Consider the following 72,089-nt stretch of genomic DNA (forward strand, 5'->3'; position numbering starts at 1 on the left):
GTATGCTCTTCCTGTAAAATAATCTACCACCTGTAATATGTGTCTTTTGTGCAACTCTTCATCATTACTATATCTCTGTCAGCTCTTGCTAGAGCTTATGTTTCTTACCCTCAGGCTATTTTTCCTTCATCTTTTCTCAAAGAGAATATGAAATTCCTGTGGCATAAGTAATTAACAGGGCACTGGATCAAATGAATCCTTAACAAAATGTGCTGTCAAAATGAAATCGTTTGTCAACTGCTTTGCCGCCACCTTCCCAGTCTTTAGCAGCTCTCCTTCCTTCTTACCCTCCAAGTGCAGAATTTTCATGTAGTTCTTGCATCACTTTGTAGGCCAGTTCTGCCACTGGTAATACTGAATACAGTGTTTGCTCATTATAGACACAACTCTGTATGCATTATGAATGCTTTATGTACCCTGGCTGTTTGGATGGTTTAAAGCAATGGCAAGGGCATGAATATACAACTATATAATATTTAGCACTTTTTATTTATATAAATTAATCTTGAACACTATACAACTATTTCTTCCCAATCCAATTACATTTCAATTCAGGTTTATTTGTATAATGCATTGACAGCTGTGATGATAATGATGTGTGTGTGTGTGTGTGTGTGTGTGTGTGTGTGTGTGTGTGTGTGTGTGTAAGTGATGAATATGTGGACACCAACATCAGAGTTTATTTTATATTAAAAATAATGTTAATGTTGACCTACTTCCCCACTTTCCTAATTTGAACACTGGGTGTCGCTATCATGTAAAACAAATGGCAAACGGTAGCCACCTTTTCATTTAACCTCCTCTTTAGAATCCCAATGACCAAAAAAAAGAGCAAAAAAAAAGTATATTAAGATTTTTTGACAAAAATTATTTTTGTGTTTACCTGACAGGTGATATTTGTTGAAATAAAAAACAAAAATAAACAAAAAACACTCTTCATGAGCCACAAGAGGGCGTGGTTAAGAGTGATATTTTTATGGGTAAACGACGGCGACACAAAGTAGTGATGTGAAGATCTTTTTAGTGACTTGGTTCTTTAAATTTCGTTCATCAAAATAAACGACAATTTTTTTGTCATTTAGTTCCTTTCGTTACTGTAATCATAAATTAGTAAATTGAAATGTTACATTTTTAATAAGCAGATCCCCTATCCCCTGTCTATACGAACTGCATAGCGTATATGGGAGTCACGTGATAAAAGAACGACCGACTAGGACCAGAAGAGTCAATAGTTAAACTACTAATTTCTGTTTCCTGTAGGAGATTTTGCGATACTTTGCTCATGTGCGTCCAGTAGAATATAAACATATCACTCTTTTAGACTACTCGTTCTTCTGAGACACATTAAAGACTCGTTCAAAATAAACGAATGGTTCATAATCGATCCATCACTAATACAAAGCTGCTAATTCCTGTGTTCAATAACTGATAAACATTTATGTATTATTATTGTTGTTGTGGCTAAACATTTGTTGTAGTCTGTTACCATTTATTCTGTAGTCTGTTACCATTTATTACATTAAATCATGGTGCATTATTGCACAGTATTTACTGTGATGTGGTCACAGGTGAGTATAGTGTATAGAATATAGACGATCTTGTACAATGGCTTTGATAACTGCTCAGATTTTAGAACTAAAACTACAGTATAATTCCCCGCTTTACCGCATTTCGGATCACATGCCCTCGGTTTATCTCAGAATCGTATTTGCCACATAACTAATTTGTTTGGCTGATTTTCCTGGTCTCTCGCGGATAGCATGATAGACCAGAAAACTTATAGGGAATTGTTTTTATGGAGTTTTATGTTGAAATAATAAAATGTATTAATAGACATATCATTATTAATTATAAAATAAAATAAAATGTTAATACAGTACAGTACTGTATACATAAAATATCATTTTTGGTGTGGTGTCCGTTTATCGCAGGCGGTTTTGGAATGTAACCACCGAGATAAACGGGGGACTACTGTATTCTGTTTATTAGATATTATTTGAGGAAACTTTACCCCTTCAAAAGTACTAGTGCTACACAATAACCAAAGGAGAAACAAGTGTCAAGCTCTTAAATCAACAATATATTGTGTTAACCATAAAAGTGCTACAAAGGATTATTTCTCATTGTGAAAAACCCTTGGTAATGAGTGATTATAATGAAGCCAACAAACCTAAAGCAGCAAGTAACAAGCAAAGCATGTGCATTTTACTTTTATTCAGTACAGTGTGATATGATCACTGCCCCAGACTACTAGATGCGGGAAATCTGCCAATATTTATTTACACAGTGCTGTCAAACATTCAGTAGAAAATGCTCATCCACCCATTGAATAAGTTTCTTGAATAAATGAAAGGTGTTAGTTGTGATCAAGTGGGACTGTTGTTTATTTATTTATATTTGTACAGAAAGATTGTGGCCTGTGACTGCATTGTTTTCTTTGTCTGACCTCCAACAGGAAAAAGTTTGGAAATCCATGCCCAGTAATGTAATAATAACAATAATAATAAAAAAATCTGTGCTTTAATGCACATAACATACAGTCATTATAAAAAAAAAGGAAAACAAAAAAAAAAAAAAAAAAAGAAATGAAGCACAAATATCTAAGATTGTAACTAAGTACAAGATTACATACAATTGGACAGCACTAATACTTTTTGCATGTGTCATTTTATTTTTGTAAAGGCACTTATTGACCCCTACTAGGTATACTGTAGAGGAAGGAACATTTTAATTTATCCTAAGCATGCCTGAGACCTTCCCCCTGGACGGCTATTAAGTGGTTCACTAAAAGTGAAACATATGGCTTTCTAACTTGGATATATGTCATCTTGACTGCATCCTTGTCCATTCCAATCTAAATGCAGGCATTTGGTAATGCTAACCTAAACTTTTGTAAAGTTTACTATAATATATCAGTGCTTTTATTTCATTAAAATATATGTACATATTTAGATTCTCAATGGACATAAGTGTCTGTTGTCACATATATCTATAGTGTTATTCATACAATGAAAAAGGTTAGAAATATCACCAAACACAGCCTGCTGAATGTCTTTCTCTTTGTTAAATGCATAAATCCTCAAGCCATCAGGTTTAAAAATTTACTTTCTTCTGCAAGGGCAGTTAACATAGAGCTCATATCACCAATAGCCATATTGCTGATCCCTGCAGGCACTGAAGGCAGTGTCACAGAGTTGCGTGGAGTAGTAAGTCGTGAGGAATTCTGTGAAAGACTCTGTAAGAGTCCAGGGCTCAGAGTGCCAGACATCAGGCTGGAATGATCTCCGTCGTCCAACATGGTATCAAAGTCTATTTGAGTATGACCAGCAGTTTGAGAAGAGTCCACTGTGCTAGTAACCTGGTTAATTCCAGGGGATGCCATTGTAGCCACTGTAGTATAATCAGCTTGACTGGCAGAAGGAGACATTGAGGTGTTATAGTCTATGTTGCTGTCTAACATTTTGATCTCACCCGAATAGCATACAGCGTTATCTCCACCGCAGGGATGAGTAGTTGCAGCAGGCCTCTTTGGACTGGCCTCAGAGGTGTTGAAATCAGAGCTTGTACTGGACAGAGAATAACCAGCTTGATGGGGCAAACTTGTACTTGACTGATGCCTGTTTGAAGGTTTTGGTTCAGGCGGAGGCCTAGGCTGAAAACCTCTGCTTCCATTTTGAAGGGTTGTTTGGGGCAGTGGCATATTATTCTGCTGGTTTTCCAGACGTAAGTAGCCTGACTTGTAATTCTGCGCTTCTTGATTTTGCAATGCCATGTTATTGCGTACTGGACCATGGTAGGTGTTTCCTGATGAGAGATTATTGTTGATTTCCTGTTTATAACCTTGGCGTGCCTTTGTTTGCTCATTGAGGTTCTGACAGGGGTTAAAATATAGCTGTCTATAGTGCTGAATTGGGTTTGTCCTCTGAGTGTTCCTCTGGGAGTAACCCTGCTGTGTAACAGCTAAATTCTGGTTGATTGGTGCTGACTGCTGACTTGACCCAAAGCTTTGATAAGAGCCAGTGTTCTGCTTTTGCTGGACCAATGCCAAGTTGCCTCTAAGAAGCTGCTGCTTTGTAAATCTTGTTGAGTTGTCCACTGTACCTGAGCTGACTTCATTCCATTGCACAGGCATGTGATTTTTATTCCCGCTATCAGAGTCTGTAAAAGGCTGCTGGGAACCTGGGCTAATTTGGCAGGGGGGCATTATTTGCTCTATGTCATTTATATTAGCATCAACCAAAGCCATGCGTCGTTGCCCATAAAACTGCTGGTGTTGCTGGGAGGTCTGGTTGCTTTTGAAAACTTGTGGCTGACCACTGATGTAGGCCATACCAGTATCCTGAGTTGAGCCAGCATGCTGGGACCTGAGGTATTGCACTACATCATCTGGAAGCACCATGTCCTCTTCTGTTTGGTCAGCTGCATCCATGGCCATGTTTTCCATGACAACATTTTCTGAGATGCTTGGGGGCCTCTGGCTGAAGGCATGACAATGCAAACTGCCATCAGAAAAGGTGTTATTTTGCAAGTTGACACCATGATGGTCATGTGGAGGGACACGAGAAGGGTTCATGCTGCTCATACTATTGTATCGCTGAACACGAGGCAGGGAGAGAGGATCCATAGTTGTCCGACGAACAGGGTCACTAGCTCTCCTTGGCATATTGCTTGGGATTTCATGAGGCATCATACCAGGGACTCCATAACTCATATCACTGCAGCGTCTCGAGGTGGATACATTTCGGGCTTGAAAAAAATGGGCAGAGTTCTCCTGAGAGTCATTGTACAAAGCCATCCTAGTCCTAAGACTCATACGATCCATATTGGGGAGGGGTGTTGGTGGAGCACCTCCAGTGGCTGCTGCATATTTTGCTTTCAACCGATAATGCTGGGCTGGGGTGAGGCTAAGCAAGCTTGGCAAAGCACCTCCGCCACACTGACTGGCTTCACTAGACCTGCGTGAAAGGTCGACAGAGATAGGATCGTAAGAGCCTGCAGAGCTTAAGTTGTTGTTTCGTCCTCCGAACTGTGAGGCCTCACTGGAGCGCCGGCTGGAGTAACAAGGTGAAATGCCTGAGGATCTGCGGCTGAGTGTGTAGGCTGAGCTTACAGTGCTCGTAGTACTATCTCTACGTTCCTTCAGCTGATTCAATACTGTAATTTCACAAAAGGGTAAGTCTCCAAAGCGTTGTCCTGGCATGCCAATACTTTGAGAGCCTGTACTTGAACTTTCCAGAAGAGAACCTGAAGGGGAGAAAGAGGCTTTAGCTTTTATTCAGTTACTGTCTTTACATGTTCACATTCTATGCAACTGATGCTAGTATACCTACCGACAGCTGGTATTGGAGGCAGCTTGGTGTTTCCGACGTGAGGAGTTGAAGTTGTCCAGGAGCAGGAGTCTCTCACTGTCTTCAGCTTTTCCTTCTTTATATGATCAAAATGTAAAACAACCCCCCTGTTTTTGCGCAGCTGGAGGCCTACTCCTGCTGAAGTCCCTGGAGAACCTGTGGAATCTACCACTGGGGGATCATCCAGATTACACAAGTCCCCCAAACTGCCTCCACTGTGTATGGCCATTTCTACTCCACTGTCATTGTTGGTGGTGCTACCAAGTGGTGACCGCTCACTGCTACATGATGACTGACCACCAGGGCTGGACTGATACATCTAAAATGGGTGGAAAACTCAGTTAAACATATAAATAATGACACCAATAAAGTTCATTTAAAAAAGGAGAAAGAAAGCAGTTTCTAATAGAATTGCAATATAGAATGTATTAATTACTTTATTGCACAGTCTGTTTGCTCAAAGCTTTAAGCTGCAGTGTTGTAAATGAGTTCTGACCAAGTCTAAACTAAAAAGTGCTTCTTGATCACAGTGTGATGGTTTTTGTTCAGTAAACACACACCCAGTCTGTGAATATTAATTAGATGACTTTTATCATTGCATTACAGAGGAAACTGGCAGCTCCCCAGGCAATGGTGGAACAGAACAGCACAGAGTATGGTGAGATGTGTGGAATAACTGCATAAACGCAGTGTGAATAGTATGGTTATCTACACATATGAATATATCTACAACATGTAAAAAATGTCAAAAGAAAGGTTACATGCATAAACATAAAATATTAATTGAGTGTTATGACCATACATTTGACATAATTAAACATAAAAAACACTGGAATCATGCTGTACATTTGTGGTGGATTGTGAAACTAATGCCTCACATTGCAGGAAAAGACAATATATAGATTGTGCTCACCTGAGTAATGTCTGTCCATAAGATTTAAAGCATGACAGATATTCAAGAGTCAACCCAATAAGTGTTAATAAAGCAAAATAGTATTAACGAGAACATTTGTACATGAATTCAGTAGTATGTACAATAACAGATTAATTAAATGTGGTACTAAATGTTCTACTGTGCTAGATTAGTACACTAATGTAAGAGAACAAATTATTATCTTACCACTGTATTTTCAGTCTTAATGGACTTGACTTGTAGGCTGTCCTCCACACCTTTGCTGGTGCTGCTGGCTTCAGTTGACCTCTCAGATTCCCTTCCTGCATTCTTAATATTGGTCTCATTTTCTCCACTTCCTTTAGGTGGATGGGGTTTTGTAGGAGCATCACCACGCTGCTTCTTTGTGACATGTGCTTCAGGACCATGAACTGTCTTCACATGTTTTCTGAGAGAGCTAGGGTCTGTGTAACGCTTTGTGCAGCCTGGGATCTTGCAAACATATGGTTTCTAGAGGTACATAGAAATGTAATATTGTACAATATATAAATATTATAAATATATATATATATATATATATATAATATGTCTGGTCCATGGCATTATCGCTTTTGTTTGTTTCTCTTGTCATAAATGAAAATGTGGAGTGCAAACAATACCTCATTTGAATGTGTGCGGTTCTGGTGCTTTGCTCGGTCTGAGGCGTTAGAGAAAGCCTTGTTGCAACCTTCATGTTCACATACATAGGGTTTCTCCCCGGTATGAGACCTCAGATGGGTTTTCAGGTTCTCTAGGCGAGAGTACGCTTTAGAGCAGCCTTCAAACTAGAAACAGGATAAAGAATAATTATCAGCATCATGGCCAATACAGATATCACAGGTTATCCACTATGTACACCGTCCATATCCTCATAGTTAATCTATGTTTCTCACTGACTGGCAAATCAGACAGGAAACATGTTAAGGATGTCAGGTTAGTCTGATAGGTCTTGGTATTATTCTTGTTTGAGTGATCTCAAACTTCAGATTTGAAGTTTTGAATCTGGTAGCTTGAAATGTATATGATGTTTGGAACTGAAGATTTCGATCAATTTGTTCTCCTCAATATGGTATTGCAACATATTCCTAAATTAATTTAAGGATGTATTGTAAGCTAAATTAGAATGAGCAAAAATAATAAGTGGCATATGCAAATAAGTTCTACTGAAAGTGTTATGGTGCTTGCCGGTTTGTTGCACTATACTGCAACACATTGTATTGCATTATTCTTTTTGTGAGACTAAGATTGTATGTGTTAATATGCTGGGAGAAATGAGCAGATATTAGAGTCCATTTTCAGTGGATAGAGAACCATTGAAGTGATTTCCCGTTACTTACAGTGCATTTATGAGGCTTTTCTCCTGTGTGTCGCCGCATGTGGACGACCAGCATGTACTGGGCTTTAAAAGGCTTCTGCTCTCGTGAACATTCCTCCCAACGACACACAAACTCCTTTTTCTCCCCATGGATATGATCATTATTGATGTGCTGTAAGGAGAGAAGCGTGTAAGAGATATCCTGCACTCGGACACACTTTGTTACACTGCAGTGACAATGGTGCTTTGAGTTGTAATTTATCTAATGGTATGGAAAAAATTCCTTCTCTCAAAGAGTCACAGAAATTCCAATTCATCACATTCAAACATAGTGTGATGGGGACTGCACTTATACATGCATGAGAAATGTGTAATCCCTTGGGTGGCAGACCTGGGATTGAATAGAATAGAATAGACACTGGGGGGAATAGAAATCCCCATTCTCACATTACCGACAAATACTTACACCTTTCAACTAGTTTTTTAAAAGCATGTTTTACTTAACTTAAATATACTACTATAAAGATAATTTATGTTGGATATTTTAGACTTAAAGACAATTTCTTTGCATTCTCACTCTCTTGCATTGTCTCAAGAGCTTCTGTACAATGCGTTTAATCTTTTTAAAACTGTGTAACATGCATGTGACTAGAAAGATACATCCAATTAAAGGCTTATGCTCTTTATTCTGAACTAAAGCTATAATTTAGAGCTATGGAGAATGATTACTTGCAACAAATAAAACCGAACAACACACCATATTTTTTTTCTTGAGGTGTGTAATTTAGTTTATATGGAAAGAGCCCAGATTAAAGCCTTAAGGACCAAAGGAGACTTGTAGGAAGGGAGGAGTAGACTTCTTTCTATGGTACCTAAATAATGACTCCTTCTTGCTCCTCTTCCTTTCTAATAATGTTATTCTAGGAATTAGAGTTTTCTTAATGCTAAAACTTTCTACTAAAATGCAATTATTGTCAGGCAAAACCCGGTTTACAACTGCTCACCTGTAACCACTTAAGACACAGTGTCTTTTCTTCTGTAGGAATTATTTGTTTTGAAGTTATTGATATATGCTGACATATAGACATGTAGACTATTTCAGACCTGCTCAGTTTAGGCAGCCAGAAATGGGAGGACCATCAGAGGGCCACCACCACTGACCCCTGAACCCCTGCTTAGCCAACGCTATTTGTGAGGAGCTGGCCAGGCTCCAAGTGTTTCGTCCTGCTGAAGAGTCTAACTGGCTGTAAGTGTTACTGTCATGGTGTAAAGCACAAGCTGTTAATCAGTGGGGGTTGTTGTCGGAGGTGCCACGGCTGGGGGAGCTGTGTCAGAGCTGCTGGCATGTCGACAGATTTACAATTGGGCCTCAGGCAAGGTCAAAGTCCAGGGGGATGGGGGAGAACAGAAACTGAGACCCTGAGTGTGATTGTATGTGTTTAATTTTAAGTGTCTTGGTGAGTGGAGATAGTTCCAGCCTAGTTGGGTGCACCACTGTGTGCATCTGTATGCTTTGTTAATTCCACATGTGACAGTGACAGGAAAAGAACAAGCCTGTCTGGCCTTTTTAAAGCTATTTTATCCTAAATTGTTAACTATTATTTCCTCTCATATTTTTTTCCACTTTTCTAATATGCACCCAGAGCCTGCACTGAGATGCTACCAAACCATCTGCTTATTAATTTATCACTTTGGGAAATTTTGACTTAGACTATTTTGACATATGGTTGAGCACAGCAGTGTCACTTACGTGCACCAACTGCTCCTGTGTGTCATATTCTTTAGCGCAACCCTCCCAGTGGCAGTTGGTCTCATACACTGCCTCAGGCTCCTGCTTGCACTCATCCTTATCCAGCTCCTCTCTCAGTTCCACGTGATCCTGTAAAAAGGGCCATATAATTAGTCTTTAGAACAACAAAGTGCTAATGTGTTAATTGTTTTATGTCATTAGTTGGTAGTTCGGAGCCCGTTGCACAGAGGATTCATAGTTGTGAAACTCTGGATGCAGAACTGTGCCACTGCAGGTGTTCACTAAGCACTTTTGTGAATCTCTTCCCTGTTTCTGGAGCCATTTTTACAGGCTACTTTTCTCTCAGAGTCTGGGAATGTTTAGAATGCTTTTGAGCTCTAATGATTCTGGCATTAAACTTAAATGGGCCAAACTTTCTCTAATGTGGTAAGCGAATGGAATGCTTTAAGGCCACATTTAATATTGCTGCCTGCTCACGTATTTTATCTGATAGCGAGTAAAAACTATCCTTTTTTTTTAGCAGCAAATGACAGAAGGTAAAGGATTGCCATTTGTGAGGATAACAAGCAGAAATGCAACCAAACAGCTTTCTTAATTGTGGATGTTGATATGATGACACCAAAATGTTTCCAACTGTGCTGCTATATTTCATGAATTTTCCCGGAGCTCTTAACTGTATACATCATACCACCACACTCACTACACAAGAAAGAGGGTAAATATATACTGAAGTAAAATGCAGAAAAAGGGGGAGAAAAATGCTTTGAGAAGAAGTAGATGTGCATGATCTCTTCTAAATCCTTTATGAGTTTCAGACAGGTTAAACATAAAAGACAAACCAATATGTGACCTTAATACCTGAGAACAAGGGGAAATGCGGCATGTCACCTCTGCCTTCACTTTTGACCTCTTGGTGATCATGGGATTGACCGTACTGCTGACTGCTGAGTCACCTCCTGCATTCTGGTTGCACAGAGTATAAAAATTAATAAAAAGTAAGGACCAAAAAGTCAAAAGGAGAGTGACTGTACTTATAAGTTTGGTAGTGCAGTTACTGCTAATAACATGGAAATTTTTGTTATGCATCCATATCCATTTTATCCATGTTAACATTCCATCTTTCAAAAAGCAAGTCATTTGGAGACTGAACAATTTAGAATGCCCTCATATGACTGAAATGCATTCATGAGATTATATATTCTCTCATAGCCCTAAGAGAGTGAGGCTGCAGACTTTTATCTTCAGATGAATTTCTTAACACGACACAGCGCACTTGGAGTAAAAAGTTCCTCCATAGAGAAAGAAGAAAAAGATTGGGGGCTGGGAGATATCTTCCAAATCCCACCCAACCACTAGAGTAAAGTGTAGGCCATGTTTTCCATAACTCTGCAACTGACAGGGTTTTGTTGAAAAGCAAGGGAAATGTGTTTCTCATCAATGCATGTGCGTGTGTGTGTGCTTTATAGTTCTGAAAATTAAATAGAATGAAAATGGATTTAGTGGGTGTCTGGATATGAGTGTGGGTCAGTGAGTTGGAGGAAGTTTACATTCTAGGCAGTCTTAATGTTTACATGGGCTTGATAGAGGAGGTGGAAGCAACACTTAGGATTATGGATGATGAACATCATAGCAAACGAAAGATGGCTTGGTCATTTGGACATGTTTATTGAAAAACAAGAACGTATATATAAGCAGGTTTTAAATTGCTTGAATCAAAGTTGCTGTTTTCTCATGAGATGACTCACCTGGTTGGCCTCTGTGGTAGGGTTGCTGCTGCTGCTGCTGCTGCTGCTGGTGGTGGTGCTGTGGGCTGTGACAGTTCCGCTGGGCTGCTGGCGGTTGATGAAGGAAGGAGATGGCTGGAGGAGGGGAGGTGTGTGGCCAAACGCACTTAGACCTCGGTGCTGGGACAGAAGCTGCTGGTATGCCGCATGAGTGATTGGGTGGGGGAATGTAAATGAGGGGCTGATCGGTGATGGTAAGGGAAGAGAGGAACTGTAATTAAAGCATTTTACGACATGTCGTACTCTGTATTAATTTGTGTATGCAAAACATTATACTTGAATTTGAATTAGTATTTGCTTATGATCATATTTTAACAACCAAACATAGTAGGCTTTCCTATACCTGATAGCTCCAACTGAGAGGTGGCCATAAGAGCTACTGGCAGTGGAGCTGGAGCGTGAGTTATTGATGTAGGCCACCAGAGAGTTGGGAGAGGTGCGTATCATGGTCTGCAGGTCGATGCTGGCATCTGACAAAGGCGAGATGGACAGTGCTCGCTTTCGGCTCAGCCTGGGTGTAAGTCTGGGGCTTGGAAATCGAGACACTGTGGAGGGGAAAAAAAGGGTACCCATAAACTCTCACAGATTGTTCTATATTCTTTACACCATCTTTCTCATCTCAGGGGCCATGTACAGGACAAGGGGAGGAGGTTTAATACCCATTATCATGTGCATCTCTCTCTCTCACTACTGCATTGAATAATTAATCAGCCGAGTCATTTACAGTAATTACACTGATACTAATCTTCCAGGGCCTGCATTACTGCAGCATGCTGAATAGAGGCAATTTAACAACTTTGATTTTAGAAAATAATTAAGGAGTAATGACATTGAGAAGGGGCACATAGTACCCCATTCTGGTGAACCAATGTTTGTTCTAGAACAGAAAACAAATTATTAAAGCTGATTCTCATTTGCCCAGTGGAATTATTGATAGCAGAGGGACTCTCCTTAGAAGTTTGTCCATAAAATCCCCACCATGTTTTATTCTAAAGATATAATGGCCTATTATCATTTGCATTCCCTAATGCAAATAATAATGTTCCCTAATATCTTTAGGTATTTTACAAAGCAAGTAAAAAAACTGTGTTCCTTAATTAAACCACATTATTATGCCCCTGTTAAATGCATAAAAGTGCATGTGTTTTTTGTTTCTCCAGTTGCTTGTTGATCAACAGGTGCTGTTTATAAGTAATGGATAAAGTAAATACAGAGCAGTAACAGAGCAACAAGCTATTAAATGCCTCAGGAGTCATCTCCAAATCTATATATATATATATATATATATTTTCCTCCACACAGAACTCCGCATAAACACGAAGAAAACACCTCCAGTCCTCCGATGTTTTTTGCAACATGAACACAATTTCTCATTTCCAATTTCCACAGGGAATTATAGGGCAGTATATAGACTGTAAGAATATTACATAAAAACAAATGTACCTAATGTAGTAAGGAGCTAGCAGTGATTGTTGTTTTTTCCCCCCAAATGCATTTTATAGTTAAGACAATTTGTCGGAAACTAACACAATTTTCAACAACTAAATGAGTTTTTGCTTATTTTCTTCCAAAGTTAGTGTTGCTTTCACAATTTAGAGTTAGCAAAGACAACAAATGAACCACTAGTATGCTTTCCTGCAGGTCTTTTAAATAAATATGTCAGGGACCATTAGAATTTTGTAAGTATGCTGAGTTGCTGGAACAGAAACATTCATGGTTGGCAAGACTCGAATCTTTTCAGGCCACCAGAAAATCCAAGCTAACTGGAAATTGCATCCATTTGTTACATTATACTATATAAGCACTGTAAGAAGTAAGATCTTTAAAGTGGTCTAAACTAAAACTTTGTTCTTTCACATTCCTGTGTTAGAGTATACCTGGGTGTGTAGTATGAAGCAGGAGCAATAAGCCACACTGTGTCTTGCCTGGCTGTAGTCACAGCCGTCCACATGTTCTGTGATTTTTTTATGAGTGGTGTGACTCTAATTTAGGGGTGTGCAGGCTCCTACAAGAGTGGGTTCCTGAAGCAGATGTGCGGTACTGTGTGGCTTTTTGGTGCCTGGTGTGACTGAGGGTGCCCCATAGCTGTTGAAGGAGATGGAAGGGGGGCTTTTCTAATTAGGAGCTGGTCTAATTATATGGCTTTAAAACAACAGGCACTCTCTGCACATTTATGAGGCAAGTATAGTAGGTATCTGCTTTACTGGGATGGCCTTTGTGAAAATTTTGAATAAAGTGAGTGTTAATTCTCCGTTCACCTGTCTTGCTGTAGACTTTCCTTTGTGTGACCCTGGCCTACTGCAGCCGAAAGAAACAGTACCTCTTTAACCTTTCATACTAAAAATTGAGCTGTAACTGACATAAAATATCAGTTTATACCAAATTAGAGTTCGAAAGAGTGACCAGGATTTACATTGTCTATGGGTGTGTGTGTTTGTGTGTATGCAAGTACGATGTGTAAGTATAGTGTGTTGTTAAATACACCCTCCCTACCACCATCCTCCGCCATGGTTATGCAGCCGGACACCAGACATTGGCTTTGGCAATTGCTATTGTTATAGGAGCTCGGTTCACTGTTGACTCCAGTGCACAAATGTGTTTACCACAAGCCCCACTTCTTGCCTTTCAGTCTCTTCAAGTGTTCTTCTGAAAACATCTCAATTAGAAACCCAGAAATGAGAGTTTAGCTAGGGCAGAGTGAGGAAGGGTCAACCAACACCGTTTGCTGCAAAGGCATTTACCTGCTCAGTGGAATAACTGAGCCTTTCTAGGATTCTTTGGTTTATTTATTTATTTGTTTCTTTCTTTATCTTTTGGGATCTTTACCATTCGAGACTAATAGCACTGCACTTGCACTAGTTTCAATGTAGCTACACACAAATCAGGCTGATGACTGTGGAAGGGAAATAGCTTCGCTATTTTGCTTTCTCTTTGCATGTTGTCCTGTTAGGCTTATTAGTGTAATTAACATGTTATGTGCACACTGTTGACACAGGCACATACTTGGCACTGAATTGGAGCATTCAACTGATGCACACATTAAGGCCAGTGCTAACTTCTGTCTTTGTTTACAGCCGTTTGTTTATTTTTTGCAAGCCTCATTGAAGCAAATCTCCCTGTTGTCCAAAAGTTGCATAAGAGCTGTGCAACGATTGTGCTTGTGTATATGAGACTATGTCTTAGCTAAGTATTAATTGTATATTGCTGTCAAATATGCTGATTACTAGAGCATAAAATGCTTACAAAGTAATTTTAACAGTTCTCTAGTTTAAGCCATTCTAGATGGTGTGTAGAAAAGTCAGGTTGTATGAGAAATTTACAGTACATATCATAATGGCTTTAATAGAGTCTACACTATTTTTTCATGTGTGCTTTTCTAGTTTTTAAAACAATGGTAACCATTTACAGTGAAACTCTACACTATTTACTCTCCTGTTGGCTAATATTGAAATGCAACTTATCAGGAAAACAGGCACGGCTTTTTGAGGTCACCAAGGCTTTGCTCTTGTGGTGGGTCTGCTGAATTGATTATCACATTAATTGATTTTTAAATATACATATGAATTTTATCAGCTCTCCATTCCAAGTCAAACGACAAGTTGTGCAATACATATTTATCAGCCCCTCACTCTGCTGAACGAGCTCCTTTATTTGGCGGTCTGGCCGCCATGCCATTAGCTGGCACACATGTTCAATGAGTGCCCTGTGTCTGTGGGCCAGCATGGAGAGCCTTGGACCTGTGAGTGCTGAAAGGGAGACCACATCAATCCAGTTTATGGAGAAGGCCAAAGACATGGTTGTAGAAGTAAAAAGCCCTGCACTGTGTTGGTGTTTGCGGGTGTTTTTTGTACAAACAGTTTCACTCCACAAACTGTGGCCAGACAGCTTGGTGGAGGCCTGGGCTTTTGGCCACAGATGCAGCTGCTCTCATGACCATCTCATTATGGTTGTGTTTGATTAGTGGACCGAGAAGTAATTACAACTTGCAATATGAGAATACTGGCGTGCCATCTTGATGGGAAAGCATGATAATTCGTGCAGGGCAGGCACGGAACCAATAAGGCATAACGTAGGGAGAAAACCCATATCCTCTGGGTGGTTGTGCAGAGCAGAGCCAGTGAAAGCAAATACAAATTTGCTTAACAGTCACCTTAAACCTTTAACAGATTTCCCCATCATTTACCTCTCTGCACAATATTAACCATTCATAGGGGTACATTTCATTGGAACCCTTTGGTTTGTATCAGAGCCAAAGTTCTCTTCAGATCCTAGACAGTCCTGCTTCACCTGAAAACACAGTCTACAGCCTGGACCATTGCTGTATGTTACAAAAAGTAAGGTGAAGACAGTCTGCACATCTTGTTAATAATGGCACACTAAGTGATAGTGTGTTAAGGAAATGTTGCCATTTTAAAAGAACAAGAGATCTCACAAGTATATTACTTGACAAATTGGCTCACATTACAAAACACCAGAAGCGAGCTACATCCCTGCCATAACACTGCATTCAGAAACAAAGTACAGATTACTTTTCACCCTCACACTAAACCTCCATTTAAGGTCATCGAGGATGTGGAAGGATGTTACTTATAGTAACAAAGCACACCTGTTGCATGGTCTGAATTAGAGGCCCGAACAGAAACACTTCATAAATTGCTGAGTGTACTTGTGTTTATAGTTAATTTGAGTGAGTCATGTTTTATACAAACACATAACAAAACATCCTGTGAGAACATCATGGAGCATCCTTTAACTCAAATCTTAAGACACATTTCTGGAGTGGACTTTTTAATCATAGCCCAGACCATGTTTTGACTGTATCACTCAACCATTAAATACTTAGGGCAGCCTATTAACAGAACAATGGCTAAAGTGTTACAGTTTTAGTATTAATATCAAATTATATTCCTAAATAAAGAAGGTTTTTTTTTAAATAGCTTCAGATGTGGATTAACCAGATATCTTTTTTTTTTAGAGTATAGGCTTCTTGCTCAGATCTGGTTGATGTGCAATTTAACAACAATTTACAACCTAGTCCTTTGATTATTGTGAAATAAATGTTACACCACATGTGATCCATTGAGGAATTGTAATAGGATACTCACTGTCCACAGGGCTCATGTAGTCTGGAAGATGCACGGCGGCAGCGGCAGCTGCTGCCCCAGTCTGCATGAGCAGCTCTCCATAGGGGCTGCGGTGATTAGCCATTAGATGGTAGTAGTCGGCTGGGTTAGTCCCAGGAGGAGGAGGAAGGCCAAAAAGACCTCGTTCTTTCAGCTGCTCATGTGTCACTTCAAATAGAAAAGCAAGACCCTGGTCAGTGCACTTACCCATATGATTGCAACCCATACACACTCGAAGATCTATCAAGAAACTTTGTGATGTAAAGCTAGTGTTAAAACTTGCACCTAGTAAACCATAATCTAAAGGTGTCAGGAATAATTCATATGAAAGTTTAGTGTTTTTCTTTCACTGGGTCAGATAATGATTAGTGCCACCAAAACCATTTCCTCATTTTCCTACATGAACAGTCAACTCATGTCCATACTAGTCACTGAAGAGGAGGGTGTTCCGGCTTGTTCCTTTCCCCTTGCCTTCTGGGTCGTTACTGCCACATCTGATCTATCAGAGGCAATTAGGCCACAGCATGGTAAAAGGGAACAGACGTGTGTTTGTACTGGATTCATGGCAGAACAAGGGCGATTATTTTCTCCACAGTTGTATCGTGGAGCACTGTCTCTAGAGGGGGATGAGAGTCAAAGAGCTGAGATTGTGGTGGAGTTTGGCCTTCTCAAGCCCTCAGGGGAATCTGATCAGCGGTCAGATCACTGCACTGGACTTCCCCACTACAAATTAACAGTTTGATCCACACATCTAAAACTGTTACTCATGAAAGCTGATATCTGACAGATCATGGCTGTACAAAGCAGCTGGCATAATGAATGCATGTTTTTTTTTGCCAGGGTATTGTAATATATTCAATATGGCTTGGAAAAAATGAAAAGAACAAAATCCATTTTTGAAACTTTATTTTTTATTGTGAAAGAAGAGGAGGCAGCTCGTGCTCTTCAGATTTTTCATTGCTGACTTGTCATTTAATCAGTTCGACAATCTTTTCAATGTTGCCTATTTATCTGTAAAAGCAAAAGCTATTACTGCCTACAGGCTGTAGAAGTTGATTTATCTTTGATTTGTCCTCCTTGTCCCAACTTCTTAACAGGGTTGTGAGAACAAAGCTGACAGGATGGGAGGTTAAATTTGGGGGAAATTCTCTTTTGGCTCTGTTTTCTTTACAGATTTCCATGGTTTCTTACTCTTTCCCACATTCCTTTTAAGAACAGGTCTTGAGAATGTTTTAGGTTTCAAAGAGTATTTGACAGGATTAATTACAACAACAGGAGAGATAAGCCTTTATGTAAACTTACACATGGCAAAGTGGTGTGACTGTCTTTGGAGTGTCTTTGCATTTGTGGAGAAAGGGAACCATTAGCTTTTTTTCCTCCTTAAGTATACCCAGTTTCTTTTATTGTATGCACTTAAAGCATGGCTTTATACTATAAACTCAGACACCATTAGTGCACATGATCACATGTGCAATGACAGAAAGAGGCGAAATGTGCTAGCCATTCATAATCCTTAATGCATTCCATTTTAATGTGAATAAGCTCTTTATGACTGTGCAGTGTGCCTTTCACTTCAGACTTACCATCCACTGGGCTGAGGCCTCGTGCTGCTGAGATGACTGACAGCATGGGGCTGTTGTGAACTGAGCGTAGGTAGGGTTCCATGTGGGGGTTGACGTAAGGATGTGGTGGGTTGAATGGGGACTCGCCCATTGCTGCAGCATGAGGGGACAATCGGATCAGAGATATATCAGAGATCACTGGACTTCCAGCTAATCCGGTGGGTCTAGAAATTTGGAAACAGTGAGAAAAGGCATTCACAATGAGGTCACAACTACACAGCTACACAACTTGCCGTATAACGTACAAGGTCAATGACAAAAGATTATAATTCTGCCCATACTATATGGGAAAAAATCTGAGCACTTTTCTAGGACACGTCAGAGCTATGAAATTGGTCATGTTTTTTTTCTTTACTACACCCACTCAAACTATTTTTGAAAGACTTTGGAATGCATGTTAGGCCGTGGGCATTGAGCAAGTTGTGACTTAGATGAGCTTAATACATCTGTTAATGGTCATGTCTAAAACATAGATCTTCCCAAGATAGACATGTCTATTTAACACATCCTAATTACTGCCCTGTGACTGAGCCCATTTGTAGAACACAATTTTAGAGTGGAAGTTTGGGATTGGCCCACAGATTGAGGTGGAGATAAAAATGTGTCATCTCTTGACAGGTAGCTAAATTCTCTGCCCACCCAGGGAAACCCAGCCAGGAAGGAGACAGTAATTGTAACACCTCCTGAAGGTAGATGTCTGCCTCTGTTTGATGTCATTCAGCATAGCCCCTTTAACAGCCTGAACATATAGATCTCACATTGAATCTTATAATCAAATTGTTATAGTGTATTTCAGGGTAGAAGGACACACAAAGACAATTCAAACAATTTGCTTGGAGGTCTGGGTGGATCAGCATGCTCCCATAATGAGAATCTGACATTAACGTACTAAAATATCGTTACTTAAAGGGGAAAACTTTATTACTTCAATCTATATTCATTAAAAACTCATTCAGATCTCACTATCAGCGACAGGTCATTGTTTAGTGTATTGTTTAGTGTTTTTGCATCACAACATCACAGCCAATAAAATGGTGTTTCATGTGATCTCAGAACTAGTCTGGCATTTTTTTTTATAGGGGCTTTAACAGATTAGACATTTACACAGACAAAGCAGACCAGTCTGCGTGTTAACATATGTTTCCCAACACTATTCACACAGAAACAAAATGACCTTGTTAACAAATAAGAGGCTGAGTATTCAGTATTTAGAAAAGAAGAAGGGAGATAGTGATGGGGCTAGAGTGTTCTAATGCCAATAAGGATATGTAAGGTTTTGGCTGCTATAGAAGGCAGCCATCATTAACAATTCTGAAGATGAACTAGACATAGAATGTGTGTATTTTACTGATGACTTGTACTATAATTTTTCTACAATTATTAATTGTCTATTTAAGGCATCATAGTCAGTTTGAATACTTGTCTGTGTCATGTCCAGTAACTGTTCTCTGTTACAGGCTTATTTTCTTTTTATTACCTTTTTTTTTTATATTACCTACAGGCATCTAAAAGGTGCATCTAAGATACATTATATTTGTACAGCCTTCATTTCATTCCCTCATTTATACCTCCTCTGTGTAGAGGCCAACCTGCATGCAGCCTGGCCCGAGTACAATTTCCAGTAAACGGCTGCAGACTACCAAACTTGTGCAGTGGCCAACATTCTGCCATCAGTCCCCTTGCAACGATAGCCATAAAGGCGGCTCTGTTCTGGCGGAGCTGAGAGAAAACAGACGCCCATACACAAAACACCCAGTACTCCCCTTAATTCAGCAGGAGGGGGGAGCTCTAAACATTAATGTTCAGCTTGCATTGTGGTTTTATAAACTGGTAAGATTAAGGGATTTTACCCCTTTTCACAATGAAATACTCAAGTATTCAAACTGTAGCATGCAATATTTTACAATATACTGTATGCTTGTATTATTGTATAGATTTCTGTAAGCCAGTAATGGCTTGATTCAAACACTAAATGTATTGCACTGACTTGAATCAAACTATTTACTGTGTGGATTATCGTGCTTCTGCTCGGTGCATCTACCATTTAAAAAATCAGCAATCTGCGTAATTTATATTTTTATTGGAGCTTTCTCAGCACTACACTGAGCAATGTACCACTAATGAGTAAAAAAAAAAAACTTTTTGCCTCTCTGAAGTGAATTATCTAAATTGCCATAGCTTTGTGAAAATCCTATATTTTTTTAGATGAGGTCTCTATATGCCTTTTCTGATTCAAGTTAGACAGCTCTTTATTGATATTTGCTATTTTTTTTTAACATAAGAATCAAAATATATTTTCACATACAAATCAGCAGGCTTGCATTCAAATGATGATGGACAATTAATATTTCTTACAAATTGCCATGGGTATTTTTTAAATGCCCATTTTCCTTTACTGATTTCATAGTTAACTTACAGTTATATAAATAATTTTATTAGTTTGTTACAAGCATATTTCAGTAGTCAAAAAGACCATGTAATATTACAGCTCTTGATATGAAACAAACCACTTTATGCTATCTCTTACAAACATATTCTGATGATTTGACCATACAATAACTACCCCTGCTTGAGGTAATTTACCGTATTTCAAATCAGCTTTCCAGAATGACAACACAGGAGGCTAATACAGAAACAAATTAGGAAAACTACCAAGTGGCTGTTTGAGTCTTAAATAATTAGCTATAATTTACAACTGTACCCATTGGGAATGATAAATGAGAGGCTCTTGTGATAGGACAACACTGAAATCATGTTTTTCCACCCTCTTTCAGACAAGATCTTACTTGACTTCCCTTTAAGAGAACTTAGTAACAGACATCCTATCCTAGACCATAGAGAGTTCTTAGGGCTGACACATAAAGATCCTAAAAAAGATTTGATCATAACACCACGGGTGGCTCCTGTCCATGTAACCCAGCTGGATGTGAGTTTTGTTTTACAATCACATAACCAGTAGTTTAAGGAGGAGGGAAGGAACATTCTTCTGCAATGACACCATTGCTTTGAGCTTTACCTCATTATGGTACACAGTTACAGTATGTTGAAGAACTATAAGTGCCTATATGAACAAACCTACAACTGTTAAAGCTTATACAATAAATATAACTTTTTACATAAAAACAGTCATTCAAGTAAATTGCAAATATATTCTAACTTCAGTTTGGCAGATATGTTTTTTACCAATTGGCAAGCAGGGAACATTCTGTCATCAAAACCTCTTTGCATCTCTGCATTCTGTCAGTGCTTTCTGGCATTAATCTTGCTAGCTAAGGAGATGTATTACAGCCTGATACAGGCATTGTTTCTGAAAAGTTTTTAATGTCTTTTATTAAGTGATAACTCAGTTCTCACAGCAAACACTATGACACTTCATGCTACATTTAATCTTAATAGCATGAACATTTTGCTGTATATGATGTGCTGTTTATGTTAAACCAATGGGGTGACCTCTAAATAATCAACATTTACACCAGAGTTAATGCATTGTTTACTTTTTAAATTGTAATGTTGTATATATTTACACTACCGTGGTATAGTTTGATGTAAGTTACTACATAAATTATGCTCTCACTTGTGGTTTATTTACATGAACCCATGACACCCCGTCTTTTACACACCGCAGTGTGCAATATACAACAGGTTTACTGGCGGCGCTATTTTGTATTTTGTGTATTTGTCTTACACTGTCTTGTGTTGTCTTGCACTGTCTTGTGTTGTCTTTGCACTGCACTTTATGTGGCGAGGACACTAGTCCTTAGCCCTGTGTTTTCTGTGATTGTTGTATGTAGCACCAGGGTTCAGGGGGAACGTTGTTTCATTTCACTGTGTAATGCTTCAGCTATATAGAGTATTGAAATGATAATAAAAGCTTTTTGAGTTGACTTGAGATGGCTACTTTTTCCCACTTGTACATCGTCCATCATATTTCATTAACACTGACTGAAAATAATGTGTTGATAATAACAGGTATAATTCCCAGTAGTAGCTGTGGTGAAAAGTGGAAAAACAACATTGACCTTAATCAGAAAAGTGTGCTGAGGTTGCTCTGTACCAGCATACTGTGGTCAGTAACTTCACCACACAAAAATTGGATATTCCATACTACAATGTTCAACTGCTTTTTTAGGTAAACAGAAAAGTGGTCAGTGTGAGGGGGTGAAGGAAACTGGGGTTTTCTCATTCACTCTTGTTGCAAAACCCTACAGTTGGTTACATGGAAACTGACCTGTAATCTGCTCTAATGGTGCTTTCTCCATTTTGAAGAAGATGTGAATTTTTTAATGCTACAGCTTTATTTGTAATGGAGAACAGTCTAAAGCAGAATCATGTTTCTGTTTAGGAATTCCTGTCAAAACTTTATATACTGAAAAAGGTCTGGACTATGAGCTGGCCTTTATAACACCTTTATTTTTTTCCTGTTTCAATTAAACAGATGCACATTTGCTGGTGTACTAAATGTATTGTCCTGCTTAATGAACCTATTTTGACCCAGTTTACATTTGACTCAAGAATATTTTGAAATAAAGTGAAACTAATCATATAAATCACTGCAAGTATCCCAGAAATTCTGGATGCAAAACAAGCCTAAATCATCACCCCTCAACCACCAAATTCTGTAGCTGGTATGAGCTTGTTTTCTTCCATACATGGTACATGATAATGTGCAAACATCTTCACCTTGGACTTATAAGCCCCAAAACAATATTGTTAAAGAACTTTGGTGGTTTGTTCAGATACGACTTTGCCAATCAAAATCTTGCGGCCATATTTATTTTGGAGAGAAGGGGCAATTTCTATATACCCATGCATGAAAGACATACTTGTTCATGCAGATTTTTCTCATTGTACTGTCAAGAACATGACCATTTTATAGGCTTACAGAGCCAAGTATGTATCACATGATGAAGCTCTTGGGTCTCTAACAGTTAAACAGTCTTACCTTGGACTGTTTTTGTTTCGACAATGACAACTGTCTTTGGGACTGTAGAATGGTGAATTTCAGTTTGTACATGGCCTTATAACCTGCCCCAGACTGATGAGAAGCAATAAATGCTTCTCTTGTCCATGACTGATGACTTTTCCTGTCCTTTATCATCCTTATATGATGTAGACACACATATAAGTGCTCCACAGCACCAAACTCCAAAAGTTTTGCATTTATAGAGATATACTTCTCTATGGTTAATTATTATTGTGCATCCCTTTAGTACCTGGCTGGGAATTACTCTCATAATTGTGGATATAGAAAGAAGGAACATTTCCCACCTGGTTTCTGAAATGGGTTTAACTTTTGGAATAAAATGACTATGTATTGAAATGTTTTTGTGTCAGATGAAATTTGTTTATAGAAGTTAGAATTGAAGACCACACAACTGTTATTTAGGCCTTGTATGTACTTTCTCTTTCTCATGACTATGTGTGTCCTATAGTACCCCCTTACTATGAAAAAACAAAAGGCCCATGACTCAGACTGAATCAGAATAGTGAAAAAGGGCCTATACAAAAAGTCATCTAACAAGGATGTTCGCAAGCTGTCAGGCTTTAGTCACAGTGTGATGACATGGCCAGCTCTGTTGACCATCGACGCTGTGCTTAATTTACTTTTCAAAATCTGTTGTAATTAGGTGAGTTTGGCACAGGCAAAAAAGCCGCTCAAAGGTCTGAATTAAGGGGCCACTGTCAAGTTCGAGTCACATTAATCAAAGCTGACAGCATTCAAAGTAAAAGAAAGTCTTCTCCTCTCTTAAGCCTTCCACATTCTGTGTGAAACAGGCTTGATGTCCCATAGGTGAACACTACAAATCACTATCAAATTTGTGATGTAAAGGTGTATGCTGCTATACTATTTTTGTAAGAAGAAAGATAAAGTAGGATTCAGTGGATCGAATTCAGCAGTATACAAGAATACAAAATAACTGAAAAGTATTTATAGCATTTACATACATGTAAAGATAGACTTATTTAGTATTAGTTTAACAGTGCCAACACGGCTTTGTTGAATTAAGAATTCTGTTTTAGGTTTAACTCAGCACTATCGGAAACAGGGACTGGCCCTACTCTGAAAGCTACTGCTGTTCTTGGTCAATTCTGAAGTGTATCTCTTTAGAAGCTTGCTTTTTACATTTTAATTTGTAATTAAGCTTTTATGTTTTTGTTTAAAAAAAAAAAAATTCTCATATGACCAATATTGAAATCTATCTATACATGCGTTAATTTCTGTTCCATTTCATGAAAGATGGTATTAAATGTGAAGTTGCCTGTGAATGTTAAATACTTAATGAACTTACCCATGCATGGCATGAAGAGAGTCTGGCTCATAATGATATCTACCCTCATGATGGCGCATGTCGACTGGGATTGGTGTGTGGAAGGTCGGGAATAGAGGAGGAGCTGTAAAGTCAAGGAAAGGCAGAGAGAGAGAGAGAGAGAGAGAGAGAGAGAGAGAGAGAGAGAGAGAGAGAGAGAGATAAAGACAAAAAAGAGAGTGGGTAAAGAAAAAATAATTCAAATAAGTGTAAGGCTTCAAGATGAAAAAAAACTAAACAAAAAAAAAGATACTGTTCAAATGAATTTCGTAAAGCATTAAGACTGTCTGTAATATATAATTACATTAGCAAATAGTAAAGATGGAAAAAAAATTGTGTTGATATTAGAGCAAAGGTTTGAATAAGCGATACAAATTTCCTGTCGATTTCTACACCACAATAAAGTATACTGTTTGCCAGAGAGTGCAGAGAGTATGACAGTACCATACATGATACCTTACAAATTTGTTGCTATCTGGTAATATACGAGCAAAGTCCTTTATTCTCCAGACATATGCAATGACTACTATAGGAAGCTAACTAATTAGATATTACATATTCACAATAAACATTATGGTGCTTACTCAGGGTTCTAAGAATTAATTAATGCATGTTCCCTTTTAATAACTTAATGCTTGAAACTTTTTAATAACATGATGAGAATGTTTTTTTCAGCCAACTGCATATTATAATTTCATATTGAGTGTTAGTTAACCCCCCCTCAATTATTCACTTTCAGTAAGCATTTTAGCTGGGTCCAACATGCACATGAGGTGAGTAAACACCATGCATAACCCAGGGGCAATTTATTGTAACCAGTCCGGTACGTTTTTAGGTGGTGGAAAACAACAGGGCAACTAGGAGGAAGCACATGAAAACATGGAGAGAACTTGAGAAATCTCAAACGAAAAGTAACAGAAACTGTATAGAACCAAAAACCCTGGAGGCAATGAGGTGGAGGCACTACCCGCTGTGCTGTCATGCCACTGCTCCATTATTTCAGAAATGAGAAAACCAGACTACAGACACATTCCATTCTGAAGGGAGGAACGGCATATTCAGACCTGTGCTTCAGAAAAGATGTACTCATTCCCTTTGCTATGAATCTAAGCAGCTCTACTTTCTATATTTAAAATCTGTGCTTTCCTTCCTTAGTGACTGAGTATCCAAGTGTAAAAAGGCTATTTTTGCGACAATACTACTACTACAATACAATAATGCTAAAGGTGCTTAAGGTCACAAATGTCAATTAGTCAGTTAAAACCTGAAAACTGAGAGCAGGGGAAAAGGTTTGCGACCTTTATCTCATTGGTGTAGAGCATTAAAGAGCAGGACTCTTTCAGCAGCTTGTATCACTCAGTGTTCCAGGCCTACCATTTCTGAGTCATAAGAATGACTCAGAAATGCATAACTTTTAGTTTTACAATACTTTTGGCGATTTGCTCTGTTTCTTGAATGCATGAAGCTTTTCAACAGAACCCTCTTCTTCTGGTTTCCTAGATATGTGTTGACATCAGAATTGATTATTTAATGATCACGTTATAGTTTTACAATGAAAAAAATTATACATCTTATTTACATTCAGTATAAGCATATGTAATCTTTTTTTATTTACTTTGGCTCAGTTTGGGTGAAATATTTTGGGCAACAATAATTGAATACTGCTGATAGGCAACCAAAATAAAAGTTTTTGGATAGCAAGTAGAGAACACAATAACGGTCTAAAAATATCTTTCCAAAATCTCCCTAATAAAATGAGAAACCTCCAAGATCTTTCAGTCTCTGTTTGTGTTTTTTTTTTCTTTTACATTATTTCTAACTCTGTCCTTTGCTAGTTGGAAGTAAGAGAGACATTCTTATGCCTTGTACAGAGACCAGGATAATGAGTCTCTCAGCTAGGGCTTTTGGGAGTAGGAGTATGTGCATGCATAACATCTTCATTCATGCTCAGGTCCATGTGTGGCACGTTAGTATGTCAGTTAGTCATGTGCACATGGGAGGTGGCCTTCAGGGGTGCATGTGTCATTAATGATAATGGAAGCTGGTACTGGAGAGTGTGCATGTTCTCAATGAACATTGTCTCAAAGCAGTTTTACACAGATAATGTTCTGTTCTTGTTCTCTCTCTCTCTCTCTCTCTCTCTCTCTCTCTCTCTCTCTCTCTCTCTCAAAAATGTGCCTTCTTCCATTATATAAATGTGTCCTACATATCATTACATTAATAAGCATGTTTTTTTTGTTAAACAACACATAATTAAAAATATGTACATTATTTATCTTATATTATGTTAAGTACCTGTGGAACAATATATATATATATATATATATATATATATATATATATATATATATATATATATATATATATATATATATATATATATATATATATATATATATATATATATATATATATATATATATATATATAGCAACACAAAGCATATTAGAATGAGCATGTTGTTGCTAGAACTACTGTCCAAGTCATGTGGATATCCAAAAACAATGCACACTTTCTGACCAGTGACATTATAAAAGATTCTGTGGTGCTGTGGTGTAAAAGGCTTTGATATTTGATAAATTTGGAATGGATGACTAAAAAGCTTACTGTATTAAAACACTATATGTTATAATAACTATATAACAATAAATGTCAAATGCAGTCAGAGGTTATTTTACCTATACCTCATTATGTTTTAACCTATAGGTCTAAAAATTGCAACTATTGCCAGCAAGAACTTATGATGAAACCTTTATGTTTCTCTACCTATTATTGTTTTTGCATATTAGTGTCATTTAATAAAATAATTATTTTAATTTCCCATATTAATAGTCCAACGGTGCAAAACATCCTGTCAGGGCATCGTGAGAACCAGCTAGATTTTTTGTGACAGGATTAAGTCAGGATCTGATCTCCTTTTAAAGACAATTCCAGGTGGCAGACATTAACATGGGGTGCTCTGGATCTCAAAGCACAGGAGAAACATTCACTTTTCATGTCCAAACGAAGCTGAGAGCAGCTTTGTGGTGAGAGAAGCTCATCCTCAGAGGAAGCACTCAAGAACAATAATAATATCCTGAGAGGCCAGGCTGCGGCAGTGTAATTAAAAAAGCTTTTCTGTCTTGCTCCATGAACAAGGAGGGAGTAAGCAAGGGGGAGGCAACTCAGACAGGAAATTCCAACAGAATAAACTGGCAAGGAGCCTAACAATACAGCCCTATGCCAACTACTATACACTGCATCTCCAAGCTGCCTTGAATCCTGGGAAGCTGCAGGCCAAATGGCAGCCTCTTTCAGATTTAGGCATTCTGAGTAGCTATTTGTTTCCCTCTTCTTTTGAAAATTGTATTGCATTTTTCTTTTTAACCTTGCTTACATGTAACCTCTAACAAACAGTTTGTTTTTGCTTTTTTCCCATTTTTAATATTTCTCTTGGTCCCTGATATCAGCTGTGGCAGCAGAAAGATTACAAGGTTAAGGGGAGTAACTTAAATCTTCTTTCAGGAATGAAAGGACATTAATTAAATTACTGTTCATTTAACACCCATATAATCTACCACAATTATACCATACATATTAATAAAAGTATATTTGAAAAAGCTGTATAGATTTGATTATGCTAACATTTATTTTTATATACCTGATGTCTATTTAAATCAGATCCTGTTAATGTTACAGGTGGGCATGTAGTCAAAGCAAGGCCTCAGAGATGACATCTTGAGAAACTAAACAAATGCAAGAAAACCTTAATTGTTTATGGTTTCTTATAGAGCACCAATTAAATATAAGCCTTGTTTCACATGATGGTCAGCAATGAACAAAGTGATTTAGCGATTGTCAATAAGCAATGACTAGTTTAACTCCAGTCATGGCTTAGTTTATGAGACCTTGTCATACATACAGTAGCCCCAGATGCTGAGGATCCTCAACAGACCTGTAAACCTTTCCTGTTAATGTTTACAAAACTAGGCCTTGCTGGCTTTTTTTTCTGGCAGTCTGAATCCATGTTGAACAACTGGCCAGATTTATACATTTGCGTTCACAATTTCCAGCAAGCTGCTGCCTCTAATAATGTCATGCAAACCTTAGTGAGTTTTAATAGCTCTTTTAATTAGCCTTAGGCAACATAAGCTATTAGTACTGAACAGCTGTGTAATAACGTATCTTGCTAATAATCTCAATGTATCAAGGCCTTATTGTCTATCATCTCAGACTTGTATGTTTCACTGCATGCTACCATGCTATTGCTGTAACCATGGTGCATAATACCAAAACAAATAAAAAAGTGTTTTTCCTAAGATTAATTACATATATGACTTAAAACAAGCTAAGTTATGAAGTTATTTTTTTTTACTGATTCCTAAGAGTATGCTTATACTAAGTAAACATTAAGGATCCCCAATTTTGACACTGAAACTGTAGGAATTGCAATGTCTCTCTACCAGTTTTGTGGGTAAATATTTACTAAAGACCATACACTGCCATCTTTAGTGTGTGGAACTATCCTCTGATTAACAATACATTTTTCATAAGAAATGAACTCATTGTTTAATATTTTTTGTAAGAACATTTTTACTTTACTTTTACAACTAACATAAAAGATGTCCTTGGACACAATGGATGTCAAACCTTCTTTTCTTGGTCACTGCTGTCTCAGCACTAGGTGCACTATAAAGCTTTATAATGGGAAGAATAGTTGTAGAGGAAGTGCTCTTTCAGATTGACAAAGCATGCTGATTCATCTACGGGAATCCCAGCTGGAGTTCACCCTGTGCTGAAATTCCAATGTCCCAGGACTTTGGAGATATAAAAGATGTTTGAAAACACATTGCTATATTCATAGATATAGTCAGGTTAATAATCCATTTACATAAAACTGCACACAACAATATAGACTAAAGCTAGCTCTAGCTCCAATTTCAGTCAGTTTTTAGGGAAGAGTTGTTTTACAAGAACAAACTAAAAACAGCTGCATATATACAAGATAATTTGCCTTGTTCATGGGGGTAAGAATTAAGACAGGCTTTACCCATCCTTTTTTATTTTAACAGAGAGCTTTCCTATTTGTTCCTAAGTTGTTATTTACAATTTCTTCATATGGTTTGTAATGTTTTTAATAATAAAAAAAAAATATTGTCTAATTTCTTTTTTCATTCTACAAAATACAGCTGTAATGTTTTTTTGTTTTTTTTTCATTTCATGAGACCAGAAATATTGCTAATATTTATTATGCAGGTCCCCAAGATAATAAGACCTTTTTTACACTGCAACTGACAAGATCATGTCCCACCAGTGGATGACCCTTTAGTACTTACTATATTCTTTGTCTTGTAAAATTTCAACGTATCATATGCAAAAATTATTTTATGAACTAATAGAATGATTTACTGTGTTTTCATTTCTAAAACATTTATAACCTAGTGTGTTGCTCCCAGCCTCAGCATGACTGGACACATAGATAATAAGGTCAAAAGAAACTCTAAGGAAACGTTACCCCTCAGCTCTTGTTTTTCCAAAGGAAGAGAAGATTATGCTCTTAATTAGTGCTTCCAAAGGGAAGGCTCAATTTACGGGATAGCAACAAAGCGAAGGGGGATGGGGAAGGAAGATGTCCAGCAGTCTGGTCTGGGGGCCCCCTATTACAGAAGGAAAAGGGGGTAGGAGGCTGAGAAGACCTTTCTTTACAACAATAGGGGTGCGATCCCCCCTTTATGGTGATTCAGAGTACACTGGAGGAGGCTCTAACTCTCAGCATGACCCATGAGTAAGGGGTCATGGAGGTAATGCCTACATCAAACGTATTCTTCCCCTACACAGCACTGTTGGCTCTATTGAATAAAAAAGATAAACAGCTTCAGTCAGCAGTATGGAGAGGGGGACAAGTTAGAACTAAAGGCTAAAGAGGAAAGCAAGCGGGGCAGAGTCAACAGTGGCATGAATTAAAATGCCAAGAACTGGCAAGCAAACAAGCACTGTGACTGTTTTTCTTCTCTAAAGTGGAGTGGAATTGCAGCAGTACAAGTCCTTCAGCTGAGTGTCTTACAACAAGAGACTGTTTTTTCCACGTGCCATTCAAACTACTTGTAAAAAAAGGATTCATGAGTAAAACATGATACACCATCCCCCACTAACTTTTGCCCTGGATCACATGATGTCTGATGGTGGATAATGTTGAGTTTTGGCAGCCAAATAGTTTTTGTGGGTCAATTATGAGTGCTGGGAAGTGCTCACTTTTTCTTAAAAAATGTTAGGTACACTGGAATTTTGTTTTCTACATAATGCTTTCATTTTCTGCTCTAGATGACACAGACATGACTGGAGTGCACACTTCTATTCTGAACATGACCGATTTGTCAAATATAATCTATATATAATAACCTCAATCCTTGTACCAGTCAAAATCCTGGTTTTGGTAAGAAATTGTTACTTATGCTTATTTTATATCACAGTCAGCTTGACACACCTGGCAGAGTGGAAAGTTTCTGCAATGTTTTTACAGCTTCATGGAAATCTATTCTGTAGATGTTTATAGTGGCAAGTGAGACATTACACTTAGTGTGTGTAAGCCACTTGCAGCTGATTTAATAAGCTACAATAATATAAGTAACATATTTGTGTGGTTCTTATTAAAGGGCTACTTCTCTATTTCTGAATGATGGTTATGAAGCTGGTGTTTCTTAATTTTACGAAAATAAAATGTTGACATAAAGGATTTTAAACCATCTGTGTGTGGCCATGAGAACAAAGCACAATTTCATGCAAAAGTTTAGTTTTGCTCCTTGCACTAACAAGAAACATAAATAAACTATACAACAAATTGCATTTGACCATCAGTGTTCACTATGTAACTTTTTGGGACTTTAGAAATATTCCATATGTCAAATCATATTTTATGGCTGCTGGCTTGTCAGTGCCAATGGAAGCATTACAACAGAAATGCCCAAGGATTCAGGAAATATAGTCCTCATGCCACACCTGGGTAAAGAATCCTTAGTGAAAAGACTAGTATTGTTTCTGGGTAGATGAGTAAGCCATTTGTCAGATCATTTTGTTGTGCAATAAATCGTCTGCAAGGTGTGCATTACATGTCCTTTCTGGTTCCCAGTTCTGCTGAAAACTATTCTGCTATGTCAGCACACTTCCGCCACTGTTCCTATTTTAGGTGTCATCCTGTTTACTCTGTTTTGCCCTCGGTGTATGGATACATGCAGCAAAGGGTCTTTTCTGTTAGGGTTCACCTCTGACCCAGCTTCCTTGGACCTCTTACATGGATTCAGGGTGCCGCAGTGCCATCATGCATAGTTCTGTGTGTATATTATGAAAATTCCCTTCATATCTATCAGACTGAAGATTTCAGGTTAGGCATTTCTAACATTTATTAATCAATTTATTAATATTAATTATATTATATAATAAATATTTATTAACTCATTAATAATAGCTAATTGTTAATTTAAAGTCATTTTATTACTAAATCAGGGTAATTAATCATTTCAAATGCATTTCAACATTCGAAAAGACAATAAAGACAATGCATCCACAGTAATTTGACAGGTGTAAAGTTTTACCACAAAAATGCTTTTTTTATTTTCAGGATTTTTAATAAAAAATCAATTAGGGATTTCCTAGATAGTATTTTTTGCTATTACCCAAAAACAAAATAATTTTAGCTGCAATATTTTATTACCATCTCAGTGTTTTCTGACACAAACTGTTATTAAGGTAACTGAGTTGAACCCAGGTAACGGAGCATTCAGTAAGGATGCCAGAACTCCTCATACCTCTGAAACCACAACTCAGTATTCAAAAACTACAGTATGCAAAAGTAAATAAACAGGGAGCTATGAGTAACACATGTAGCTTTTTCAACTTCATACCAGTTGAGTGGTCAGAAACTAGAGGTGTTGGTCTGCATGTCCCTCTTGATTAAAGTCTTTGCGTTTGAAGGCCAACCTGGGACTAAGAACCAGGGTCTGTATAACTTCAGTCACTGTGAGTGGCTGAGCCTCAGATTTTTCCAGGCTTTAGCTTTTATACACTGCAATGTTTGCTTTTTAGTCACTGATGACCAAAAAATACTGCATTTGAAGCAGGAATGGTAGTATAGACAACTTCCTTTAACTTAAGCTATGTTAATAAGTTATATAATTGTCATTATATTTATACTCATCAAACTGTTTAGTGAGCCCTTGTGCCCTGTTATTGGCAAGTTATCTTGAATAAATCTAGTCGTATCAGGATAGAAGTTTTTTATTTTGGGATTAAAGCAAACAGTCAGCTGGATTTTGTATTAATTTACAATACAAGGAACTCTTACCTCTAAGGCAAAGTCTGGACACACCATAACAGACACAGGTTTTACACTTCGTTTGTTACCTGTGCATATGTTATCTGTACAGGCTCATTTTGTCCAATGTATATGTTTCAGCCTAGAAATGCTCTCTGAAATATCATGAACTTAGACAGAAACTAAATCCACTATGTTTTTGTTCACACACTTGTTTAAGTCCTCTTGGTGCTCTTGTAAATATTGTCTGACGAGCAGAGGCATGCTTCTGTCTGGCCCTCGGAGTGCACTCTGCATAGGGCAATATTTATCTTAGCACAAGCTGCTAGAGAAGACTGAAAAGAAGCACAAGAGGTCTATGTAAACACTTCAGAAGGATCTAAGATGACCCTGCAACACGTTACTGAAAAGTACCAGAGTCCAGAGTCACCTCTGTTTCAACAGTATTATGCTAACTGCAGATCAGACCAAAGCAGGCAAACATCATATTGTGCAGTGAATGACTAGGGAAGTGGTGCTATGACATGTTGTGCTGTGATAGTCTATGAAAGTTGTTTGCTTTTCTGTGTTTATATATTTGGAGAATAACTATGAGGACTTTGGTAATAAACAAGTTAGTGTTAACCTGTCAATAGTCATCAATCCATATTTTGATGATTGATAATATAGATGATTTTTAAATTCAGATGTATTTTCTACCACAATACCATCGCCAGTTGAGTTAAAACACTGGTGTTTAGATTCATAAAATAAGACAAAATAAAAACTATACATATATAATTAATTTATGTGTAAGGCTTGCAAGAGTTATGTATCCCTGATAACAGGCCAATGGAATAGTCTTGCTCTGTGTTAAGAGATATTTGTTCCTACAATGGAAAATAGGCATTTAATGTAAATGTATGATTATTACTGGGATATACTATATATAAGCTGTATATAAAATGTAGTTTATAATTTGTAATTGTTTTTGTTACTATGTACACTAAACTGTTTGCCTTCCAGCCAATTACGTACACTTTGCATTAAAAACAAATCCAAGTTCAAATAGTTGTGAACTTTAAAAACTGTCATCTTAATGTCGTTACATCCAACCTCCGCTTAGCTATCAAAATGAAGAACATTCTTAATAGTGTCATCCTGTCAGTTTCTTTTGTATCTGCTCATTGCAATGACAATGAAATAAAATTAGGAATGAAAATTGCCATCAATTTTGGGGGCAACAGGAGTGAAGGTGAGAAACATAAAAGCTATGTGATGGGAATATCTGAAACAGGTGGAGAGCTCCTCTGGTTGAGTAGTTGCAGGCTGACAGTGAGGAAGAATTCTACATTGATCTCTGTCTCAGTTAAGAGGAGGGTCATTAGCACAAATAATACAGACATCACTTTTAGACACTTTAATTTGGTAATTAGGCCATTAATGGCAGTCAAACGTATCCTAAAGTGGAATGACTGTAGCAGAGAATGTGCTTTTATAATGGAAGGTATATCTGGCTTTGTGAGCATCTACTCTAGAACTTGAGTCAGATACTGTAACTAAAGTCTGTATGCCATTTTCCCATGCTTAGATAAAGCCTTTTACCGGATGTTCTGGAGTTATAAAAGTATCACTGATAACTGAGTACTCAGTAAAGGAAAATTGGTGCATTTCGTTTTTTGCCTTCAGGAAGTAAATGGTTTATAGTTTTGCACACCAGCCCTCTAGAGGATGTATGTTATGTCTGGTATGTTCTGTTGATAAATGTGGCCAAGTACCACATATTTTTACAGAATGAAGCAAATAAACTGTCATGTCTTATGACTAACCCCAGACCTTTTTGTCAAGATCAGTTGCAAGCATATAAGATTTGGGATAGTTTTGACTCACCATCATCACACAAAACTTTGTAATTTATTCCATGAACTTTTTCTTTTCAGTCCAATGACTGTCTTTAGAAAAGCTCGGATTTGTGGTGTTATACCACTGGAAACATGCACACAAGTGTGCATACATAAAAAACAAGGATTGCAACCTTCAAGATTTTGAAGACTTTGGGCAGAAGAGTGTACGAAAGTTATTAGACATTCTATATCCTGTGGGTGGGGTATCTGTATAAGTATCTGAAGATTAGATGATAAAACTATGGAACTGTCAGTTTCCAGCTAGACCTTTTCAAAGTCATAAGCAAGTGTGACATATCTAGGCTAGAATTACATTCTTTCATATTACATAGGCTGTCACTATGTCCATGTGTAAATATCTACCAGAGGGCTAAGGTCCCTCGTAATAAAATGCTTTAATAGAAACCCATAGGGTTTATGTTTTCTTATAATGGCTTTTGACTATCTTACAATTTCCCACACACAAAATACTTTTCAGGAAAGTACCATATTTCAGCAGGGATTTGGTTATGTTTTAAATGTGTACAATATTTTAGCAGCATTAACACTGAATTATTTGGTAACAGATACAAGATACAGATACAGATACTAACCTATAGCATATTACTAAGGATATCAAAAGTAAATTAGATTAAATTACATGGAGAATGCATGATACAAGCAAAATGCTAAACTAGTCTTTTTACCTTTCTGATAGGAACAGCATGGAGTTAAACAGTGTAAGACCTACTAGCAATCTGATCAAAAAGCGTTTGTACTATTCTTCAAAATAATCTCAAAGTTCAGTAAAATTTAACAATCACGATGTCCATGATGAAGATACACATGTGCCACAGATGTGCCCGCATTTAGTTTATTCTCCTTGATGGTAAGTGGTATCATATGGTGCTATTTGTCAAACTACTTTGCTTCCCAAAACTGAACAAGGCTCGGCATAAATGATAGCAGAGCGTGCCTATTTCAGTTGTACTTACACGTCTGATGTGGTGGATGTGAATGATCACAAAGATAAACAGCTGATGAAAGATTATTCTGCTAGTCTGGTCTATAAGAATATACTAAAATAAACGCTGATATGCATGGAAACAATGCAGAATTCCTTTTGACAGATTTATGAGTCATTTGACAGTTCAACTTTTGACAGCCAAGCAGTCTTAAATGACTATGGTTTTGCATGCTGCCACACACTGCTTTTTTTAGAGACATAAATGTTTCTATTGTATTCTTCATTACAAAGACACAGAGGATGTAATTGCAATTAGAACATGTCATTTATTTTGTAGGTCAAATAAAAGCTGTGCAGAAATTTTGTTTATGTGAAACACTTTACATGGCTTTCTCAGTATTTTAGTACTTTATTCTGACTAACCCCCATTTTCAGAGTGTGTATCAGAGTTTTTTTGTCACGTTAGTCACTAGGTAAATATTTTAAGGTTTTTTAAATGTGTGCTTCATTGCAGTCATTGTAAATGTCACAGGAACTATTATGCACACTGTGCCTAATGTGAAGGTTGTCAAGCTTGTATTATTTCTTCTGTCTGAGTACATTTTCATTAGAAACTACACAGCAATTTTACTGTCTCACTGCATTTGACAAGCTGTCATGTCAAATTTGCCTGAAGTGTCAAACGTGAGCTACTCAGATTCAGAGCAACAAGTAAAACAAGAGCTATTTAGATATGGTATTCATTTCCACAGCTAGGGAATTCCCACTGCAACAACATTTCAATGTCTTTCTCAGAGATCTGGCACAAAGATTATCCATAAATGACAAATATATAAATTCATTGTTTGCTTTAAGTCTTTTGACACATTATTTTTTTAATCCTGCCATTATGTATATATTCAAAAGCAGCCAGGATGCACAGCACTGCAAATATTTAGCTTTAGTTTTAATGAAATACCTTCTTAGCAATATAACAGGAAAAAAAGAACAACGGCTTGAAATGTCTGAAAGTATTTCCCTTGGTTGCAAAGTTAAATTCCACAGGTATACACTGTGCTACTTTAAACCAACCTGTCACCTGCACAAATCTTTCTCTCAAAATAAAAAAAAAAAAAGCAAAATCAAAACAGTGAAAGCAGATCTCTGTCTGGCAACCACGCAAAAGCCTGTGGGATGCTATATACAGCATTATGGCAACCAAATCTGATACCAGATTCAACATCACCACTCAGTTGATCAATGACATCTCAGTCAACACTGCCCCTCCTTTCTGTTTAGTCTGGTGGCTGGGCAGATTTAGAGTGGTACAGTTTTTTTTCTTGATAGGAAAAATATCAGAACCACTTAAACTCTAAAAGCAGGGGTTAAAATCTACAGGATTTTTAGGTGTTGTTTTGTGTGGGTGGAAATATGCTCTTTTTTCACTTTGGACTGTTTTTGGCAAGTCTAGGATGACTCCCTCTGGGCCCAGACGCCTCTGTGTCTCTACCAGCAGGGTGAGGCCCACCCCAACTGAAGAAAATCTTACCTGAAGCAGAATGCTTTTTGGCTACTGCCCAGGCTTTTGTTTAGCTTTAGCTAATGAATGCAGAAAGTGCTCTTACTAAACAGCAGGAAAACAGAAGGAATTGGCTTAGGAAAAAAATTGCACCTGGGGTGGTTTTTTTTTATCAGAAAAAAGTCAGCTTAGAAGACTGAATTTGCTCAGAAAATGTTAAAACCTTAGTTTGGTTATAATGAACAAATACCTTTCTAGCTCTTACACAATGGATTGATAGAATTATACAGCTACTACAGCATGAGTGTTCAGGTAGATAACTTTGACCTCTTTTTCTGACCGCCTGGGTGTGGTAGAATGATACAGATTTTCTGTGCGTTTCCACACCCAACAGCTCATAAACCCAATGTTTCTTCAGCTGCTGAGAGTTACCAGCAGGATGAGTTAATAGTTGGCTTCAGTCTGACTGCTAACTACTGAGGGCAAGATATGTTTCCGTAGTAATCAACATCAAGACATCTCAATTGTACACATGTAGACAATTGCATTATATAAAAAAAGAGATAAATCAAACACTGTGTAAGAGTCTGGTTAGGTTACCTTTTGATTAGGGTGGCATGTCTATTAAGTTAAAGTCAATTAAAAATACTAAACAATTAAACTCTTCACATTTATTTTCTTCAGAGTTATAGTTCTTTACATTTGAATATGTGCATCTGCTACCCCCATGTCCTCTCAAATATCCCCTAGTGTGTCGTGAGAATTTTAGAGCAAGCGTGATCCTTTTATAAAACACAACTGTCTTGAATAAGAAGGATTAGGAGGGGATTTCACTCCAATGACTTGAACTGTTTTTGCCAAACCCAACAGTTTGAGTAGATGTACAGTATGATGTCAAATTTGCATGTGCTCATCAAACAGTGCTAGTTAAAACTAAAGAGCTGTCTAAAGTGCTAATCATCACAATAATCATTTTACTACATTGTTAGCAGACAGATTTAGGCTTCATGTCAGTGAAGCTAAGACCTGATGCATATTTCTTCTGTTTATGATGATGTGGACGTGGCTCCATGCCACAGCATGTCACGAATATGGCTTGTTTATTTCATTGGTTTCATGCCATCGTCTCTGAGTATGTGATAAGATAAGATCCTCCCTAGATCCCCACTAAAGTGGAAAGAGTGGGATGAGCATGAAAGCTAGGAACAAGTCCGTATCTGCTAGAGTGGTGTGCTGACCTTGCTTTACTTTGAAGCCCAAGCCAAGAATGCAAAGTTTACATTGTGGGAAATTACCTGGGCCACAACACTGATTTGTCCAGAGATTTTATATTTGCATAGATTTGTACCTTGCCATCCATATCTAGGGTTAGGGTTAGGGCTAGGGTTCATAAACCATGACACCAAAACCAAAATGTAATTATATGTACATACAGCTAAACTACAAAAATGTGCATTTGATTTGAGGTGAATACTTCTGCATTGAAAATTAATGTTTTTTACCCATTATTTAAACATTTTCTCAAAGATTCAAACTTTACTAGGTGTAGCTCATCTGGAATATTGTATTAGGATTATTAGAATACAAAAAGATTCCACTGGTTATTTTGCTTACAATCCAGAGATGTCTATGTCTCACTGTTTCAGTGGAACTACACAGATACAAACAAAATACACAGAATTATTCACTATGGAATAATCAGCAACACCTAAGTATTTACTAGGCTGTCTACAATCTAATGTTGTATCTGTTTAAAGCAAACCACTGCATGTACCTGAGAGGTTAAAGTGCTTCTATTAGGAACATTTTATGAGTAAATGCTTATGCTTTCATTTCTATAAAACCATGGTGGCCATACTGCACACTTCTACTAGGCTTGAAATTAGAGGGTGTATCAGCGTAAAAGCAGACATGAGTTCTAAAAACAGACATGCGTCGCTGCATTGAAAATGCCAAAATACACCAACTCTCTTCTGTCCAAACAAATCTCATCTTCTCTTGGGCTTTGACCTCATCTCCATGAAAAATAAGCCTTCATTTGCAGAAACCACAATGCGCAACTAAGCACAATACACACATCTTGCAAGGTCACTTTACCACGTTGTGGGACTCACTGTAGTGTAATAACAGTAACATTGACTTACACTCATTATTTGGCTGAATGACTAAAACTTCTCATGTCCCAGGGTGACTGGCGGTCCACCATCAGCTGGGGTATTCCTCTGTTTACATAGTCGTCCCTTGCTGTTTATTTTGCTGGTCACACATTTTTCTATAAACCATTGGGGCTTTGGAGCATGTACAAAAATGACCAGTGCTTTAAGACTGTCCTGTACTTGTCTTTAAGAACACAGGCAAGTTCCTAGAAAGACATGTGGGGTTCGGTAGGCATTTCCCAAATGGTGTACAAATGCTGATACAACATTTTTTTATTTAGTATTTGTATATCTGTGATATTTGATATGTTGATTTAAACCTCTTATATTTTATTGATATGTTTTCATTTTATGGAATAACTGTAAGTAAAACAAATCAAGAAATTAATACTGTAACAATATTTGCCATATTTAATCTGACATGAATCACACAGTTACTGGTCAGAATGTCAGGTGTTCAAGCTCCAACAATACCAAGCTTACACTGCCCTTCAGCGAGGCCAGGGGTGGGGGGGAACCTATGCTTTGACTGCATCTTCTTTAGTCTAAACTACAGTATATGGCAGAATCTATATTTTCTAAAACAATAATAACAAAAAATATTCTAGAATATTTTATAAACCTGTTTTGTTCATTGGTAATGGCTAGTGAAAAAGTAAGGTGTAAAAGTACAAAATGTTAAACTTTACACAAGGAACATCTACTTGTATCATGAAAATCATAGTTTTACTCTGTAGTATGCAATTTTCCTTTTCTTTCCACATAGATGACTTCAGACATGTTCTTCCTGTCACGCTTAACTGATCTGCTGGCCTGACTCAGAGCGCTGATGCGGGTACTGGCTGACACCATGTTTTCATTATGGTGAGCACAGATGTGCATGTACATTGGAGACAACACATCCCACAGTCTCTTGCCTACACACTAGTTGGTGGAATTAGTCTGTTGACACAAGTTAATGTTTGTTCCCAAACGTTTTTTATCTTTTTGATAGTTAAATTGTTTATAATGTCCATTCCCAACTAAATTTCCACAAGGTTGCAATGCTGCTCGAGTGTTTTGAAGCAACAATATTAGACAGAATATACTTATAGGACACAGATATTCACACTCTATACAGATTTTAAAAGAACGTCTACCTGAAACAAGAGCACGTGAGGTTGTGGCTCCATACAGGGAAGTGAAAAACAGGAAGGGACTATCCCTGAGTCTGATGGTAGGATTAAGCCTTGCATGCTGGGAATGGCATGCCTTTAAAAATGAGGGGAAGAAGAAAGGAGTGGGAGAAACGAAGCAGGAATGAAAGGGGGGAGCTGTCTAATCCCCTAAAGCATCCATATATTGCTCCCAACTCCTCTCCCACTGCTTGTAAATGGCTTGGAATGTAACATGTTGTCTTTGGACCCCGTGTGTGTGGACTTCTCCAGTATGGAGAGATTTATGTGTGCAGACATTGCCTAAAGCACCCTCATTTTGACTTTTAACTAAAGGCTTTGAAGCAGCAGCAGGGCCTTCTGGCATTAAAATAATATCACAGAGATGAACTTTCATTTCAAAGTAATTTATGTATTATATCTTCCTGGGAGTTTAGTTGTATCTCTGTCAGCACTCAAATGTGTGTGCATATTAATACAATGTGCCTCAAATCAGAATCGGTTCTTCTATTCTCTAATCACAAACTTTTTTCCACATGCTTTTTAGTAGTATGTTTTGAAGTTGTGCAATATTCTTTTGAAGATACAAGATAACTGTACAAATATATTATTCATTATTTCCACTTATTTTAATCTTGGAAATCTGCCAAACAATTTTAAGTTCCAACATCAAAATGTTGGGGGGAAAAAACCCAAAACCCATGGGGCTTAATTCAAGCTAAATCTCAGGGAAAATGATGAGGACTTCCGCATAACCAGCCTCATTCCCTATATAGGCCACAAGTTTCACACTCATTTGAACTTTCCTCAAGTGTTAAAGAAGGCAGTGCAATATTCCAAACCCCTTGTTCATATTCTTTGACTACCAAGTAAACTGTATCCACTTTCTCATATAAACAAGGGCGGAAAAAACATGACAATCCTTCTGCATTTATTTGCCATATCTAATCTTTAAATCCCTTTTAGTGCTAGCCAGTCCCCCAAATGAAATTTAAGATGAGGAGAGGAGGGGGCAACTTGGAAGGAAATCAAGTTAACTGTTTATAAAAGCCACATGAATTAATCTTTACACAAATCCCCTTAGCTCAGTCATCACTGGGCCACTGCTGGCCAAAATAGTAGGTGTATGGTAGTGTCCACATGGAGCCAAGAACAAAGTGAAGCAAGGGTGCAAACATTTTGCCTAAAACTTGGATCTTGAATTAAACTCAAGCATGATAACTCAAAGTTCAACTGACACCCTAATCCAGCACCCCATCCATTTCTTAGTCACAAAGGCTTTACTGCAAACATGGATGCAAGACAGTGCTATAAATAATGTATATTCTTGGGTCACCTTATACCTTTGGAGAAATATACAGCTAGCGGCATTAAAATAAGAATATTTCCCACTCTGAAAATATATCTGTCCTGTCGAACAAAACAGTCAGTTCCAGATAGCAGGCAGCTATACCCCTGACAGGAAGAGAAAACTGGCCTGAGTCAATAGGCCTTCCTGTAATCTCCCTCCAAGTCTTCTCAGATATCGGCCATTAGGAGAGACAGTATTGATACACACAGACCACTGTATATGATTTGTTATTTCTGACTCTCTCAAGACAATACCAATACCAAGATGAAACAATTAATGTTTGTGTGTATGTCATGATGTTCAATTTGGGCAGAATAATGGACAACAGGATTGTATCAAGTATCAATTTCTTCAACAGAAAAAGCAGATTTTTGATATTGGTAATATCTGTTTATGCTGATTCTAATTCTAATACACATAAATGTAGTAACTGCAATAAGATGAATGCAGATTAACATTTTATTATTAGTTGTAAAGCATATGCTTTTCATACCACTCTTAAAATGTTGTTTTAGGTACATATTTGATAAGCTGACACATTCATAACCTTAGCAATGCAATAACAGTTAAAAATGTACAAATTAAAGTTAAAGCAGCATTGCTTAATTGTTGTCTTTTTGTACTGATGTTAAAAGGTGAACTCAAAAAGTGAACTTTAACATGAAAGGTTGAGTCGATTCTGATTTAGACAGCTAAACCTGTTGAAGATTTCTATTCTTTAAGGGCTTTTTACAGAGCCAAAGAACCATAGTGGTGGAAGGGCCTCATTTAGAGAAAGATAAGGAGGGAAAAAAACAGCACAAATCCCTTTCTCAGGAAGATTAGTGGCTGTCCTTTTAGAGTAGGCTACGGATGGAGCAGTTTTTTTAAGCCACATTTTTCTCTACCACTGGCCTAACCTTAGTGGATTCCCCCATCCCTGGGGCCACTTGCCGCATGGCTGAACAGGGTGCCCTCTGCCCTTGCCATCCCCCACCTACCTCTGATACTCACAGTGAGAGATAAAGTGCCCTAACTACTTCATCAATGCATTCGAAGTATATAAATGCAACAAACAACACATCCAACCACTTAATTAAACACCTGCATAAAGCTACATTCCAGCAAATATTTATTTTTTCTATGAAGTTAATTGTATTAATTCATAATTATAAAAAAGGGAAAAATATATTTCTACATTGACACCCACTGTCAAAGGGTGCACAGTGAAACACTTACACTCATATTTAAGGTAATGTCATGAAATATGGTGTTATTAATGCAATTTTTCTTCTTAAACTACACCTTTGTACCTTCTGCCTGTTTTGAGAACATGCTGCCTGTTTTGAGAACATGCTGTGGATCAGCAGAAATGCAAGTATTGATTCATTAGCAAGACACATGACACATGACACCTAACAATCTGAAAAATTAGCTGAATTCTGAGCCAAATGTAACTTTAAACCTAAATAACTATGCCAAAGAATACAGTCGGAGAAATGCATGGGCAGTGCACAGTACAATATAGGACACTGGAGCTGGAAAGTAATTACTACAAATTGTGCAATGTATTTTTTTTATTCTTGTACTATTTAACTTGCTAAGATAGAAAGTTAACTGGTACATAATAACTAATCAATAAAAAGAATAAAAAGTTTCTATGGAGCAAAACGGACACATCACAAGGACAATGTTCTTTAGGGATCACAAGTGTGGCAAAATAATATTTAGTGTTAAGTGTCTCACAAATATCTTACATATATTTTGCTGATTTCCAAATTTATCTTCAGTATTATTAAAACAAATTGCCATTGTACTTGAAAATCCAATTTCAACAGTGCCTTTATAACAATATGTAAATATATGTATACATATATGTGTAAATATGTATACAGGGACTAAAAAAAATCAGTTTATAAGAGTTTATTCTCTCAACGGTAATCATTGTATGATTTCTAAACAACTCTATATACTTTTATATACTGTGCATTTCCTAATAAACAGAAATGCTAAGCATTTTATTTTTGCTATTAATATATGTTTAACATTATTTCCTATAAATAACTTACACATTATAAGATAAGATATACCTTTATTCGTCCCACAGTGGGGAAATTTCTCTGTTACAGCAGAAAAGAAAAATAAATGCAAATATATATAAAAGAACTCACAATAATAGAAAATGATCAATTTCCTAAAAAAAATATTGCCATATTTTACCCCGGAAGATATTACAGTAAATATTTTGATATTCTACTTAACTGTGTAACAGACCTTCTGGTATTACAAACCCATTGCTATGGAATCAAGGTTTATGTCCTAAGTTATTGTCCAAAGGCAAAGCTTGACTAAACGGACCAGATAAAACTATTAAATGATTTTTTTTTTTTTTCAGGAACTATTTATTTATTAATTTAACCACATGTTAAATAAAAAGCTAAGTAACACAAATGACCACTTATTAAGAAACCAATTATTGTTCCATCAATGTCTTCTGGCAGGTCACCAAACCTTCCATTAAATAGTCTAACATGATAAGCTCTATTACTACTGCTCTATCTCTCTCTATCACTCTCCAGAAGTAAGAATTTATTCCTTCCTGATTATTCAATTGCCAAGTTTGTTTTAAATAATAATTTTTAATATTCATGTTTGTCTTTGTTGGCTATGGAGAGCCTGTAAAGCAACGTCCTATTTTCATCAGCGTCCTTAACAATTAATGATCATTGCTGTCTGATGGCAGGCCACCAATCCCTTGATTAAACAGTAAAATACAAAGTTATGAAAAGGCCATTAGCATTTCAAAGGTCTTTTTGCCATTCTCGTGTTTGTCAGAGGACTCTGGTGGACGGTGTGGACCACTCTTCCTCCAGCTGCTTAAGTAATTTATAACATTTATCCCCTGGGGGCAAGAACAAGGTCTTTCAACCTCGTTAGTCTGGGTTTTTTTTTTATCAGACATTCACTGACATCTTTTAAACATGTGCTACTTTTCTCCTCTTTGCTTTATTCTCTCTTTTTGACCACTGAATCAAGTGTTAAATTGACAAACCTTTTGGAATGAGTCATGAGTGGGCATCTGCTAAATTAAAATGGTTTCATCATCTGTATCAAGACACAGCTTTTGTTAAAACTTTTGTGGAAGTCACAGAACAGTCTTTTTTTTTTTTATACAATTCATTAAAATTGATAACTCTTCTTAATGTCACCTTTAAAGCATTTGATCATCTCCTACTTACAATTTCAAGCATGAGTCTGGCTCACCTGAGCATATAATTTAAGACAGTTCTCTTACTTAATATGGATAGAGAGTAGTTAACATTTTCGATATGAAGTACAGTGTTTTTCAATAAGCTTTCACACCTCGTGACATCGTGGTGGGTGAGGGCTTCTTGGGAAGGTCAGAGAAGCTGCTAGCATCCAGGCCTGAACTCTTGCATTCCTTCTTCTCTGGGGCAGTTCTGGTTGTAGAATCCATGGCAGGAATATTGAGTCTGTGGATTATAAGATGAGAAGAACACCATCTAAATTGTATAGTGTCAGTGCAATGGTGCTGCTTATACACTTATTGCATTATATGAGGAAAAAAAAACAAGAAAAAAAAATCAAGTTACTAGCAAGTACCTAATAATGCATTGTGCATTTGGAGATATGATATTAGTACACAAACAGACCAAGTAAATGAGGAGAAATGCATCATTATTTCGTCACTACCCGCTCCCTCATTAACCACCATTAATGTGTATAGTTTAATGAGATTAGGTAGTCTACTGTAAATACTGTATACCCTAAAAACAATGTTGCAGCATAATGATTAAAAAAAAAAAACTAAAGAAAATGCTTTGCCCCTGAATCTCTGTCAATGCTGCACTTAAACGCCAGGCTGAGGGCAGATGACTTGGCAGTGTGCCGCTTGTTTAACTTTGTGGAACCTACAAGATTATCCTTGGTGCAGTGCAAACAAGTGGCGGTCAGGGACTGAAAAGAAGTGCCTTTTAGGAACCTTTCAAACACTGATGGTGTTTGCTCTGTAGCAAATCGGCAAGGCCGTTAAAAGTGGCTAAAGAACAGATGTTATCAATGATTTAATTGGTCAAACACTAATGTGTTGTGCTAATGTGTGTAGTACTGGCTATCCATAAATTAATAAGATCCCATGTATATAATACTTTCTAAACATTTGTGTATTTTATTAGAATTAAGTGGGCAAATAAGTAACACTGTGCTCTTTTGATCTTCAAGTTTACAAGATAAGTAAAGCAAATATTAACCTACATAAAATCTGGAAGGCTGCTGTTGTCTGGTATGCAGGCTAACAATCTTGTGCTTAAAACAGATGGTGAGGTAATAATAAAATTACAAGTGAAAAGATTTTAAACTTGCTGGCAAAGTCGGAAACTTGGATAGCATACAAGACTGGCTGTTCACTTTTATTGTGCACTTTACTGCTCTGAACTCTGTTTAAATGTGCTAATACGTCATGTCAATAAAAAAGAAATTATTGCGAAATCATTTCCAACTGACTCAATTCTGTTTGTCAAATGGATGCTTTGACAGACTAAAATGTTGATTTAGAGTGGAAAATACAATCTGTTAAATCTATGAAACAGCTTTCAAAAAGTCATATGTAATTTAATTTTGGATATTAGTACTTCATTGCAGTGATTTTAGATTTGAAACACCAAAGTTTGGACTACATGTTAGGTCCACAAGTCTTATATATTATGATTGATGTTGTAACATTGCAAATCAAGTTTAGCAAATGGCAAATGCAAATATGGTCAGCATATTTCAAGCGGAACATAGGCCATATTCATCACCTCTCAGTAATGCCAGCAGAAGATCTTACTGCCAAGGTAAGCTGATTCTAGATGGTTTGTTGGCCTTGGATGACATCTGTATTACTTCTTCCAAAAAATTTGCCATCTCCCATCCATGCCACCTCTTTGAATGTGTAAAACATTCTCTGAGTAATCTAAAGTCTCACAGATTAAGTTTGAATTTGTCAAAAGCACAATTATTTTACTTTGGAATAAATTAATCACTGAAGACAGAAACAATCAATTATAACAACTTGGACTGCTCTGAAATCGAAACACAGCACACTAAGCATCAGTGTTGTGGGAATTTGTTTCTAAATGCCAACAACACATGCCCACATCATGCAGTAAAGAACCAGGCTGAGAGTGACCCTTTGACATGGCTGTTGAAATTTGATTGAATAGTGCAGGTGTCAGAAACCAACTTGACAGGTGGTAGTTAGGGTAAAAGAAAGACCAGAGAGAGAGAGCACCTCTTTTATTTTTTATGGCTGCTCTGACAAGTGCAGTGTTTGAAAAGGATCAGAGCGTCAGGTCCACGTGTCACAGTGCTATAGGACCCTGCAGAGTTGGGAGCTAATCCTCCTTGGGAGTCTGTGGTCTGGTTCCCCTTATGCTACTGAGCCTTACCGTTCAGCCACAAGTGGCTAATATATAACCTTTTTCAGGCTTCCTATATTTAATCTCATCTTTGCATTGACACAACTATGTCACAACTACACTATGTTTTTAGAAAGGGTTAAGAAAAATATCTGCTTCCATATCAGCTTCAGAAAAGAAATATTTCAGCAATTTTTACCAAAAATACCAACAAATTTATAGGGTTTCAAAGTGTCCTATTTGCTTTTCTTATAGAAAATAGTAAAAAGAAAAATGTGTAAAGTATGGCTTTAGCAATTTCCCTTTATTGTTATAATCAAAAGGCCCTGGATGAAAATCTAACCTCTAAAAGAATGTATTCAAATGAACAAACTTTTCAGAATCATGCAGGAGATTTATAAAGATGACTACTATCTGGCAGAAAGTCTATTTATCAAAGCAGATACTCTTTCAGTAGATCAATTACAGTTATGGTAAATAGGTGCAAAGTATATTTTCTGACAATTTCAGCAATCAATAAACTCAATCTTAGGAATGCATGCATTAGGGTAACTCTAAATGTGCTCTTTTTCACATTTTAAATGAACTATTAGTTAAAATGTTTGAATTTCATTATTAGTTTTAGACTGATATCTTGTAAACAGGACATGGTGATGGTGCTACAGGTCCACCATGTTTCTTCTAGAATGTCAATGACCCTAAAAGCAGGTCAGGGATACTGAAGTTTCCTGCCATTAAGTCATCCCCAGACAAAGACAATTGTTTGTTGAGGTGTTAACATAGCATTATATGGAATGTCTTAAGAAAATACTATTGTTTCCAAGTACTTTGCACAATTATGGGTTTTTTTTTTCAGCTGTTTAAAACCAGGGGCCAGAAATATTTATTTGAATGTATTTTTCACATTGGGATTGTTTGTTAAATGGCTAAAATACCATTACATTGGTTAGAATAAAAAATGGTTGATAATGTTTTACGTACACTATGATGGCCTACTTTGCTTTTATGAAGCATTTGAACAAAAAATGTAAGAATATTTATTTAAATGATAATTTTATTGTAAGAGTATCCTTCTATTTTACAGAAATACCTTCTGTAGACAGGCATGCAGAAGTGACAAATTCTGAATTTCGGTTCATTGGAAAAACATTCAGGTTTATTCTGTACTTTGGTGAAGTCACACTGGTTTGGTGAAGTCACACTGGAATGGTTAAAATGTTTTTTAACCATTTAAGCACTTTTTCACCCTAGAACAGTTTAGATTTTCTTTGTGTTCCCAGTTATTTTTAGTGTATAATTCAGTTTGTTTTCTATTTTTTGTTAGACCTACAAGACCTGTGACCATTCTAAACATACCATTCTATACATACTTTTTTTTCCAAGATAATACACATTCATAATATACATCATTTTATAGGTTTTTTCAATGTTACAGATTGTAAGCATCAAGGAGAATTGATTTTGACATGTACTGCTGCCTTTACCCCCAAACTCACTTCTGTCTTACAGCACTAAGTAAGATGACTCAGTCCACAAGCACACAGTTTTTTCTTTTGCAATGAGAAATGTTCTATTTATTTGAGGCCAGTCCTAACCACTGTGGATGGTCAATCAATGTGCTTTTCCCCTTGTCAGTAACAGCATGAAAACCTTTAATCCAATCCCCTTTTTACTAGCCAGCATTTTCTCTGCTGTATATTACTGGTTAGAGTAGTATAGTATGTCAAAATAATAGTTTTAAAGAGTTACTGTATATTTGATGACATTCCAGGACACACCCAGACTATGTCCTTGAGGTGAGATACTAAATATACTGCAAACTTAAGAGATTTCAGTTTAGCTTTTGCCTTTCCTTCAATTTCAGTTTGGCTACCGGGAAGCAATATGAACATTAATCTGTGTAGCTCTGCTTTGAAAAGTGCAACTATTCAAAAGTACTAACACTGCTAGGCATTTCCAAGGCAGTAGACCTACTATTTGTGATTAAAAAACCCAAAATGTTATCATCAGATAGAGCTAGACAAAGGTAGACATTAAATTTGACTAAATCCAGATGTGCTACATGCTAACAGGACATGCTTTGAATCTCTTCTACACAAGCAAGCTTTTAGTTTGCATTTGAATTCCATTTGCTATTTTTTTTTTTAAATGTTAAATGTGAAAAATAAAAGGTCAAAAGACAACCAATGTCGAATGGATGAGCCTGCACTTCCCCCACCAGGCCCACATAAAATGCAATATCCTGTGGTTGAGCTCTTTGTGCCCCTTCAATCTAAAACAGATGTTAGCTTCACAGCCTACACGTAAGCATGTGGAGGAATATTTCACTGCAGTGGCTGCAAGAGAACACATAGCTATGTATATTTAAGGTGGTAATTAAATCATCACAACTTGTGTTTATGCTGCAAACAGGTTTTAAAATAAAGTAAAACTCACTGATGCTAATGCTGTGTAAGACTCTGAGGTCACAGCTGTTGATTGTCACATTACAAAGCACACAAAGAATTTGTTTCCTTTAAACACCATTTGTTCGGATCACTAAAACCCAGTGGTGTTGTTAGCACTTTCCTGTCACAATCTCAGCTGTCATTTCTCCCAGACTGAACCACTTTTATTAACACAGATGTGTAGACCTTTTATATGTAAATATGAAAACAATGCAGGAAAGCAATCAAACATTAAGAATCCCAATCCCATGCAGCCAAAATGTAGTTGGGAATAAGGTGTCAGGTTATAGTATTCTCTATTCATATTCACAAAGTCCCAAACAATCATTCTTTACGGTGACCCATGGTGTGGATAGGAAAGGCAACAAACCTGTAAATATGACATTATTATTATTGGTCCAATTTTCCATAAGGTTTCTGCCTCTCAACTAAATTTATTTAGATTACTATATGTCACTACTTATTATTTTGGCTTGTGTTTTGGAAATGCAGTCAACATTGCAGTTAATTAATAAATTATCAACTTTGAAAAACACAGTTTTTTTAAGCTTTGCACAACTGAAAAATTGAGTACATAATAGTCTTTCTGCTGTGATTAGATTCACTGACAAAACCTGTTTCTTTCCATCATAATTGTGGGATAAATTAATAAATGCATGAACAATTAACCAGTTTGCAAAACTACCCAAAATTAATTTTCTGAAAATGATTTAGCTCATCCTTCACAAACACTAGGCAATTAGCATTGCTTAAAATTTCAGATTGCATTCTAAACATTTCTCAACACTGTCACAATTGGTAAGTGTATTTTACCACACAGTGTGAGACATCCATCTGTCTCAGTTGTTGTCTAAGTTGTGATTCAGCAGTGTGTCACCTGGGAACAGGAAAGAGGGGCTGTGCAGTCTAATGCTGTGTAGTTGAAGGGGCTAGAAAGATACCAGTTGCTTGACACCCTATGCCAGTATGGTCTTTGATCCGATCACCTACAAGACAGATGCTCTGAAAAAGGTGTCCAGTTCAGCACCCTGCAGCATAAAAACCGTAATGAAAGTGTGGTATGGTCCCTATGTGTCCCTTTTTCCTAAACCCTTAATCCCTTGAGAGTGCTTGTTATTAGAGTGTATCAGAATGGTGTGTACATTGTAAAGCACTACATAATTTAGTTACACTAGACGTTGACAGATGATGAAAGAATAGCATATTATCTTGATGTTACTGGGTATAAAAAAAAATAAAAATTCCTTACTGAATGGCTTTAGCCCAGCATAGGTCCAGAATAGCGTTCAGTGAAAGGCCATAAGAGGGAGTAGATCTTTGTGTGTCAGGGTGTGGGACCGGCTGATTGCTAAAGATTACCACATGGCTTCTCCTTGCTCAACATGTACAACTCATCTCCCATGGCTGGAGAGGAGTCTGTGGCCTGGCAGTGATTCAACACTCATTTCTGATGCTCCTGCTCATCCTTTGGAACATAATGGGGAGATCCATCCGCCCACTCCATTCCTGGCAAGTCATGTTTGGGCTATGGGAGGCCACCCGATAAATCACAACTGGCTTACATTGTCTGCTGCACTTCCAATAATCCTGTCTTGGAAGCAGGAGATTTCCCTTAAGAAGTTTTTACCAACCTGCCCGAGGGCTTTGTGCAGTTCAGAATTGGCTTCTGCATCAGATTAGCACAGGCAAAAACCACGTGGAACAGTGTGCCATTGTTTGAGTCTATGTTAGTGAGGGAAACAGCAAGTCAACTTGCAGGCCATGAAGATGTCACCATGACCGTTATAATGATCTTTTCATGGCCGGTTGCTGTTACGTCCTTGCCCAGGTGAAACTAAACATGATGTGATATCCTGAGAATAAATTTTTTTGTACTTATAAGATGGCCCTCATGCATGGTGCTCTACAGGTGAACAGTACACTGTTATTTCCCACACTACAGATTATAGCACAATTAAATGTGATGTTAAAAGTTCGATGTGCCTTCAGCTTTATCCTTATTTCTGTCCTTAATCAGAAGTCAGAGTCAGAAGTTGAGCAATTGCAATGTTCATGCATTAGCTCATTCTAAAGTTCGTCAACCCAAGATTAACTGTATGAAAGACTGTTCTCACAGTTTAAAAATAAAATCTTTTAACTGCTTAAAAAGACATATCATTTTGGTAAAGTATAGTGTTTACTCTTGGTCAAGTAATGAAATGAATCCATCCTTCACACATTCTGCCTGGTCCTCACATGAATCGCAGGTTTGGGAATTGCTAGCATTGCACTGAGCCATTCATAGATATGACAGATTATACAAAACATTTTAAAACAATGTGAATACATTTTTTTTGGGGGGTCGCACACTAAAGTTGTAAATTGTGAACATAAAATGTAGCACAAAGTAAAATAGTGAAACAGATGGAATATTTTAAAAAAATAAGAGAAAAAAGTACCAAAATAGTGCAAAATACATGTTTCTGTTATTTAGTAAAAAATATAAAATATAAAAAAAGTAAAAACTCCACCTACTGTTACATCACTTTTTTCTCCAATGTTCTACGAAAATGCATGCCTTTGTAATCATATTATTTTTAGCAGTTTATTTTTAATTCCTTTATATCAAAGCGATGTTTAATTCTTAAATCAGATTCGTTCAGAAGGTTTTATTTTTTAGTCTGACAGTAGGGTCAGCTGCAAGGCAAATTACAGATTTACTTTAATGTGCTCATACTAACACATTACCATTTCTATAGTAAGGGCCCATTCACAGAGACTTGTATGGTGAACACCCAAAATAATCTAAGCCTAAAAAGATTATAAAAACTTTTTTTTTACAAAAAGATTAAACATAAAAGCAATGGAAGGAGTCTCCAGTTTACAGTGTAACAGAAAGCTGCTGTCCAAGTTTCTTTGCCATGGGCAGTACAAATAAAAGGTATTAACATAAACTTCTATTATGCACAATATACATACATGTTTATTAATGAACACATTTGTTGTTTAGAATTTTTGGCAAAATATGAAAGCAAGAGAAGCATCTGAAAATGCTGGACATCAATCAATATAATCATGGACAATTTACTTTGCATCAGGCTGCATCACACCACACCCATGATCATTTCCTATAAAAGAAGATAATCATGTTTTATTCTGTACCTTAAACTTTTTTAAGATATAAAAAAAAACAAACAAATGCTTTATTCTTTGTTTTAAAGACCCATACTTTTAAATTGACCTGACCTGAGATTGTCTCAGAATAAATCAATCAATAAATGGCAAATGGGTAATTGCAAGGAATGTGTTTTTCTAGATTTATTTGATGCCAAACAAACAGCAAACAATGGCATAGTGGCTGGACAAGTATAGGCAAAAGAATCTTTTCTGTCCTGAAAACTGGATGTGATGTGGTCTTAATTAACCTCAGCTTCTCATGTTAGAATGAAGCATATGTCTAGACAGGCCTGTGGCAGCAGTCACTAAAATGTTGTAATGGCCAGAGCTAAAGAGCTAAAACTCAAAGTTCACTCTTTGGCGAGTATAAAGGCATGTAAGGTGTAAGCACTCTTCACAGTTTCCTCAGCACTCTACCACCTTTTTTAGCTGCTGGAACACTGCAGATTTGTATGAAACACTGCTGTTTTGCTGGTCACTTAAGGGGCCCATCGATTCACATGGAGATCCAAGTGTACTTCAGCTACTTCTCACAGATTTGTCTAATAGATTTGAGATCTGACACTTACATTGTCCCAGACCCAAGAGTACCACCCCACAGCCCCCAAAAAAAAAAAACGGACTGGCCACTCCGACTCTGCAAATGGACAAAGATTTTCATTATGCCAGCTAGGTTTAAAAACCATGAAGTTGATGTGTGATCAGGTGCCAACATGTTGCAGAAATAAAAATTACACATGCAGGCTGTTTTTTTGCAATTGAACTATCATGCCACCACAGTTTGCAATGCCACCCCACACAAAGCACCCAAACCCAAATACAGCACAGTGAATTCACAACAAGAAATAAAAACCTAAAGTCAACAGAGGGAAGTAACTGAATAAATGTTTGAAATGAGTCAGAATTTTTTTTTGCCATTCATGCTGATGATTGATTTTTTATGAATGGTACAGCCTGGGACATGTTTAGCATAAGTGGATCTGCTGCAGGCTGAAAGAAGGAGAAGAGATACTTGTGATAAACAAACTGAAATCCTAAATAACTTTCAAAACAGTGCCAATATAGTGAGAAACAATATTTCGGATTGTAGTACACAATAACATTTTGAAATGCAGGAATGATTGTTTGTATGAACACACCACAAATGTATATCCTTATTTGGTTCTTATGTTAATAACTTTGTATTCTACTTGTTCCCATGATAAACTCCTAGAACCGCCTCTGTAATAGTAATATTACAATAATATGATGACTAGGTCTACCTTCTTTAACACATTTTTTTATTGAATACAGATTCCTGCTCTCTAAACACTGGACTTTTGTCACTATTGTTTGAATTTATATTGAACAATGTTAACTGCTTGCATGATGTCCTGACCTACGGGCATTTTAAATAGCTACTTGAATGTGACTTGTTTTCAATTATTTCTACTAATCTAATCCCAAATGAATGTAAATTAATGCATTATTTGATTAAAATAATACATACTATGATTTACAGCAATATACCTCATATATTCTTCCATTTTTTTGTTATCTCATGCATCCTGGTTTTTAGTGAGGTTAGTGGTGAACATTGGCAGGCAATGCAAAACAATAGCAGCTCCTTATTTACACTAAAAAACTACATGAGTAAGTGATCTAAAGACATTACATCACCTTTTATTGTTTGCTTCGAACACATTAAGTGAAGTTCTGCACTTCAGCCTGAGAGACTTTTCACTACGCTGTCACTTACATTTTCTACACCTCCTCCAGTACTGCCTAGTGGATCGCATTCATGTTTGTTTTCCACGCTTCCCTTTTTTTCCCTGTGTTCATTAAATTTTACACACCAAAGAGAGAAAGAGCGAGGCAGCCTTAAAGTAACGCACAGAAAAGCTGGCCTACGACATGAAAGTGATGCAGCCGTCCCACATCTCAGAGGCTCATGACCAGAGACCAAGCAGGGCTGAATAATCTGAATAGCCCATCATTTCTTTACACCCTTTCATTCGCTCTGTCTCTGACTGTTGGAACTCCTCATTCCACACAATAGCAAATTCACTAAGACCTTTCTTCTTATGCTAATGGTCTCAACTGGGCATCACATTAAATTTAGCACACCCAACACACACCACACACACAAACTCAATGTGTCTTTTACTTGAAAGTGACGTGCGTTATAAAACAAACATATATATGGTATATATTAGAATAGAATAATGTGAACTGCCAGCTTAAGTGTAATTTAGTGCAATGTGGCTGTCTATATGCATCCAGTGGTTCACTTTCTTAAGGATCCAGTGGTTTACTTTTTAAGGATCTAGTGGTTTACTTTCTTAAGGATCCAGTGGTTTACTTTTCAGTTTTGATTTAATAGGTTCTGGATGGTTTTTAATGTGTCTATCATGAGGTTGCACAATCTTGATATTAAAAAAAACCAACAAACAGAGAGAGACAGAGAGAGAGAGAGAGAGAGAGAGAGAGATACAAGTATCAGTTTATAAGTAAATAGCTCTCCAGCAGTTCACATGTTCAGAAATACAGATGTGTTATTGTATATGCTGAAAGCTATTCTCTGATCAGTGCAGCAGGCTGCATGTTCTGCAAACTCGCCCGACCGACCAAAAGTTTGCGCATCCAAACAAACTCCGGCGTGTTAGTTTTTCCGAAAGCACGGAGTGGAAAGTGAAGACTTGAGCTCACCTCGCGGCGCGGACAAACTTTAACTTCAGCTCTGATCAGAAGCAGATCGCGACTTCTCGCTTGCAAGCTGAACCGAAAATCCACTCATGGTCTTAAATCTTCAGCGCGCGGGCACTTTTTTTCCCTCTCCTACACAGAACAATGTGCTTCTTCTTCTTCTTCTTCTTTCAGCTCATATGCTTCATGCTTTTCTCCTCGGCCGTAATGTTCTGCAGTCCATCACGTAGACATCGCGCAAGTTTTTTTCAATAGTTGAGTCTTGTGAAAGAGATGCGGCGCGTGCGTGTGCGCGTGTGTGTTGGTTAAAAGACAAGAAAATAAAAAGTTGGTAGGTTGAAAAGTTTTCTGAGCGCAGACTCTGAGCCTCTGTGCTCTGCAGCGATCAAGATGTTGGAGTTGTTTCCAGTCTCTTACCCTCCCCGTACCCCCCCCCTCTATCTCTCTATCACCCCCTTCCGCAGAGTTCACTCACTCGCTCCTTCACGCTCCAGCCACTAAACCCGCGTCGAGACACTTTATAACGCGCCTATGCGCTGTGAAAAGCCTCACTACGCGTTATCACTACGCGTTCCCTTAGTCAAAGAAAATCACCCGAAAAGCATGGTTTAAATGTTGTTTCCTGAGCTATAAAACAGATCTGGTACACTGTTTAGTGGCTAACGGGCTAATAGTCTCTTTACTTACAGTTTCAGATTTTATTCCATTAGTTTCATCACACTATTTGATTTTGCTCAACTTTAAAGGAAAGCAGCGAATATATTACGCACTCCAGGCAATTTATTTTTAACTTATTGTGAAAAACGAGCTTCCACACCAAGGCCTGACGTAAACATTACCTCTTCCTGCAATTTAGACAGCTAAATTGCTTTAAAAAAAAGTTCAATATAACTCTAATGTAGTGAATGGATATTGTGTAACGTACAAGTCTTGCTACTACACTATTTCTGTTATAGGATGAGACCTGTTAAAGAAGCGAATGCATGTAATTTATAACCTGCCCTGGGTTATTACTGCCTTTAGATTGTTGTTGTGGTGCAAACGCTCCTCTGAACTTCATATAAATATTTCTCAGAAGTGGGCTTTTCTTTGTATAGGCAGTCGTTTGTAGATTTGTGAAGCATCTGTGACGCTTATGAACCACCATATAGAGGAACGTGTAGGCCGTCAATAGAATAGTACGTTTTATCAGATCATCATGTTCACTCATTGAAAATAATCATACTGTGCATCACATACATTTTTATTGTTGTTTTGTTAATCCTGAATCAGACTGGTGTTGTGCCTTTCACTTCACTTTATTTAGCTTTTGTTTTGTTCTTACAGTAGACATTCATTTATTCCTTCATTCATTTATTCATTCATTCATTCCTTCATTCATTCATTCATTCATTCATTCATTCATTCATTCATTCATTCATTTATTCATTCATTCATTTGTTTGTTCATTTGTTAATTCAAACACTCATATTTTTCACTCGTACCTAACCAGTTTAGGGTGGACAGTAGTCCAGAACATTGCAGTATTTGTTTTTATTACTACCATTGTGTTCATTTACATTACTTTTTCAATGTTTAAAGTGTAAACCTCTATTTATATAAATTCTACAAGTCTTCACCACTGAGAATTTTGCTGTGTTGATATTACAGCAGAATCAGAGCCTTTAACCCATAGTTCTAGAGACTGAATGATGTGAAAGACACACATGCACACATGCACAGAATATGATTTTTATGTCGTTGGTTCAAAGAAGAGGTGTTTTTCTTTGTGTAGAAAAAAGGTCTTTAGAAGCTGGTTGAAAGTGTCTTCTCTCTCCCTTGCTGCTGAGCGTATGTCCGCTTGAGTGCCTCGTCATAACAGGACTGACTACTGATTCCCACACTGTTGCCAAGGCAGCAGCAGTTATGATTTCCCAAACTTATGCAACATCTGATTTAACTCCAAATTACTTGTACCACTATATTTTTGTCAGCAAAATACTAAAATCAACATTGTGGTGTCAATCCTGTTTATGAGTGCACATGGCCTGGTCAAGCCTTAGGGAGTATAGCAAGTCACTTGTTTGGTGAATTATGCTTGAGTGATTTTGAGCAAGTTGAGCCCATGGGTCTGTTGCTCTGCCCGCATTGTGAATGACGGATTCTTACACCCAGACCGTTTGCCTTGTTCCTGTGCCAGCATGCCCTAAGGCAGGAATGTTAATGAGCATGTTCGTCTCTTCCATGGATAGAATGAAGGGAGACAAAATGTCACTCTCACTGTAAAGACAAGTGGATTGTATAGGTGTGGTTTGGTTATAAGATTGCTTTAACATGTTTTTCCCTACATTTTCATGATTTTTTTTAAGTAGCTTATGGTATTTGACAAATGAAAAATTAATGTGTTGGAATTTTTATATAAGGTGCATGGGCATGTTTCTTTCTTTTTATTATTATTGTGCCTTGCATTCTATCGAGTCATATAACAGTTTTACTCTATTTATAACTGCTTCTAAAACTCTGATGTTTATAGTTAACACAAAAAATAATAATTCTTTTTTTTTTTGGTTGTGTGCGCACATGCATACTCTTTTGCAGTTAATTTTGTGAAAGGGCTCTTTATTTTACCTCATATGCCTGGTAATTGCGGTTTCTTAACTCGGATACCTCCTTCAGAAACAGTGCTTGCATTGTCTTTATCTGCATATGATCTTTAAGCTCACACAGCACATTGGATTACTTTTACCTTCTTTCGTCATGTCTTATTTCATAAAAGTCAGAACACACACACACACACACACACACACACACACACACACACACACACACACACACACACACACACACACATTACCTCATTTCTTTTACTATAGGCCTATTGTAGTTTTCATGGATCCTAATCTTGGGTTACTGTCTGTGTGCCGTTTATGTGCATGCTCTTTTCCTTGTGGCTTCCTCTGGGTTCTCTGGATTCCTCCTGCCACCCAAAAACTTTCCAGTATGTAAACTGACCATGGGAAATTGCCCATAGGTGTGAAAGATTTTGCAAGCATGTATCTCTTATTTACCAGTCATTGTGTATTTCTGCTTCATGCCCAGCATTCCTGGGGTTAGCTCCAGATTCACTGCAAACCCTGACCAGAAATAAGTGGTTAATTTTTATTATTTAATTAATGGCAGAAATGTAAACAACAACAACAACAAAACTCTGGAACAAAATATATTAACCAAACTCGAAAAATATAGAACAAAAACGTAAACAACTTGAACAAAGTAATTGATAGAATCCTAGAAAAAAAGAATATAGAGAACATGGACTAAACACATTGAGATATTAAGATGGGAATTAAGATTAAAATGAATTAAAATAACATTCAGAAGATGCGTGTCTTAGTTCAGTTTTGAAATCTAAAATGAGGAGAAAGCAGGCAGATCTTTTGGAAAAAAAAACGTTTAAGAGCTAAACGCCCCCTACTGAGACCAGCCTAAAACACTTGGCTTCAAGAACGTTAAAAAAAAAAACAAGAACGATCAAACATGTAAGTTTTCCAGATGAGTAAAAAAAAAAAAAAAAAAAAAATGTTTAAAACTGAGACAATACAGAATGAAAAACTTGGAACCGTTAAACGCACAAAAGCAGACGAATGAAAAAGCAAATACGGTAAATGTCTCCATCTAGTGGTACATTACCGAACATCCACGGAATTTTCACGACAATTCAATCTTTTTCATTTTTATTCTTGTATTTAAATTTATTTTATTATTATTTTTTAAAAACTTAGTCCTTATCACCCACCCACTGTTTGCAGCTGTAGGCTTATAGACATTATATTAATATATTTACACATCCTTAGACCAACATAGGTGGTGTCAATGTTTAATGTATCAAATGATTTAAAGACAGCAGTTTACAGCCTTTCTGGACTTTTCTCACTTAAACACTTTGTTAAATTTTATGAGCCTTAAATGTGCATTTCATATAAAAAAGTGTTGTTAAGGTTTTAAAAAGTATAGAGTAGAATAACACATGTAGCAAAAATAGTATTAACAAATCAATCAAACGAACAAACAAACAAAACAACAACAACACATGTCTAGTAACATGCCCTTACTGTACATTGAACATAACTGCTGCTTTAAAATCCATGCATAGAGTCAAGATAATGTGGCACACTTAAATTTAAATTAGGTAAATATCCATTCTGTGAATAGGTGCCCCTGAGCTACTGTGATTGATGATTGACTATTTTTTGCAAACATGTTTTATGTCAAGTCAAGTCAAGTCAAGAGGCTTTTATTGTCATTTCTACTATACACAGTGGTACACAGTACACAGTAAAAACGAGATAACGTTCCTTCAGAACCTTGGTGCTAAACTAAACAACATAGAGCTACAACACAAAGCTACATAAAGTACATCGAGTGCAACCTAGTGCAAACAGTGCAGACAAAAAACAGTACAGACAGACAGTGCAGACAGACAACACAAGACAACACAAGACAAAACACATAACCCAAGATAGCGCCGACCAGTAAACCTACTATATACTCTGAATATACAGTACTGTGCAAAGAGAACTATAAAAACTATAACCAAGAGTATAAATAAACAGACGCAATGCAGTGCAAAAAAACAGCAGTAGCAGCAGTCAAGAGGTTCAAAAAAAGCAGGTAAACAGTGTAATGCGGTCATATATAAATAATAAATAAATGATGGTGGAATGGATTGAGATGAGTAATGAGTGTGTGTTAAGTTCAGGTTGAACAGTGGTTATGCTATCAAATGGTGCAAATGGTTGTGGGACTGTTTTGATTTTTTTTTTTTAAATAGCCATTTATGTGATCTTACTTGAAAATAAAAAAATCTAAATTATCATCAAGCAGATAGAAAGCCTATATTACCTTTTAACTGGAAAAGCTGGCCTTGTATGAACAGATTTCTACTATGGCAAAAAAAATTAAGTCCTAAAATAGTAGATCAAATGAGAGATAAACATGGACCCAATGGTAATGAACACTGCAGTAAACAGCATCGTTTTTAAAAGACCGAAGGTGCTATTAGGTAGCTCACTCATTCTAAGCTTCCGTTCAAGGGATTTGTATGACAGTGTTATTAGTTGTGAATACCGCAACATATGTCACTTTATGATCTGTTGGAATATCTGGGCACAAGTATGTACATGCACAGGGGGTTATTCAGAGGTCATTCATTGCCCCTAGTGATTAGAACGGGCTTGTATCAACAACTTGTATCAGCTATAAAAAAAGGTCTGACAATAGACTCTTTGAAACTTACAATTTCAAAGAAATATAAGGCAGCTAACAATGTTCTAAAGAGACCAAATCATGGGTGTACAAACTGCAAATGCTTCCCTTGAAAAAATCTAATTGATAACGAGGTTATGAAGCAGTTTTAAAAGTCAAGCATATATCAAACAGAGACGAACTCTATTTCTGAAAGAAACAACTGTCACAAGTCAACGCTTACTGACAGTGATAGTTTAGCTATCACAAACATAGAATTAAACCTTTTCTATTATTAATTATATGGCACAATATTCACAATTACCAAATAATATTTTCTCTGTCAGTATGGATTTATGCTTGGCAGGAAACCAGAACATACCTTCAACTTACGATAACACTGCCTGCTGTTACATACGGTAGGAAATCTCTAATTATAGGGGCAGCCATTTTGTGGAAATCCAGCTCACTATACAGCACACTGATCACTGACAATGCTCCCATGCATACTGTTAAAATGGTTTAAGAGTGGTTTGATGTACACAATGCTGAAAGGCCTTCTAAGATTTCCCAAACTATAAGCATCAGCATAGACTGCAAAATATATATTTCATTTTTAACCTTTTTTATTTAGAAGAATGTTTCATCAGGCTGCATGTGGAAGAGGAAAATATTGTTGTAATTGTTCTGCCTGTGACCATGTGGGATTCCTTCATATTCTCGAGTTTTCTCACAACTCTCAAAACATGGAAATTGATGGATTGGTTAACTGCCACTAGTGTGTCTATAGTACCCTGTGATGGACTGGCATCAGACCCTGTGTCAACAGGATTGGTGCCATATCCGCTACAATCTTGACCACAAATAAAAGTGTTTACAATAAGTAAATGAGTAAGAGAATGTTCCAACATCCAGCCATCAATCATTAAGGACATGTGTAAGAGCATTCCAAGTAGGATACTGTACAGGAGGGAAAGGGGACCTTACTGCTAAATATGTTGTTAATATCTATGTAGTTTTATTTATTTTGTCCACCCTTTTTAAATTTTATCATTTATACCAAGTTATATTTTTTCCTGGTTCCTGTACAAAATCCATTAATTGCATGCTGCTATTTCAAATATGAATTATTTTATAATTAATTTGTATTTATGTTTATTTATAAAGTTTAGCTGCTCCAGTATTAACCCAGATAACCCATTTCAGCTGCAGATAATTGCTGTGTTGTGCTTAGTGTGGAAGTACTGTATATATTATTATGGTGTAATTTATTTAAAGTGCTCTATGGATAATACTGTTTTGAACTATTCATAACATTTTTCCATTAATGAATTGGGTCCATGCTGCAGAATGGTAGCACCCCAAATAGGTCCAGATATGGTAAGTAGGCAACAAATTCAGATGTCATTAGTTGCCTGTCACATCCGAAACACAATTATTTCTCTCTGCGACAACACAATGCGACATACAAACAGACACCACAAACAAGTAAATATATATATAACTGATCTAAAAATGATAATATAGTTTCAATGAATGCTACATAAAGTGGAGGTGCTCATGTAGCAGTTGGAAACCTGAGTCTCTTTGGTGGCCTGAGTACTGTGTCATGAAATGGGCGAGTAGTACAGTATGTATTAGTTTCTACAGCATTCTTTACCTGGTTACTTGCATCAGCAGGTTGCACAGCCAATATTACATTTCATTATATTTGCAGCATTTGCCCTTATCAAGAGCATCTTACAATTATCTCATTTATACAACTGAGCAGTTAAGGGTTAAGGACATTGTTTAAGGGCTTTGCAGTGGTTATTGCTGGTATTTGAACTCACAATCTATTGATCGGAAGACCAACATATTAACCACTGAGATTCACTACCCACTAATTATAGATCCAAATTTTTAGTTACTTAATCCTATTGGTATCAGCTGCCCCAATATTAGTACCCTACTGTTTAGATGATCACACTGACAATCACTGGTGTGTAGAATATTTACAGCCTAGCACTACAGACCACATTTCAAAGATCACATATTTTTCAGAGTGTAGATTCTACTCTGAATGGTGTTTTTTATACAAAGTCTATGAATTGACTGCCCAGTCTAATTCAATGTACTATTGCACTCCAAGAGACATCTACCACCTCAATGTTGGATCTATCAACAAAATTGAAAATCAATGACTCATTCCTTATTCTCCATTTGATGTTGACTTTTGGATTGATTAGTCTACACATGGCTGCAAAGATGTTAATAAATCCCCTATACTCTTTCCTCCATCCACTCCCTCCTTGAAATGTAGACATTTCTTATTCTGAAGAGCTCAGAAGAGTTGTGTTTGAAGTCTGAGGTGTAGAGGGTCAATAAAAAGGGACAAAACGCAGTCTACTGTTTTGCCCTGTGCAACTTTGCACTCTTTTGAATGCATACCTTTTTAGTCTTATATACAGTGGGCAAAATTTTTAATAGTCTTTTATTCAATAGTATTTTATTCAAAAGACAATAGTTTTTTATTTTTATCCCCACTAATCAAGTGTCTACCCTTATAATAAATCTTACAAGGCAGAGCATATGGTGTCAAATGCATTTAAGAAATTTAAAATAAGACCCTAACAGTGGCTGGTACGCAAGTGGGTCTCATGATTGGCCCACTATAGAGCATAGCTGTACCAAAGCCTAGTCTTTACACTGTTATGTAGTTATTGCCTGTACTGAGACATGACTTCTTAGAAATTGGTACCCTTTTTAAGTCCAGGCTAAGTTGTGACACTCTTTTGCACCTGAGGGTGAATGTCATCCACGTCATCAGTTTTTTAAAAACTAGGTTAAATAGATTTAATTTAATCTAGTTTAAGTAATTAGATTCAATAAGCATCATTTATAGCATAACTGATTATAAACAAAACAAATTGAGGCCTACATCAAAAAGACCTGTATAATGTACCACTTTTTAGTAGCTTTATTGAAGAACAAGTTTGAATTTGAATCTGCAGAATATACAAATATGTTGTATTGGACATTTTAGTAGTAGCATCAGGAAGCAGTGCTTTTTTTGTGTCTTTATGTATGTGGTTTAAAAACACATAGCCAGACTGCCCAGAGTTAGATTTTGATGGGAATTCGTACTTAAATACATGTTGAGGTTAAAACAGGATGATGCATTATTCTGCATGAAAGAGTGCCATTGTGTGTAGACTCTTTGAAACCTAAATGAACCCCCATCTTTTTACAGTACAGATGGTATCACAAAGGGTGGCTTGATTTGTCATGCTAAAGTTTCCATGAAACCACTGGAAGTGTGTTTGGTCATTTAGGAGATGGTTAAATAGCCTGGTTTGTCATGGGAAATGTTTATGTTGTTTTGAGCAATGCCACCACAAAACAGAAAATTGAATGAAGGCAACCTGAAAGGATTACAGATTTGTAATAGCAGTAATACAATACCTAGTGTTGCTGAATGTGAACTTAAATTCTACTAAAGTATATACTGTTTTGTAGATAATTAGGGGGGCAGAATTAGCAGGGTGGAAATGTTGAAAAATGATAATTGGGATTTTGTGCAGTCTGTCAGTGACTGGGCTGATATGTTCACTGGTAACATGATTGCATGTCTGCTATCTGAACCCAGATTGCATCAGGAAGTTTACAGCAGTCAGACCATCATCTGTGACTCATAAAGGACTTTCTTCCTTTACTCTGCCATGCCGTGCTAGCAGTGGCTGTGCCAGAGAGCAAGACCTGACTATAAAGTCTCTCTTTGGTAATGACAAACTGGCACTCTGTGAGAAACGAAACAGAGGTCTCTGAAGTTGAGCAGTGACCTGGAAAATGTCTCCGGTTTTCCCGTAAAGTGTGGTTGTGCTTGGTTTGAGGTTTTGGGTAATGATAGAGACGTCTTCGTGCTGTAACTCTGAGCTGTCCTCACAAAGAGAGGTACTGCATGTGTTGTGTGTTGTGTTGCATGTCAAGTCACTAGATGGTAGCAGTTCACCACTTTGCATGATTAAATGCACTTTTTAAAAATTATTAATTATTAGTATTTTAGACAAGATTATTTAAATACTAACCCAGAAAGGTGTATCTTATGTTAAGCAGCACATACAATCTTAAAATTACTCTTTTTAGGCTGCTGGAGTTCAGTAAAGCAAAAACAGATAATTGTGTTAAACCACAAGTCATGAAGTTTGCTTTTTTTATAATAAATGTTTGTAATTGTATCAAGTGTGGGTTGGGTTTTCATGATAAATATACAGTATTTGCATTGTTATCATATAAATATTTTAAAGCATCACGCCATTTCTCATGGTTTCTTTTGTAATTTGAATGCTTTTCAGATAATGACTGTCATTCACCTATTACACAGTTCTGGTGTGTAATATATCTAAATCATACAGCTGTTATTTATACATTTGTGACTGTATACTTAACACATTCTGAGAAACACTAATCTTATTATTTGCATGTAAAAGCTGTCAAAAATAAAAATTACAGGAAGTTTTGGAAACTCCAATGACTAATCTCAGTGATCACAGCATGATTGCTAGTATTGTAGTACTGTCGTAAAATGTGGTAAAAATGTATTATTATGTTATGACATTTTTGAAAGAATATTTAATATTTAATTATTAAATATGAATATTAAGGAAGTAGATAATCATTATTAGATTCTGTGATTAAATTAGGAGCACATTAAGATGTTTATGCCTGTTATTTTATTATTGGATACATTTAAGTGAAACACTACTTTCCAGTGAAATATACTAGTGAATATATAACAGTCTTCTTGCATCAACTTGCTGTTTCTTCTTATCACAATAACAGTCCTCCCTTTGTTTTTTTGTTTTTTCTCCTCATCTTTAGTGTTTGTAGTGTCTCTTGTTCTGGTTTGGAGAAGACCCAAAGAACTCTTTGTGTCTTTGATTTTAGTTCATGGTGGGCCTTTTGGGATCAGGTCTGCAATTTTTCTGCATATTTACCAAAAGTAATGAGAATAAACATGTCTATCTTCTGTGGCATTCCGACAGTGTTGTGGTTGTTAACAGGTGGTTTGACCAGCTGCATGTCCTCAAAGATACCACAAAAATACCCTTCGGTGAGATTCCTTATGTGGATGCATCCTGTTTTCTGACAGAAATCTGTTTAGAGTTAAACTCTTTTATCTGGTAATTTGTATCTTACTTGATAAAAGACTTCTTTCAAAAGTATGATGAAGCTTTAACACATTTATAAAAAAAAAAAAGTGTTATCTGTATGTTTTTGGAAAGTGTGTGCATACTATATGGCATTAGGTTCTGGCCAAATCTATAATCAATTTATATACGGCATGGAAATAAAGCCTTGCAATTAAAAGCTTGACCTTCTTCCGTTTTTAATCATTCTTTTTCATGCGGGTTTTTTTTCATCATTTTATCTTTTATTATGCTGAGCTATTTTGTTTTATATATTTAGAATTCTTTGATATAAGGAAAGCTGAGCATGTGTCCTAGCTATAGATGCACCGATAAAACATGATGACTTCATGCATCATTGTTTTTTATCTTTCAATGCCTCTTTAAATGCTATCCAGCATCTCTCAGGTGGATTTCATCTATTCCACGGAAGGGATTCATTGTGATTATGCACCTTTAGTACTCTGTGTCACTAACAACACTGCCTCTGTCCGTAGCACATGACTTTGCACGAGGAGCAAAGGAGCACCGAAATCAGTAGTTAGGAATTCCAGTTTGAAAACATTGAAATTTCATTGTTTTTTTCCCCATGTCATTTCTTTTGGGTGTGTTTCTGAATGTTATAAAGGAAGCGTAACAATTATACCTGTTGCAGCTGTGTTTATATAGCATTAAAATAAATAGAACTCTTTTGCCTATTGGTCTTACAACTGCCCAGAGGCTGACTGGCAAACGGTGTTGTGATTCTTAACACTGGTTCTAACACTTGCTAGCTTAAAAAGGCATGTGCATGCCTTTTACAAGATTATGTAAGATTCAGCATGGAGACTTGATCCCTCTTGGGAGTACTTCAGAAAAGCAGGGTCAAAGGTCAGTGGTTCCTGCTTTTGTTATCAACCATAGCTTTACCACTAGACGAACAAGTTAGCCTTCCACTACTTTCCTCAGCACTCATACATTTTAGTTGCTTTGATAATAGGTTTTTGTAGAACAGGTGAATAGGTGTGTATGTGTATGCCTCTCTGTGCGTGTTTTTTTTTTCCTCTTCAAAGTTCAAATTTCTGTAAAAGTTTGCTCAAAGAACTTTGTATTTTTGCCCTGTCTAAAACACCAAGAAAATAGAGGTCAAAAAATTTTGCGGTGGCTTGTGCTATCTCGACATCTCATTCTTACATGACATAACATGCATGGATAGTGAACCACAAAAAGCAGCCTTAGTTTTATTCTATATATTTTAAAGTTTACTGAACAAATTATCTTGCATAAATGACTACCCTGTCAGTAGGTGTAGATGTCATCCTATGTTACTATCCTTCACACATTGCAGTGTGGAATTATAGAGAACTGGTCATACTGTGCACCTGGTATGACTGAATTATAGTGTGCCATTGACTCCTTAAAAGACCAAAAAATAAAAGTTCAGAATTGTTAATAAGTATTGTATTGATTCCATCATGAAATCGAATATATTGCGCCTGACATTTTCTTAGTGGAAAAATCTTAAAAAATGTTTACTAAGCAAACTAATGCTAATAAAATTGTAAGCAGGATGTCTTCAGGTGACACTCTTCTTTAAGATTCAGATGGAGAGACAAAGAGACCTAAGAATTCCAGGAATGCATTATAAACAGGAGCTGTAAACTGGATGGTCCAACTTGAAATGACCCGAAGCCTTCACTTTGCCAGCTGCAGCCATTTCTGTCATCACTACAGCTCATTTAATTTTTTTTTAAATCTCACCTGTTCACCTATATCTACAAAAGTGTGTAACAGTACTGTCGCAAACCTACCCTAACACTGATTACCGTTTTCAAATAGTATTCTGAATGCTAACAGGTAACATGATAATATAATAATATTAAGTATTTTTTTAATATATTTTTAAATTTAGAATTATTTGGTAAATAAGAAATACCATTAATAGAAAATGTACAAATATTGGCATTCACAAGTACAGAAAAATTAGATTTATACCAGGGACTACATTATTAAGTACTGAAGGCTTACACAGAAATAGCTTGTGTAATAGTAAATACTAAGTAGGTTGTGTTGTCGGCCAGAGCTGTATGATGTACTACTTTACTTACACCAAATCTGCAATCCAATTTAAATGCTACCAGAGTCTAGACTGGGTAATTTGTGAGGACAGCTACCATGATTTAAGCTGAAATTCAATTAAACGGTAAGTCAATCAACTGCCCATCCATAACTTCTATTAAACTGCAAATATATTTATTTTTCATTTCCTGACTGATAACAAAATGTAAACTAGTGAAAAGAATACTCCATTGGCCAAGGGGAAAAGCTGTTTTGCTTGTGGATTCATGAAAAAAAAAAATAGTATTATCAAAGTTAGAAGTAAACTAGGTGAACTCAGAATCCATCCATGTTAAAGAATTTTCAACAGAGAAAAGTGCAGTTTGCTTTTAAACAAGAATATCATATTTACTTGTGTCACTGCTTTAAGCAGCAGTTCGGTTTCCCGGGCTACTATTTTGCTTTCCATGTTAATTTTAAATACTGAAACATTGCTGCTTTTCAAGTCATATAAGGTAGTATCACAAAGTTTCAAGACTAGTTTTGTAAAACACCAACAGATGGCAGCACAAGGCTGCACACACAGTCACAGGGCGCACCAACGTTCATAAGATAGGGTGCCAAAAGACATTGCCTTGTGTACATCGGGAGCTGTGCAGCTGGTGCTATTCTAACCACGATTGCACTCTGTCACCAAGCTCTCCGCACACGTGAGTTTATTGCGGTAAACAACATGATCTCACTTCTGCATCCACCCTACTCGCCCGAAGATCCAACTTAAGGGTTGCTGTTTTGACACCATTGTGGAGATCCAGCACAAATAGCAGAAGGTGCTTGACATGCTTTGAAAAGAAGACTTTCAGGACACATTTCAGAATAGCCAGGAACGCTGGGAGCGCTGTATTTCTGTGCAAGGGGACTATTGTGCAGGTGATAGTGTGTAAACGTAGATAAATTATTTTCTTGTTAACAGAACTAGTCTTAAAACTTTTTGATACCATCTCTTATATGCTGCTTTTAAAATCTGACCTCATGTTTCATTTTGCAAAATACTTGGTAGTATTTAAAACTCACATCATGTGATGCATTTCCCATGGCAGAAGTTCAAAAGAGGTCTGTGGCAAAACCGACCTGGCAACACTTTAAAGTTTTAAAGTCTGTGTAAGTTAATTGACTGTTTAAGATGTACACAAAACACTCAGACAAGGTTCCTGTTCATGTTTAGTCTCTTCATGTTTGTAGTTTGTAGCTTTATTCAGTGTCTTAATGACAAGTAATTATTCCACCATATATTGCTTTGTGTTTAATGTAATTGCTAGTTGATTACATTATGTCATTATTTGTAATACTTCAAAACTATCTTTGCTGACATGGACTGAAAAAACTCTTGCTTTTTTGCTTAAAAACAGATATTTTCTAAATATTTATCCAAGGTAAAACTTGCTCACATTTTTCTTTAAAAGCCTATGATTTTCTATCCCCATATCCCATATCTATTTGAGGTGTCCAAGTCAAATGGTGTTATTTTAATGGTCAAACCACCTGCATTTCTGAGTATTGAAGAAAGCATGATGGCTTTTGTCAGGTGAAGAATGTTTTTAAGGACTTACAATAGTTGGGTCCTGTTGCATTGCTAGCATTGTTCTCTCTTGTCTATGGTGGTGCTGATAATAGGTTGAGACTTTGGTATTTTTAACAGATTTTTATTCTGGCTGTAATTTCCAGAGATTGCAATTTATTTCTTCTGCAGTGATAAGATGGGACAAGAGGAGTATAGAGTATGTTAAAAGAAATGCTCCCCCACCGCCCTACCAGAGCCCCTACAATATTTGTTCTTAAGTCTATCTAAAAGAGATATAGAGAGATAAGAAACTGAAAACGGCTAAGTTGTTTGTTTTTATTATGAGCAATTTTTAGGCTTAGCATAAATGTGTATCAATGGAGATATAAAACAGACGATTGTAATAAAAGCAAACAGTTTTGCAGAGTAGCAACAGAGTTGGACAAAGAAGCCTGGAGTAAACTATCCAAGAATGTTGATGTGTACATGAATGATTAGGTACATTACTTTTACTCTGCCACTAGCCTGTTAAAGCCCTTTATTGCCCAATAGGAAGAACACTGTACTGGCCAGAACTGGCCATGAACTTCTTAAACTTACATTTTACAAAACATAAAAAAATCTAATCTTTATTATTTATTTATTTTATTTTCATTGTATTTTCCTTCAAATATTATTGTTTCATTTATATTTGTTTTAGTAATTAATTTTCACAAAAACTGTATTCCTTTGCCACTTGGTATGCATGCCTGGTAAGAAAAGGGAAGGTGAAATATATTTCTCCTGGATTATTATGCTACTATTTAATAGTCCTGTAAAGCTTGTTAACAAATGAGGTACTTATGGGCAACTACTGTATAACAAGGTAATGTAGTTTCTTATTATAGGATATCATTTGGCTTTATGCAAATAAATTCATATTGAGCACATTGTGAAGGAAAATATGTCACGTGTTCGTCATAATGCCAAGTCCTTTTAACTTTTTCTGTTCTGAATAGGTGAACTTTTCTGTATGTCTTTTTGCAGATGACCACAATAGTAGTCGTGGTAGTGAATGCCTTCTTTTTTTATACAATTCCTGTTTCCCACAGGTCTCTCTGGAGTGGCCATATGGTGTTAGTTTACTAAGCCAAGTGATGGGTAGTGAAAAAGGTGGAGTGATACTGGAACTTTAACATAAGTGCCTGAAGCAAGAGGAATATATTTATAGAAAATGCTTCTTTAAATGCTGATGTGCCACAATATAGTGTTTCAAACATATTACTTATGAACACCTACTTATTTGCTCATTCAGCAGGATTTTTAACTGCCTTTGTCATAAATAATGTCAGATGCTGCTTTCGCTTGATGACAAGTAACCTGTTGATCTATTGTACAATATATTTAATGTTGTCTTTATTCTATTCTATTCTATTCTTATTATAAGATTTAGGGAATAATTGCTTACTTCAGATGATTACGGGCTCACATATTTATTTAGTTCAGAAAGGTGCATGACATATTTACAGTGAATTTACCAGTGAAACACACTCTGTTTGGTCAAGATTTAATATTACCCAACCGTTATTATGGAATTAACTCTGTGAAGTAAATCTCACTTTAAAATGGCACTTGTTTCCTAATAATAAAAATATTTTTTTTCTTTTACCTTTTATAATATTATCTTTTTTCTCTTAAGTTAATTATTTACGATTCTGTTTATTTAGTACGTGATGTTCATGCTAGTAAATAAGAGGAATCATTGCTTTGAATCTTTACTGGCACATTTAAGAAGTATAACAACACAAAAGTATGCACACATGGAAAGTGTTGTGTATCATCTACTGAATTTATATAATATCTAGGAACACAAGTACAGACTAATATTGAGAATGGCATGCAAGAGCACAGCCTACACACTTAGTAGCTGTAGTTTTTACAACAGTGAAGCAATCTCACTAAAGTGCATATCTTGACTGAACAGTATGTGAGGCATATGTAACGTCAGCTTAATCCTGACTGAGGGATTTGACTTGGTCAGCAGACTTGGATGACTGAAGCTGTTGCGTACCAGATGCCATCTTGCCAAGTCGATAGCTGGCCCAATTCAGCTAGACAAAGCCCTTTGCCATTGGTTCTTCTCCCAGAAGACAGCAGGGACCATTGCATTTAGAAGTAACAGGAGCTATAAGGAACTGTGCAATACTATGAATAAACCAATAAAAAAAGGGGACGTATATTCCAAGTCAGGTTCTATGGATTTTAGTTTATTGTTAAGGTGCAGAAGCTTCCTGGATCATTTAAGACTGAAATGTTTGTGGATTAATCATGTATTTAGGAATCAAAGGCAGTCTGTCTTTTTTCAGCAGACAAGGTAAGACTCTATTGTACCTGATATGCTTTGTTTCGTTATTAAACTTACCTGATTCCACTTCTCATGTTACATTTGACATTGCATGAAATGTTTATTACTATACTGGCTCTTTCTTTTACCTCTGTGAGGTGAAAGGGAGTGTTCAGGCAGGGTGTGAAAATAGACCTAATGTTCTGCAATCAGCGTGTCATGCTCCAGAAATAAAAGAAAACACTGTACAAACATGCTCAATGTCAGAAGCTCATTACAGGCAAAGGGCTGTTTCTACTGCAGCAGAGAGGAGTAGTAAATCACTCTATACCCTGAAGCCCTGTTTTCAGCCCAGCCCAGAAGCCGTGTTTGCCTTATCCATGCGTTGATGTGCCACTCCTCTAATGCTCCACATTCAAGCTTGCTGCCACATAACTATGAAAAGTAATCATAAAGAAGAGAGAAACAGAGGGACACATTCAGCCTTTTCACAAATACACATACACATGGACCTATGTAGGAACATGTCTTGGTTGGAAACAACATTCTTTTCCATCTTATAAAAAAAAATCTTGTAAAAGCTAATTTTAGTAACCCCCATTTTCTATGTCAGAATCATGTGTAATTTTAGTAA

The 72,089-nt window shown here is 36.8% G+C and overlaps 1 protein-coding gene across 2 annotated transcripts; it reads right to left on the minus strand.

Annotated features, from left to right (window-relative positions):
* Positions 1-2,195: 2,195 nt before the first annotated feature.
* Positions 2,196-55,551, minus strand: gli2a (GLI family zinc finger 2a). 2 transcript variants are annotated; one of them, XM_046845367.1, is made up of 14 exons: positions 55,147-55,551; positions 44,799-44,929; positions 24,164-24,266; positions 17,835-18,037; positions 16,234-16,419; positions 11,472-11,673; positions 11,090-11,309; positions 10,203-10,307; positions 9,345-9,473; positions 7,617-7,766; positions 6,900-7,064; positions 6,469-6,750; positions 5,331-5,667; positions 2,196-5,244 (listed from the first exon to the last, which is right to left on the minus strand). In XM_046845367.1, the coding sequence occupies exons 2-14, from the start codon at positions 44,911-44,913 to the stop codon at positions 3,080-3,082; spliced, it is 4,362 nt and encodes a 1,453-aa protein (XP_046701323.1). In that variant the 5' UTR covers positions 44,914-44,929; positions 55,147-55,551; the 3' UTR covers positions 2,196-3,079. The 2 variants fall into 2 exon arrangements, with proteins under 2 accessions (XP_046701323.1, XP_046701322.1); XM_046845366.1 differs by having other exon boundaries at positions 11,090-11,339.
* Positions 55,552-72,089: the final 16,538 nt, after the last annotated feature.

The sequence above is a fragment of the Silurus meridionalis genome, chromosome 3 (assembly GCF_014805685.1).
Source record: "Silurus meridionalis isolate SWU-2019-XX chromosome 3, ASM1480568v1, whole genome shotgun sequence".
In the NCBI taxonomy this organism is placed as follows: domain Eukaryota; kingdom Metazoa; phylum Chordata; class Actinopteri; order Siluriformes; family Siluridae; genus Silurus; species Silurus meridionalis.

What these genes read in the sequence shown, in the direction of transcription:
- gli2a (XM_046845366.1), bottom strand. Translation starts at nt 44,913, where the DNA reads ATGGATTCTACAACCAGAACTGCCCCAGAGAAGAAGGAATGCAAGAGT. An exon ending in TCTCTTCATGCCATGCATGG is followed by an intron (nt 18,038 to 24,163) that starts GTAAGTTCATTA and finishes CCAAATTTCTAG; the next exon opens with ACCCACCGGATTAGCTGGAA. An exon ending in CTACATGAGCCCTGTGGACA is followed by an intron (nt 11,674 to 16,233) that starts GTGAGTATCCTA and finishes TCCCCTCCACAG; the next exon opens with TGTCTCGATTTCCAAGCCCC.